The sequence below is a fragment of the Herpailurus yagouaroundi genome, unplaced genomic scaffold (genome assembly GCF_014898765.1).
Source record: "Herpailurus yagouaroundi ecotype Mexico unplaced genomic scaffold, PumYag 140, whole genome shotgun sequence".
In the NCBI taxonomy this organism is placed as follows: domain Eukaryota; kingdom Metazoa; phylum Chordata; class Mammalia; order Carnivora; family Felidae; genus Herpailurus; species Herpailurus yagouaroundi.
In genome coordinates, this window is record NW_024412395.1 from 18,394 (window position 1) to 90,482 (window position 72,089).

Sequence of the window (72,089 nt, forward strand, 5' to 3'; positions counted from 1 at the left end):
TCTGACTCTCAGGCACACCTGCACTAGTTGTAAAGTACCTGCAGAACGCAGCGGGACAGGGATTGGTGTAAGCCGCTGGACCCTCCACTGTGGGCGCTGTGCTACTCACTGAAGTCTGTCAGTGGAGATGGACGAGGGTAAAAATGGCATTAGCCAGCTCTCTCTTTCCTGGAGAAGGGAGTTCATGTCTGCCACTATTCAGGAGGCCCTCACAGAAGAGTGAACAATCTCTATTAATGTATCCCAGGCATCCCTGACATCCCTGACTTCACCCTGTCTGCCTGCATCCGAGCTATATTCCCACCTGGTAGTACAGTGCTCCTGTTTATCTCAGGCATGCTATTGGGTTTCATAATTCCAAATTTTAGGGACCTGATGTGGCATGGGCCCACACTGATCCCCTGAGGAAGAATCTCACTGTGCTGAGGCTGGTGTTGGTTTGTCCAGGAAGGGCAGTCACATGAATGCACAGGGGCTTGAAGTTTTGGTTTTTTTGTTTGTTTGTTTGTTTTTTTAATTTTTTTTCAACGTTTATTTATTTTTGGGACAGAGAGAGACAGAGCATGAACGGAGGAGGGGCAGAGAGAGAGGGAGACACAGAATCGGAAACAGGCTCCAGGCTCTGAGCCATCAGCCCAGAGCCTGACGCGGGGCTCGAACTCACGGACCGTGAGATCGTGACCTGGCTGAAGTCGGACGCTTAACTGACTGCGCCACCCAGGCGCCCCTTGAAGTTTATGGTAAAGTGCAGCAAAATTTCAACATCCAGGTTAGCTGCTCTCAGCAGTTGTTTCTCCTCCTGCCTTTTGCACAAGGCAGCAAAATGGTGTCCATTGCCCCTTTTGTCCTACAAGGCAGTGCTACTTCTCCCAAATGCACTCTCATATCTGTCCCAATGCAGCCCAGGGGATCATCAGACACACTGTCTTTTCCTGGTCCTCTGCCCTCCTTCCCCACAAGAGCACCGCTATGCCCAACAGGCTCCACCTGGCAGTGGTGTGGACTTCTAAAACATCAGTCTTTGGACTTGATGCTTGTAAAAACCTGCAATAATCAGCCCCTCTTATTTTGCCAGTCAATGGCTTTGGTGAAGTGTTTTTTTTTTTTTTTTTTTTTTTTGTGAAACCCCCTGCATGCTGCTCATGTTTTCTCTCTTTCTCTTTTGTCTCCCTTTATGATCAGGGCTCTCTCCCCACTGCAGCACCCACAATCATTTTCTCCCCCAAATCATGTCTCTGTACTTCCTACCTTCCACAATATGGCCTTTTTCTCCCTCTAGTTTTGCAGTTTTTTCTCTCAGTCCACAAATCAACTTTGTAGGTGTTTAGAATGTTTTGATATATATCTAGCTGTGTTCGAAAGATGAAGCAAGCACAGGGTTCTGCTATTATTCTGCCATCTTAACCAAACATACACTTGCAACCCAAGTAAGACCCCAAAGATGATATGCTGTGCTATAGGAATAAAAGCTTCATGATTGTTCAGAGAGATGCAGTGGGAGAAGTGAATCACCATTAGGACAACTGTAGCAAAAGAGAGTTGACATTACCAGACCCTTTACTGGGCAGTCAGGGCCATTGTTTTTGTAAGGGTGACTTAATGCTGTCAGTTTGTATGTGGCTAGATTTTTTATCACTTTATTTATACTTAACTTGTAGATTTATTTTGGTATTACAGTTGTAAAAATGTCTATTTGTTATGAAATCATACCTACTCTTAATAATTCCACATTTAACTACTAAAGAAGTCAAAACTTTTTCAACACTAAGAAGCCAAAACTAGGTATGTTAGCTGGAACACTGGGAGTGCCCACATCTCTTTCTTTTGGGAATTCTCTCTACCCAATAATATATCACACTAAGAGTTACCTGCTCCAGCAAGTAGTTGGATAACATTCCGGTGGACACAATAATTAGCTCCAAGCAGAAATATGACCCAAGCAAGGCCAGAGTAATTCTTAAAGGATTTATAGGGATAAGAGGATGCTTCTCTAGGGGTGCTTGGGTGGCTCAATTGGTTAAGCACCTGACTCTTGATTTCAGCTCAGGTCATTATCTCATGGTTCATGAAGCCAAGTCCTATGTTGTGCTCTGTGCTGACAGCATGGAGCCTGCTTCGGATTCCTTCTCTCTGCCCCTCCCCTACTTTCTCCCTCAAAAATTAATAATTTTTTTTTAAAAAGAAGGGGCTGATAGGCCAACATCACTGAGAAGTAAGGGGATCCATACTTTCCATGTCTCCCAAACAAAGAAGGGCTGAAGCCAAAGGACTTTGAACCCCAAGAGTCTGAGAGGAAAAGAGACTGAGTCTACCAGGGAGAAACCAGAACAACATGAGAGACCATAGGTGAGTGATTGCGAATTGGGGGAGATAAAACGGGTCATGTAGGCACAGAGGGGAGGGATCCCCTTCTGCTGACAGACAAAGGGAAGAGAAAGAATGGCTGGGAAAGTGTAGGGCTATATCTAGACAAGAGAAAAAAACATAGAATTGGGATGGTGAGGAATCCCATCTCTAATGCAGGTTAGAAGATCTCTAACTGCAGATCCCATCTTTGGACTGGTACCAGCTGCCTTGTTCACACAACTGGGGAGGAGGGGAGCCACCTTTGGGTTCAGTGGTATCTCAGAGGTGCAGTCCACAGCAGGAGAAGCCGGTCCCCTCCCCTGAAGGGTTGCAGCAGAGGACAAAACCAGCCAGGATCTCATATTGGGAGACGCATCCACAGTACCAGAGCACACTGAGCAGGAGTTTAATTCCCAGCCAACACTGGGGCATAGGAGTCAGTAGAACAAGACAGACAGCCTCATCTGTGCCCATGGCACAGTGAGAATGGCTCAAGCAGAGTGATTTGGAACACCGGGTCATGGAGAAGAGACTGGGGTTGTCACCCTTTTTCTCCCCACCACCACCAAGGTGGGGCCTCAGAGATCAGTCTGCAAGACCCACAGTGGAGGTGGGACCAGCCTACACCAAACCATGCCTTTCCAAGCCAAGTAACTGCATATCTACTGGAGTGGGATATACACTGTGGAACCAGACAGACCCTTCCTCCTGACCAGCGCTGTTGCATTGTCTGATTTAATTCTCAAACAATTCTTATATACATACATTCTTCCCTTCCCTAGGCTGGTTACTCTGGTTATTGTTTTTTTTAAACAGACATATTTAATCCATTCTCTTGATACATGTTCTACACCTCCTTCTTTACATTCTTTTCTCTATTTCTGGAATAATCAAGCCATATAGTTTCTCTGTCTGGGTAACTTTATCTTCATTTCTTTTTCCCTGCCTCCTCCTTATTTTCCTTTCTCTCTCTCTGGATTAAGCCTTTTAGTCTCTCTGCCTGGTCAATGTTCATCTTTTCTTTTCTCTGCCCCTGTCATTTCTTTGTGTGTGCTCTTCCATCAGCACTGCCTCAACCGTGTTCTTTACTTATATCTGGTGTTTCTGGTTTTTTGCTTTTGGATTGTTTTTAGGGTCTTTTTGTTGTTTGTTTGTTTTGTTTGTTTGTGTGTTTGCATGTTTTTGTTTCCTGTTTGTCTGTTTGTTTTCCTTTCCAGGGCTAATTCAAGGGACAAACAAAAGCACACCTGATCGAGGGTCCAAAACATCACTATGAGTAGGGAAATAACCAAAGTCACAACAGAGAGCAAGTAATAGTCTCCAAAAAACACTTCCTGGAGAGCCAGGCCCTGGACAGTGTATGACTCCCCCCTTTTAATATAGCAGTGCTTGCAGGTGCAGAGCACATAACAAGCTTTTAAAACTCATAAGGGACAGAAAACTAACCAAAATGATGAAACGCAAGAATTATCTTCAAAAGAAACACCAGGAAGAAGTGGCAGCTAAAGAATTGGTCAAAACAGATTTAAGCAACATAACTGAACAAGAATTTAGAAAAATAGTCATAAAATTAATCGCTGGCCTTGAATAAAAGCATAGAAGACAGCAAAGAATCCATTGCTACAGAGATCAAGGGACTAAAAAATAGTCATGATGAATTAAAAATGCTATAAATGGGGTGCAAAATAAAATGGAGGCAGCCACAGCATGGATTGAAGAGGTAGAGGGGAGAATAGGTGACAAGAAGATAAAATTATGGAAAAAGAGGAAGCTGAGAAAAAGAGAGATAAAAACATCCAGGATCAGAAGGGGAGAATTAGAGAACTAAGTGATGCAATCAAACAGAACAGTATCCATATCATAAGAATTCCAGATGAAGAGACAGAGAAAGGGGCTGAAGGTGTACTTGAACAAATCATAGCTGACAACTTCCCCAATCTAAGGAAGGAAAAAGGCATTGAAATCCAAGAGGCACAGAGAACTCTCTTCAGATGTAACTTGAATTTCTGCATGACATATCATAGCAAAACTGACAAAATACAAAGATAAAGAGAATTCTGAAAGCATCTAGGGACAGATGGGCCTTAACCAACAAGGGTAGACACATAGGGGTAGTAGCAGACCTATCTACTGAAACTTGGCAGGCCAGAAAGGAATGGCAGGAAGTCTTCAATGTGATGAACAGAAACATATGCAGCCAAGAATCCTTTATCCAGCAAACTTGTCATTCAGAAAAGAAGGAGAGATGAAGGTTTACCAAACAAACAAAAACTGAAGGAATTCATCACCACTAAACAAGCCCTATGAGATCCTAAGGAGGATTCTGTGAGTGAAATGTTGCAAGGACCACAAAGTGCCAGAGACATCACTTCAAGCATGAAACCAACAGACATCACAATGACTCTAAACCCATATCTTTCAATAACACTAAATGTAAATGGACTAAATGTTCTAACCAAAAGACATAGGGTATCAGAATGGATAAAAAAAAAAAAAATGAGTCTACAAGGACTCATTTTAGACCTGAGGACACTTTCAGATTGAAAGTGAAGGGATGGAGAGCTATCTATCATGCTACTGGAAGTCAAAAGAAAGCTGGAGTAGCCATACTTAGACAAACTAGACTTTAAATTAAAGGCTGTAACAAGACATGAAGAAGGACATTAAATAATAATTACAGGGTCTGTCCATCAGGAAGAACTAACAATTATAAATGTCTATGAACCAAATTTGAAAGCACCCAAGTATATAAAACAATTAATCACAAACAAAAGCAATCTTATTGATAAGAATGTGGTAATTGCAGGGGACTTTAATTCTCCACTTACAATGATGGACAGATCATCTAGACAGAGAATCAATAAAGAAACAATGGCCCTGAATTATACATTGGACCATATCTTGACAGATATATTTAGAAGTCTACATCCCAAAGCAGCAGAATACACATTCTTCTTGAGAGCACATGGAACATTCTCAAAGATATATCACATACTGGGTCACAAGACAGCCCAATAAATATAAAAGAATTGAGATCATACCATGCGCACTTTCAGATCACAATGCTATGAAACTTGAAATCAACCACAGGAAAAAGTCTGGAAAACCTCCAAATGCATGTAAGTTAAAGAACATCTTACTAAAGAATGAATGGGCTAACCAGGAAATTAGAGAATAAATTTAAAAATACATTGAAACAAATGAAAATGAAAATACAACATCCAAACCCTTTGGGATGTAGTAAATGTAGTCCTAAGAGGAAAATACATTGCAATCCAGGCCTATCTCAAGAAACAAGAAAAATCCCAAATACAAAGCCTAAATGCACACCTAAAGGAACTAGAAGCAGAACAGCAAAGAAACCCCAAAACCAGCAGAAGAAACCCCAAAACCAGCAGAAGAAGAGAAATAGTAAAGATCAGAGCAGAAATAAACAATATAGAATTTAAAAGAAATTAGTAGAACAGATCAATGAAACCAAGAGTTTGTTTTTTGAAAAAATAAACAAAATTGATAAATCTCTAGCCAGCCTTCTCAAAAAGAAAAGGAAGAGGACCCAAATAGATAAAATCATGAATGAAATGGGTTTATTAGAACTAATCCCTCAGAAATACAAGAAATTATCAGGAAATACTATGAAAAATTAAACTGGACAAACTGGAAATGGATAAATTCCTAGACACCCACAAAATACCAAAACTCAAATGGGAGGAAATAGAAAAATTTGCACAGACCCATAACCAGTGAAGAAATTGAATCAATTATCAAAAATCTCTGAACAAATAAGAGTTCTGTACCAGATGGCTTTCCTGGGGAATTCTACCAGACATTTAAAGCAGAGTTAATACCTATCCTTCTCAAGCTGTCCAAAAAAATAGAAAGGGAAGGAAAACTTCCAGACTCATTTTATGAAACCAGCATTACTTTGATTACCAAGCCAGACAGAGACTCAGCAAATAAAGAGAACTACAGGCCAATATCTCTGATGAATACGGATGCAAAAATTCTCAAGATATAGCAAATCAAATTCAACAGCATATAAAAATATTATTCACCATGATCAAGTGGGATTCATCCTGGACTGCATGGCTGGTTCAACATTTGCAAATCAATGTGATACATCACATTAATAAAAGAAAAGATAAGAACCATATGATCCTGTCATTAGGTGCAGAAAAAGCATTTGACAAAATTCAGCATCAGTTTTTAATAAAAACCATTGAGAAAGTTGGGATAGAAGGAACACACTTAAACATCAAAAAAGCCATTTATGAAAAGCCCACAACTAATATTATCCTCAATGGGGAAAAACTGAAAGCTTTCCCCCTGAGATCAGGAACACGACCGGGATGTCCACTGTCACCACCGTTGTTTAACATAGTGTTGGACATCCTAGCATCACCAACCAGGTAACAAAATTAAATAAAAGGCATCCAAATTGGTAAAGATGAAGTCAAACTTTCACTTTTTACAGACGACATGATACTCTACGTGGAAAACCTGACAGGCTCCACCAAAAGTCTGCTAGAACTGATACATGAATTCAGCAAAGTCACAGGGTACAACATCAATGTACAGAAATCGGTTGTATTTTTATACACCAATCATGAAGCAACAGAAAGACAAATAAAGAAACTTATTCCATTCACAATTGCACCAAGAAGCATAAAATACCTAGGAATAAACCTAACCAAAGATGTAAAAGATCTGTATGCTAAAAACTATAGAAAGCTTATGAAAGGAATTGAAGAAACACAAAGAAATGGAAAAACATTCCGTTCTCGTGGATTGGAAGAATAAATATTGTTAAAATGTCAATACTACCCAAAGCAATCTACACATTCAATGCAATCCCAATAAAAATTACACCAGCATTCTTCTCATAGCTAGAACAAACAATCCTAAAATTTGTATGGAACCACAAAAGACCCTGAATGGCCAAAGTAATATTGAAGAAGAAGACCAAAGCAGGAGGCATCACAATCCCAGATTTTAGCCTCTGCTACAAAGCTGTAATCACCAAGACAGTACGGTATGGGCACAAAAACAGACACATAGACCAATGGAAGAGAGAGAATTGTCCCAGAATGGGACCCACAAATGTATGGCCAACTAGTCTTTCACAATCAGGCAAGATTATCCAATGGAAAAAAGACAGTCTCTTTAACAAGTGGTGCTGGAAAAACTGGACAGCAACATGCAGAAGAATGAAACTAGACCACTTTCTTACACCATTCACAAAAATAAACTCAAAATGGATGAAGGACCTGAATGTGAGACAGGAAACCATCAAAACCTTAGAGGAGAAAGCAGGAAAAAACCTCTCTGACCTCAGCCACAGCAATTTCTTACTTGACACATGTCCAAAGGCAAGGGAATTAAAAGCAAAAATGAACTATTGGGACCTCATGAAGATAAAAACTTTCTGCACTGCAAAGGAAACAATCAACAAAACTAAAAGGCAACCAACGGAATGGGAAAAGATATTTGCAAACGACATATTGGATAAAGTATCCAAAACCGATAAAGAACTCACCAAACTCCACACCCAAGAAACAAATAATCCAGTGAAGAAATGGGCAAAAGACATGAATATACACTTTTCCAAAGAAGACATCCAGATGGCCAACAGACACATGAAAAGATGCTCAAAATCACTCATCATGAGGCAAATACAAATCAAAACCATGCTGAGATACCACCTTACACCAGTCAGGGTGGCTAAAATGAACAAATCAGGAGACTATAGACGCTGGAGACTATGTGGAGAAATGGGAACCCTCTTGCACTGTTGGTGGGAATGCAAACTGGTGCAGCCGCTCTGGAAAACAGTGTGGAGGATCTTCAAAAAATAAAAAATAGAACGACCCTATTACCCAGCAATAGCGCTGCTAGGAATTTACCCAAGGAATACAGGAGTACTGATGCATAGGAGCACATGTACCCCAATGTTTATAGCAGCACTTTGAACAATAGCCAAATTATGAAAAGAGCCTTAATGTCCATCAACTGATGAATGGATAAAGAAGATGTGGTTTATATATACAATGGAATACTACTTGGTAATGAGAAAGAATGAAATCATGCCATCTGCAGCAACGTGGATGGAACTGGAGGGTATTATTGTAAGTTAAATAAGTCAATCAGAGAAAGACAGATACCATATGTTTTCACTCATATGCAAATCCTGAGAAACTTAACAGAAGACCATGGGGGAGGGGGAGGGGGAGGGGGGAAAAAGAGTTACAGAGAGGGAGGGAGGCAAACCATAAGAGGCTTTTGGATAGTGAGAACAAACTGAGGGTTGATGGGGGGGTGTGGGAGAAGGGAAAGTGGGTGATGGGCATTGAAGAGGGCACTTGTTGGGATGAGCACTGGGTGTTGTGTGGAAACCAATTTGACAATAAATTATATTATAAAAAAATAAAATCATGTGCTGATGGGAAAAATAAATATAAAAATAAAAAATATAAATAAATAAATAAATAAATAAGAAAGTGGGTCACCTGAGTGTCTCAGTTAAACGTCTGGCTCTTGGTTTCAGCTCATGATCTCACGATTCATGGGTTCACGTCCTGCATTGGGATGTGTGCTGACATTGTGCAGCCTGCTTGGGATTCTCTCTGCCCTCCCTCCCCCCCTCTGAAATAAAAATTTATAAATTAAAAAAAAAAGGTGATTCTCTAACATACAAATCTTTGTCATACAAAGATAATTTTATTTGCAGCAAATAAGGAGATCATGGGAGAATGGCTTCCAAAACCTTAACTCCCTGAAAGAGGATAAATTGGTTTCTTTTGTTTAAGGTTAAAATGAATATTTAGATGGGGAAATCTTGTCATAGTATGTAGAGGTGGGCATAAAGTCATGAATGAGCTTTAAGGAAACATGCCTATACATACATATTATGTTATGTAAATAAGGTTGAGGCTCTTCCTTGGGCAAATGCTTTACTATTATAATGAGGTAAGGTAATGGTATGTCATTCCAGGGGTCACTTCAAGGTCCAACTACACAGGCATGAATATGGGGGTTTGCTCAAAAAGTCTGGGTGGTCTAGGCTGGCTGAAGGTCTTGTCAGGTCAGTCACCATCACCTCAGGGGTGGTTTTGTGTTTCATTTGCCTGAGTTCAGGGGTAGGCTGGAAAGCACTTATGGAAAAATGAAAGATAAAGTTCCATGAGTATAAGCAGGTGGGCAGTAGATGTCTGATCTTGGGGTCTAGCTGGTGACAAGAAGTTTAATACTCACTGAAACTTGCCATGAAGAAACTTTTCCTGCACATGAAGAAAGCATGCAGGAGTAGAAAACCAACACAGCAGAAGGCTAGAAAAATGGATGGATGGATGGATGGATGGATGGAAAGTAGAAAGTATTGACAGATGAACTTAGGGAAAGGATATACAGATGGACAGAATCTTGACCAATTAGTTGATCAGCTGCATTTCACAGCCAAACCAATCCTTAGGAATTTCTTATGGAAGTCAGTCTTCTATGGTACAATTTAGATTTCCATCACTTGTGTCCAAAAGCTCTCTAAGTAATACACTGGCGATGAATAAGAATCTCTTTCTTTAATGGGGGGAAAGCACTTCTGTTTGAGAAACACTGGATTACACCATCCCTTCTAACTCTAAATATCAAAAACCCTATGGTGGTACCTGGCTGGTACAGTAAGAAGAGCATGTGATTCTTGATCACAGGATCCTTGAGTTTGAGTAATTAAATAAATAAGTAAATGAGCAAACCTAAAAAAAATTGTGTGTGTGTGTGTGTGTGTGTAATTATTTCACCAGCTTAAAAGTTTAGTATCTTTTTTTTTTCACCTCAGCATAGGTATTCCACAGACAGTAGAAATGAGGATTCTGATTTTTTTTTTTAATTTTTTTTTCAACGTTTTTATTTTTTATTTTTGGGACAGAGAGAGACAGAGCATGAATGGGGGAGGGGCAGAGAGAGAGGGAGACACAGAATCGGAAACAGGCTCCAGGCTCCGAGCCATCAGCCCGGAGCCTGACGCGGGGCTCGAACTCACGGACCGCGAGATCGTGACCTGGCTGAAGTCGGACGCTTAACCGACTGCGCCACCCAGGCGCCCCAAGATTCTGATTTTTTAAAGTCACCACCAAGGATACGATAGCAGATAGGGATCTTTTCTCCTCCAAGTTTAGTTTTCCTAAAATTATTCAGAGAAGATAATTTTCAAAAAGTTGATCTTCCTTTATGATTCAGCATCAAGGGAAAGGTTTCAGAGAGTAAAGAAGCTAACAATGGCACATAAGACATTTTTTAATGTTTATTTTCAAGAGAGAGAGTGTGCACAAGTGGGGGAGGGGCGGAGAGAGGTAGACAGAAGATCCAAAGCCAGCTCTGTGCTGACAGCAGAGAGCCCGATACAGAGCTTGAATTTACGAGGCTGTGAGATCAATGACCTAAGCCAAATATGGATGCCTAATCAACTGAGACACCCAGGTGCCCAGCCCTGGACATTAAAAAGCATATCGACTCAAACTACAAATGATATGTCTATACACATATTTAAAGGCTTTTAAAAAGCTTTTTAGAAGACTTGTCAAAATAATTGTTATCAACCTCACCCTCAGTTTGCTTTACCTGCCTAAAACTTTTGGCAATAAATTAAAAATTCCTACCAGTTAGAGAAAATGAATAAGCACTTACATCATGAAAAATACGTATAATTCAAAATAAAATGAGAATAACTATATCAGCACATAAGTTTACTGAGCTAAATATCAAATGAATGATTCATGTGGCAAAATTTTCTTCAATCTTTATTTCTAAGTATGAATGCAGCTCATAGGCACTTTTTACTGAGAACCTAACATATTTCCAAGGCCACATCAATCAGCTTAAACACTGATCACCTGATCTACATCTGTCCAGCTAAACTATTTTCATAGGAAGTCCTGTGAAGTCAGTAGCTAGGCTTACTAAATTCAGAAATGAGTCATTTTTCAACCCTCAACTATCAATCAACTCAGTGATATATTTAAGCGCCTGCAGTCATTACTTCCTAGAGAGAGGTTTTTCTCCTACAATCAGCTCTGGGAACAAAAGTCTAAGTGGGTACAATTAATTTATTATACATTTACTAATTTGTACATGCAACTAATTATTAAATTCAAAAGTGTTTTGGGTATAAACTAATACCAGTTTTTTTAAATTTTACCTTGAAGATATTTTATTAAGATCAAACACTTTCCATTAATACCAAGCAGTTTTGCTTGGTCTTTTCAATTATGAAATGAATTTTTCCCTAGCATTATTAAAATGCACTAGGATGTTCTAATTTGTGTTTTCAAATCTAGAAGAAAGGGAGCATCTTAGTAAGACACGTTATCTGTAAACAGATAAGAATGAAGGTGTAAACGTTACCTATACAACTGGAAAATATAGTTTGAAATATTTGAAATATTAAAATATAAAAGTAGAATTGTTATGAAAACTGGTCTGGATCACCTGGCAGAAGAACAAATCAGCACTCAGAGATCGTGGAAGGAAGGAGGTTTATTTTACACTGGTGGGCCCAGAGGAGATCATTCTCCAGAGATCTGAGCCCAGAGCATCAACAGATGGGACAATTTATAGTCTGTTACTTCTGCACCCCTCATTAGCCTGTGGCAAGCAGGGTAGGAAGGAAATCCCAGAAGGGTAGTCTTCTGACAAGGACTGGAATTCCCTTAGTGCTGTCAGCCATCTTATAACAGATTTTTCTCTAACATTCCCCCTTTTGATGCTCCTTTAAACAGACCTAGTTTGTTTTAGAGGGCATCATCTTCATTTTTTGTGTGCTGGTTCCTTTTCTTAGTTCCCTGACTTTGGTTGTGACTATTCCTGACTGGTTTACAAAATAACAGCATTTTTTCCAAGGAAGATGCAGGTGTCCCCTTTTTCGGCAGTGAGGAGGTCAAGTGCCCATCTGTTCGAGAGGGCAACTCCTGCCAGTGAACTTATTTGGCTCTGTAAGAACACCAGGGAGTCTGCCATTCGTTAGGCCCACAGAACAGCCTATGTCTCCCATGCCAGTTCTTTCCCCGTGGCTATTTCTGCCCCTAGGTGGATGGGTAGTAACACCGCTCATTTAGCCTAGGCCTTAAGGCTGAAGGTTATTCTAAGCATCACCTTTTATCTTGAAGAATCATTTAATCTCTTTTTTTTCTGAAGCTTGAGGCATATGCATCAGTGTAAACACTTCCCCAAAATGGCATTGGCAACCTCCTCAGTGGCAGGCAAAGTAGCATAATGAGTTTACAACATATTTAAGCTTTTAACCCCCCTTCCCCCAGAGTTTTCCATTCAATGTGCCCCACACTTACAAATGGGGCCCAATTAGAGGAAATCAGTAACCAACAAAATATCCTATCCATAAGAGGAAAGTGAGTGTGAACAGGAACATCTATTTCCCCAGCTTTCTGAGGCAACCTCTTTCAACCTGATGACAAGGAGTAACACAGTCCACTTATTTTATCAGAGCAGCTATTCCTCAAGCTTCTGCCATGCACAGACCAGCCAGCTTCCAGGGTGTGGCTGGAGCAGGGGTGAAGATCGGACCTGGGTCAGTCTTCCAAGTCTGGAGCTCCTCAGGGTTGGCCCTCTTGACTCTGGAGTGGTGAACCCATGGAGTGATACCCATAAGAGGCCCTGTCCACTGTCTTTTGAGAAGGTCTTTTTTCAGTCTTTGACCTCAATCAAGTCCCCTGGTGAGAGGAGGTGTAGATGTGCGGCAGCCCCACAGCACAAAGTGCAGTCTTACATCCTTGTCACCTTGGCAGGTGATGATGGTGCCAGATGGCATGATGGGGCAAGACCTGGCTGTTCAGGAGTGGTCACTTGTTCCCCTGCAAGTTCAGGTAGTGGGGCCCCAGTGAGGTCAGGTTGATGGCCAAGAGTCTCCCTTGTCTCCTCGATAGCTGAGGCACTGACCACCCGCTTGGAGCCACGCACGGGGCTGGTGCAGTCCAGGAAGCCAGGGCCAGGGAAGAGGTGCAGGAGCTGGATCCCATGGCTGAAGAGCTCATTGGTCAGACCCAGGTAGTTGTGAAGTGCCAGAAAGGTATCCCACTATAACCTTACCATGATGATCTGCACCACCTGCATCAAGCTCTCAGGGTACTTGGTGAACATGGCAGAGAAGGCTTCCACTGGCAGTTGCAGCACGTTGGAGCCTCAGGCCACCCAGGGAAGACATAGTGCCCTGGGGATGCTTGTGGCTGGTGATGACATCCAAGATGCTCAGGAGGCTGTTGATGCTGTCCCCAGGGACCACTTCTTTCAACACATATTCCTTCCCATCAGGCCCTGGCAGACAGAGCTCCAGAAGCCCATCCTTCACCACATAGACACTGGCATCCGGCTGGCCTGGCCGGAAGACGTAGTCACCCTGGCTGAGCCACTGGAAGAACATGTGTCAGCAGAGCTCCAGGAAGAGCAGCTTCTCGAAGTGACCCAGCACCCAGACATTCTTGAGCATGTAGAGCATCTGGGAGGGCAGGTGGGAGTTATTCAGGTCACCCTCATCAAGTCAGCTTCAAGCACTGGGGGCGGGGACTCCTTCTGTGGCAGTGTTGGCGCCTCCTTCTGGATGCACAGGATCTTTAATACCTGGGCCATCCGGGGCTGGGGTTTTCTGCACTCATTCGCAGTCTGCATACCAGCAGGAGGATGAATATGGCTGTGACCATTACCTCTACTCCATCCCCAATCATCATGTCCAGCACCTCCTTATTAGCTGCTTTATTGGCTGCTTTGTTTGCTAGACAATTTCCTTGTACTGTAGGGTTGTCTCCATTCTGGTATCCTTTGCAGTGTAGAACTGTAACTTCTTTTGGAAGCCAGACATCCTTGAGGAGATTTCTTCCCTGCTGAGGTAAGGCCCTTTTCTTTGTAGATTGCCCTCCCTTTGTATGTGTACAGTAGCAAAGGCATACTGGGAATCTGTTGAATCGCTTGTCCCTGCAAATGGTGAGAGCTCAGATTAAGGCATGTCACTGCATACCCTGCCTTTTGAATGCCCTCTGTGATGAAACTGCTACCATCACCGAACAAGATAAGGTCTGGGTCCTGTCCAGTCTGGTCATGCAGATCTGGGCAGCTTGCAAATACTTTATTGGTCACCTCAGAACAGTCATGATCTGGTTTCCCTTCCTCAGAATGTAGGAAAGTTGCTGGGTTCAGCATCTGCACTGTTTTAAGAGTCACCAGTGGATTCTCACAGAGGACCCCCTGGTGTGCTGAGAGTTGGAGAGGCATGAGAGTTTCTTCTCATGCACAAAGAGATTCCACACTGAAACAGCCTGTGGCCAGCCAAAATCTGCTGGCAAGGGGTCTTCAAGGGTGCCCAGTGGTACAATGACCTCATCACCTAGAATCTGAGAGCAACAAGCCCCCACAAACCTACCACACAACTTTCTGTCAGCTTTCCTCCTCTCCCAGGATGAGCCCAGTTCTGGCTCTGCAGACATTGGCAGCAAGGGGTGAGAGTCCCTGGGCCTCTATGGCCTTCCTTTTTTTTTTTTTTCTTTTTTTACCCAGGGCTGAGAGCTGCCACCTCTTCCAGGCTGAGACACAGCAAAGTTCTCTTAAATGAACACTAAAGCATAAATCCACTCCATCATAAAGAGTTACCTTAGGGCACAGTCTCAGCCTCCTCCTTGGGGCTTCTGAAACACATATCTCTCTGACCCAAGCAGATACTGAGATATGACTTCACAGAATGAATGAATAAAACTCTCATCCCTCCATAACACTGTGTGCCTACGGGCAGAGAGGCATTCACACCATTGGTTGTAGCGGGAGATATAGGAAAATGCAGGAGCAAGGGGCAGGGGGCAAAGACGGAAGTGGCTGTACCACCTTTTCTGAAAGTCACTTTAAAAGGCTTTTTTATATGAGGTAGGCCAAGGGCTGATGCCTGCCCTCAGGCAGCCTTTATCTCTGGGAAGGCAGCTTTGGCCTCTGTCCAGCCAGGGGGTTCTCAATCTGGCCCTACCAAGAGATTATAGAGAGGTCTTGCTATTGCTGAGAATCTGGGAATCCAGATTTGGCAGAATCCCACAGCTCCCAGGAACTCTAGGGTAGGGAGATGATGACCTTTTTCTTTTCTTTTTTCCCTTCCCTAGTGCTCTTTTTCCATGAAACCGATAGCCTGAGTCTGACAGGGGTTGGAGGAGGGCCCTTGTGTCCTCTGTATAATTCTCTCGGGTACTGCTGGCCAAGAGGAGGCCCTCCACACACTGAAGAAGGGCTTAGTGTGTGGCCTCCCTTGGAAAGCTGTTGAGGTCCTTGGCCACTGCCTCCCCAAAGAGGGCAGGCTAGTTTTAATTCCCTGTGGGTGGCGCATCTAAGTCAGTTGCATCTGACGCCCTGTGTCTGGTTTGGTCCATTTGAAGACAAACAAGGTTTCGCTCGGGGGGGCCAAGCAGAGGCAGAAGAAGGCATCCTTTCAGTCTAGGCAGGTAAACCAGTTGGCAGAGCATGGGATTGGGCTGAGGGCAAACGGGTTTAGGACCACCAAGTGCAAGACTTGAACTGGTCAGTACCCTCCTACCGGCTTCCTGACTGGCAAAAACAGGGTTTTTCAGGGTGATTGGCATTCAACCAGAGGGCCTGATTTCTTGGCTACAATGTCGGGGGTCTGTTTGTAGTGAAGTCTCGCGGTGGGGGGGGCAGTATGTCCTCGGCCCATACAGTGGGGAAGGCAGTCCTGAATTTGGATGGGCCACTGGGTTGGGCTTGGGTGCAGAATAGCCTCCATTCTTCCTGTCTTGGTGTAGTTATTGCCATTATAAGGGGGGCTGATTTTTCTTGTCTTGGATCCAATCAGAGACTGGTGCATTCCATTGGTTCAAAGGTTATTTGGGCCCCAACTTTGAGAATATATCCCAGCCAAGGAGAGGGATAGGACACTCAGGTAGATAGAGGAACTCATGCCATACCATGTGGCCCCCAAATTCACATTGATGGGTTTGGCAGAGGGGCTGTTGCATTGCCTGTTTCCCTGTGGCCCCGAGGATGGTGGCAGTCCTGTCACTAAAGGGGGCAATGGGGAAGGTGACCACAGAATGTTCAGCCCCCATGTTGACCATAAAAGTCATAGTTTGGCCCCCTACTTTTATTTTAAACGTGGGCTCATTGGGGCCAAGAAGAAGTGAGCTAGGTCCCCCTCAGTCTGAATCTATTCCTGCTTCAATGTCCTTTCTCCTTGCAGCAGCCACATTCTTCTTTTGCTAAGGAGGTTCCTCCCCCTTTTGGGGGCTGGACCTTCTTCATCCTTTTGTTGTGGCCCTCTTTTGCCTAGGGGTCAAGACGGGTGTAAGCCTCACATAGTCTCATAATAATCCCAGGGGGATTCCCCTTGGGCTGGGCATATTCATAGGCTTCGTCCCCCCCTGCTCACATCCCCCTAGAGGAGAGCCTCTTGGTACTGGTGGCTGTGGACCAGCATCTGGAGAACACCTGTGCCTGGCTGAGGTTGAAATATGGCCACTGGTTCCAGGGGAGAGAGAATCTGCCAAGCCTGGAGTTGGTGGGGAGACCAAAGGTGGCAGAGCATCAGGAACTGGGAGGTTCATATGGTGGGAGCAAGACTGGTTCTTCCTCCAGTACACCGGCAAGAATTTGTGGAGGTTGGGACTTATACAGGAACTGATCAGGGTAACCTGGGTCTCTGGTAACAACATCCCAGTTGCAGCGGATGGTTGGGACATCCAAGGTTCCCTTTGAGAGCCCTCCTACACCAAAAGTGGGCCATTCTAACTCACATAGGGTCCTTAACTTGCTGGGGGTTATCTTAATTCCATAGTCTCCCCCCAGAAAATCCTTCTTTGCTTTGTCCTGACCCCATAATATTCCTATGAGGCGGAGTTGCAAAGACAGACAGAGGGATAGGGGTGCCCCCTTAATGAGGACACCAGTCAGATGCCTGTCTGGCTGTGTCCTGAAGAATGCCACTCACCACAGAATTGCAGATGCGGGGCGCCTGGGTGGCGCAGTCGGTTGAGCGTCTGACTTCAGCCAGGTCATGATCTCGCGGTCCGTGAGTTCGAGCCCCGCGTCGGGCTCTGGGCTGATGGCTCAGAGCCTGGAGCCTGTTTCCAGTTCTGTGTCTCCCTCTCTCTCTGCCCCTCCCCCGTTCAAGCTCTCTCTCTCTCTGTCCCAAAAATAAATAAAAAACGTTGAAAAAAAAATTAAAAAAAAAAAAAGAATTGCAGATGCGCCCACTCAGACTCCATGGGCTTTTGGGGACCCTAAGGGTGCCCGTCCATGGAGCCAAAGAGTCGAACTCAGCAGGCAAGCCAGACCGAGTCGCACATTCACACTCACATACACACCAGAGGTTATGACATTCCCTCCCACAGAATGTCTACAGATGAGACCATTGAGGTCTCCAGGGAGTGATCAGGCCCCCTTCCACCCCTATGGGTGGGCCAGATAGAATTGGAGCCCCAAAACTGAGAGACCTCTGAAGTCTCCAGGGAGTGATTAGGTCTCCCTTCCACCACTATGGGTAGGCTGATGGGGAACTGTAACAGATTTCCTGTCAGTGAGACCACTGAGGTCTCCGGGGAGTGATCAGGTCCTCCTTCCACCACTCTGGGTGGGCAAGACAGGAGAGAATTGGGTCCCAGGCCTTACTGATATCCGCCATCGAGTCTAGATCCTCTATTGCCAAGTCTCCTCAAGTCCAGTGGGAATGGCAGAGCAGGGCCAGCCCTAAGGGACCAAGCAGGAGACTGCCAAAATTCAGGCAGGGCACGCTTTCTCCATTACGATTCCTTGTTCCATCACGCCTCGCCATTTTCCCAAACTGGTGGCAACAATGGGCTGGCGCAGTTGGGTTTCCTGGTCAGGGAACCAAACGTTATGGAAACTGGTCTGGATCACCAAGCAGAAGAAGGAGATCTTGGAAGGAAGAAGGTTTATTTTACACTGGTGGGCCCAGAGGAGATCATTCTCCAGAGATCTGAGCCCAGAGCATCAACAGATGGGACAATTTATAGTCTGTTACATCTGCACCTCTCAGTAGTAATTTGGTGCCTGTGGCAAGCAGGGTAGGAAGGAAATCCCGGAAGGGTAGTCTTCTGACGAGAACTGGAATTCCCTTATCAGTCCTGTCAGCCATCTTACAACAGATTTTTCCCTAACAGAATTACTTAAAAAGAAATTTTGTTGCACAACATATCCAAAATGCTAAATTCTGCTCATCTTAAGGTGCTAAAAACACAATTATGAAAATATTGGTGATTTCCACAGATTTAGAAAAAAGCTATGGAATCATACTATTAGCCTACTTAAATTTGTGTTAACTAAGCAAGTATATTTATTTCCAGATACCCATGCATACCTAATTGCCAGTGCATTATTTCTATGCATTTTGAGGAATCAGGACCTTGCATTGCAGGTCTGAATGCAAATGGACTGATTTTTAAACCTGAAGAACACTAGAGATAGAAGGGTAATGAAAAATGTCATTTCAGGGGCTCCTAGAGATTCTTCTAGAACAGAAGAATGCAATCCACATGAGTACTCTAAGGGTAATAAAAGGCAGCTTACCAAAAAAATGGGCAGCCTAGACCTGGCTATATGAGCCCTGGTTATCAACAATACAAGGATACATTACTGCAGCAGAATTACCATTAAACAATATTTTGAATAATATTAGGTCAGAGTGAGTCAATAACCGAAGAGTTTTAGTATCTTCAATACCAGTGACAGCTTAACAAAATATGCTTAAGAATCATTTTTCTGAAAATTATGAAAATATATTCCTATATAATTATAGAAACAATAATTTTAATAGTGGATAACAATATTTTATATCCATAAACTGATTTTAATATAAATTTCTTGCAAATAAAAACATTACAGTTTTTACAGATGAGGAAAAAAATTACAAAAGAAAGAAAGAAAGAATCCCAAACAGAGGACAGAGAGGCTAATTCAGTACAGCTTTGCAGTGAACTTGTCCTCACCCAGGATGCCTGGGTGGCTCAGTCAGCGTCCAATTCTTGATTTTGGCTCTGGTCATGATCCCAGTGTTGTGAGATAGAGCCCCTTGTCAGGCTCTGCACTGAGTGTGGAGCTTACTTGGGACTTTTTCTCTGTGTTTCTCTCCCCCCTCACTCTCTCTCTCACTAAAATTAAAAAAAAAATGTCCTCACTTAATATCTCCAATTTCCAGTATATGCCAAATATCTCAAGTGTTTGCCTAGTGCAAAACAAAGCATAGAAAGTCAATTATGCTACCCCTACAACACTCAGTGATCTAAAACCTCATCTACAACAACAGAGCTGATTAAAGGTAACATTAATATGCTGTCAAGAGTAACAACTTCTGTTAAGGTGTTATCAGCATGCAGAAGATTTCATTTGCCCAGGCATGAGCAATAGACCTAAATTACCACTGTATCTCAGGGTTGTAGGACTACAATTGGCTGCAACAGTAACTGTAGGAGTTTTCCATATGCTGTAGTTTACTAGTTGCAAATTAATTTCTATGCCCATAGATTATGTTATAAATGGTTCTGTGGACACTCTCAAATTTACAGAAACAGGTTGTGGTTCCTAAAAAGCATTTATGCTCCAATATATAACTTTTAATAAGATGCTTAGCTCAGCATTTCAAGGCAATTCTAGGAAACAATGCAATTTAGCAGAACTGCTTTCAAAGTCAATGAAAATTCACAGGTATTTAAACAAGAATTTAAAAATGCAGGAACCTTAAATGACTAGCACTATTGAATGCAGACTATTTTGTCTGGGGAGAAGAGATAGGCATACATGTATGGCAAATTACAACCATTAAATCAAATAATGTAGAGGTAATTCTATCAATAAGCCATCAACAAGCACATATTGCCAATCTGATTCCAAATTTATTTTTATTATTTATTTTTTTAAGTTTTTAAAAAAGTTTATTTATTTTGAGAGAGACAGAAAGCATGAGTGCAGAAGGGGCAAGAGAGAGGGAGAGAGAGAGAATCCTATGCAGGCTCTGCACTGTCTGCTCAGAGCCTGAGGCAGGGCTCAACCCCATGAACCATGAGGTCATGACCTGAGTCAAAATCAAAAGTAGACGCTTAACTGAGCCACCCAGGTGCCCCACAAAATTTATTTTCAATATTAAGACATGTCAAATGCTTCCACAGAACTATCCTTTTTAACAGGTTTCCTGAAATACATATAGTATTCATTTAGCTCTAACAAAATGTAACAGAAGAGAAAAAGTGAAATAACATGAGTTTCTAGACTTGTAGTTAGACAAAAAACCCCACCTAAGCTATAAAGTTAAAATGTCAGGAGTGCCTGGTGGCTCATCTGGTTGAGCGTCCAGCTCTTGATTTTGGCTCAGGTCATGATCTCACCATTGGTGGGTTCCAGCATGAGTTGGGTTCTGTGCTGACAGCAGGGAGCCTTCTCTCTCTCTCCCTTCTCTCTGCCCCTGCACTTCTCTCTCCCTCTCTCTCTCCCTCTTTCTCAAAATAACTAAACTTAAAAAAAATGTCTACAATAAGTTTACCACACTATGTGGTTCCCACTGGGTTTAGCATTTTTATACTCAAGTAAGGTGCAATCTCTCAATCTTAAATCTCTATTCAATATCATCAAACATAAAGGAACGTATGACTACACACAAACTCTAAGATTATATTCTTTACACTGACACCGTTTGTCACTTTATTAACTCCTAAAACTGAGGGTCTGTACCATGCTTAAGTAATTCCTTTTCCAAGTTATACTCAAATTCTTAAAGATATATATGCACACGCATATAAAATCATAGAAAGTGTCAGTCTGTTGTCAACACCAACTATAACATAAAAACCCTCACTGAAGAAAAGTGTCAGACGATAGAGTCTCAGATGAAATAAATTTTACACTGAGCAGTGTGAGAAGTAAGTGAGGTGATTGATTTTCAGAAATACCAAATAAAAAGTGTGCTGTCTAATTAACAATAGGTTTACAACCTACTGGAAATATATACAAACCCTTCTCCCCACACACAATGGCGTCCCAAACCCTTAGACACTTCACTTCCTGGTTCTTCTTCCCTTCTCCATTTCATGGGCTTACTTTTTGTAGGCTTTGTAATGAGCATGTGCCAAAAACTGAAGTCTCTGTGTCACCTCAAGGAATGTATCTTTGTTCCAATAAGACTACTTTTTTGGCCTTACATGGGCATAGGAGACTTCTGGGTAAGGCTGTAACCTCTGTAGTACTCAGCCAATGAGGAATCAGGGGAGGGACTTCCTGTCAGGAGATGAATTGCCTGCTGTAACAGCCTCGAGTGTTACAACCCAGCAACCTGGGTTTACTTGGAGGAGTCCTATTTAGATAATAAGAGGCCCTTAGGCCTGAGTCCTGATTTAGAGCCATGAAGGCTTGGACCTTCTGGTACCTCTCCATTTGCCCTGTTTTCCACAGAAGAGACCTAACTGACAGATCCTACTGAGTTCAGGGAGTGTTACAGAATATCAGTCCTTTCTCAAATTTTGCAATACAAATTGTTTCCAATAAGTTAAAAGGCATTGCAAAGGAGAGTCCTTGGGAACTGAAGAGAGAAGGTCCACTACAAAGAAAATCCACCTCTCCCTGACGCACTGGTGGTGTTCCATGTGCAGGAAATCTCAGAAGTTTCTGGTGTCAAAGCCACACAACACATCCCTGGAATGAAATTGCTATGATCACTGCCTGCTGTAAAGGCCCCATTGGAGGGAGGCTGGCCCTTCCCAACCCTGCTTCCCCATTGCATTCTTGACCAAAATGGGTACCAACATATGGACCAAGTTTGCCATGCTGAGAAGGCCATGTTTTGCCTTGGCTTGTCTTGCTGAGAAGCTCCTGAAGAACCTGCCATTTTTAACCCATGAAAACATTGGAAAAGTTTTACAAGGGGAAATTACCCAATTCTGTAGTTTAAGTAGTTAGTAGGGAAAACAGTGAAGATAGATATCCTTAATGATCTAAGTAACATTCCAATGCATTTAGTTCTTATGGCCAAATTTACTAGGAAACCGGTCCCCATTCAGGTTTTAATCCAATCAGGTACTGGTTTTGACTGGCTCAGAGTGAAGGTCTCACAGCCAGAAGTGGCTAGACCAGGGATATGGAGGGGATCACATTAGACCAATGAGGAGGAAACTTCACACAGAGTGCTAAGATTGGCAGCCATCCTGGTAACTTAGGTGGCTGTCCCGTGCCCAAGACAGACAACGTTGTACAAGGACAGAAACGAAGAGAGAGCATCAAGTTTCTGGGTCTTATTACCATTCCATCCAGGGTACTAACTTCCAGCCAAAAAGCAGTAGAGTAGCCACAGGCTAGAGGATTGCAGCCTGAGTGAAACAGGGTGATATCGAAAAAAACCACCAGACGCCAAATAGAAGCGAGGCAAGATTTTATTCACAGCCGGGCCAAACCTGATCTCCTGATGTTAAGGAGAAAAGTGCAGTGAATGGCCCTGAACAAAGGCAGCAGCAGGCTTATATGGATTTTAGCAAGTCAGAATGCATCATTATTTGGTTAACCAATTACAATCGACAGCATTTCATAGTAGCCAATTATATTGTGACATCAAGATGTTAGTTTTGGCGGGAACCTATAAATTTTGAAGGTCTTTGTCCTAAGAGCATTTAAAATGACCAATCATAGTTAGACACCTGAGATGCTGTAGGGCAGTGAGTATGTGACTTTTTACATGTTGGTCTTACCTAGGCCAGATCTTGGTAGAGGGAGTGGGGGAGCGTTTTGCATCCTAAGTTATCTGTTTAGTAAGCAGGCGAGGTCACAGAAGTGAGATAGGGCGGTTAGTAATTACTGATAACCCTAATAGGGAACTACATAAGCCTTTTATCTCAACTATTCATGAAAGGTGAGTTTAAGGTGAACTTATATACAATAAGCTTTCTGATATCTTATAAGTTGACCTATTACACTGAGCAATCGACAAGAAAGTGTTCCAGTGGGACAATACTTGTTGAAAAGCCACTGAAATGAAAGTGAGAAGGAAAGCTGGTAAAAAAGCAGATAAAGGGGGCAGCCAGATGTGCGAGGCCAGATACTCCTCTTGCATGGTTTTGGCTTCTGCAATCTTGCTTGTCTCTTGTATCAGCCTGCAGACTGGAACCAGAAACTTGACTGTACTAGCCCCACCCATCCCGGAAGCACATATGTATAAAAGAAGGGTAAAACCTGAGCCAGATGCTCCACCTTTGGAGGTGACTCTGCTGGGCCAACACCTGTGCAAAATAAAGTTTTTTTTCTGATTCTCCAGTGCATGTTGCTTGTCCCTTCCTGGACGCGGAGTATTTGCTATAACATTTTGGTGTGTTGTCCAGGAAGCCAACAGCTGCACTGGCCCCTTGTGCCTCCATTGTTGAGAACCAGTGGGGGTTCTCATTTTGACTCCCATGATGGGAAGGAAAGTGCACCACCAGTGGTTTCACTGAACCCTGACCCTCTCTGGGCCTGATAATAGCCAGATGCCACCATGTTCTAATGGACCCTGGGGAGAATCAGAAAATTCTGCCAGGATGGGACATCAGATCAGGTGAGTGTTCCAGGGACTCAGGACAGAGTTCAGGCCTGACCTAGAGGTGGAAGGGGAGCTTGATCACATCTTGGGTGACATAGTCACTCATAGGACAGGTAAGTCCTGGGTAGAAGTCTAGAATCTGTCTGAATGTGAGAGTGCCGGTGCTCCAAGGTTTTGTCTGTGGAGCCTGAGTGGATCCTATCCTGCCATTCCTTGACCACCTCATACGGCTCAAGGCAGAATCAGGTCTGTAGAGGCCTGATCCAAGTCAGGGGTTTATACTGACCTGCCAATGCTAAGCAGCATATTAGTCCCTGCAAGGGGAGTAACCAAGTGGATGAAGTGACCTCTGCCCTCCTGTTTGTCCTGGGACACCGTACATTGGGATGGATCCATCTAGGATGCCAGGATGGGGGAAATTCCTCAAAAACAACTGTTTTGGGGTGTATGATTAAGAATTTTTAAAAGGGATTTTCAGCTGACTACGCAGTCAAATTGACCCCTGGGAAATTACACACCCTCTGTGAATTAGAATGGCCCACATTTGGTATAGGCTGGCCCCCTGAGGGCACCTTAGATGTCCCCACAGTCTGATCTGTTTATAAAGTAGTTAGTGGAGACTCTGGTCAATTCCCATACATTGATCAATGGCTGGAAATAGCCCAAGTCAAGCCTCCTTGGGTCTGGTTCTGCATTAATAGTAAGGGACAATGTAGGGTCTTAGTGGCACAGGCCGAGAAGAAGACCTCACAGCAGAAAAAACTGTCCCCCATCCTCCAAGACAATTCAGAAGAAGTCATTCCATTTCTGCCACCATATGTCCCTGGTGCCCCATCAATCAAGGGAGGGGAACCTTGCCTGCCTGACAGTCCACCCCTGTGGGTCTCACCTCCACCAGCAGCCAGTCTGCCCCAATCAGGGACACCTGAACTGGTAGGAAGATGCCTTAGGTCCATGGCTCAAGGTCCAAGGCCCCCAGTGACAATGAAGATGCCAACACAGGAGACTAGGGGTCCCCAGAAAATAGGCCCCAACGGGACCCTACAAGAGGGGGATCAGTTTTCTATCAACTGTTCTCCAGTACTGACCTCCTCAACTGGAAGCATCGCAGGCCACCCCACACTGAGAAGCCATGGGCAATGGTAGATCTCCTAGAATCCATAATCCAGGCTCACCGCCTTGCTTGGGTTGACTGTAAGCAGATTCTCCTTACCCTTTTCATATGGAGGAGCACCAACGAATTATCACCAAAGCCAGAAAATGGTTCTGGACTCAGGCACCAGATGGACAACTAGATGTTGAGGCTTGGGCACAAGAGACTATGCTTGAAGAAGAGCCCCACTGGGATCCCAACACTGAAGCGAGAAGGGCCAAATTAGAAAGATACCAACTCACCTTCCTCCAAGGGGTAAAAGCAGGGGCCAAAAAGCCCACCATCGTGGTAAAGGTATCTGAGATCCTACAAAGGCCAGAAGAAAGTCCAGCTGACTTCTATGAAAGATTATGTGAAGCCTTCAGAGTTTACACTCTATTCGACCCAGAAGCCCCCCAAAACAAAGGCATGGTCAATGATGCCTTTGTGGGATAGGCCCAAGGTGACATTAGACAGAAGGTCCAAAAATTGGAAGGATTCACTGGAAAGAATGCCACCGAACTATTGGAAATCTCCAACAAGGTTTTTGTAAATCAGATCGAGCTGCCAGAAAGGAGGCAGACCAAAGAATGAAACAAAAGGTAGCTCTCTAGGCCATGGCCTTGGGGCGACCACTCCCTCTGGAAGGGCCCCTACGGAAACCATGAAGGATTCAGGAACAAAGAAGGGCACCACTGGGATGGGATCAATGTGCCTACTGCAAAGAATTTGGACACTGGAAAAATGAATGCCCCAACTGCCAAAAAGGAAAACCAAAAACCTCCGCTCCACCCAGCCACTACCAACCAGAACCATTTGAAGCTGACCTGATTGGACTGGCAGGAGTGGGCTCTGATTAGAAAAGACCAGACTCGGGGCGCCTGGGTGGCGCAGTCGGTTAAGCGTCCGACTTCAGCCAGGTCACGATCTCGCGGTCCGTGAGTTCGAGCCCCGCGTCAGGCTCTGGGCTGATGGCTCAGAGCCTGGAGCCTGTTTCCGATTCTGTGTCTCCCTCTCTCTCTGCCCCGCGCCCGTTCAAGCTCTGTCTCTCTCTGTCCCAAAAATAAATAAACGTTGAAAAAAAAAATTAAAAAAAAAAAAAAAAGAAAAGACCAGACTCTATCCAAATAGGCCCCCATGAACCCATGGTCAAAATGAAGGTAGGGGGCCAGACAATCGACTTCATGGTTGACACTGGGGCTGAACACTCTGTGGTGACACACAAAGTGGCACCTCTGTCGGGTTGAGAAGTTACCATTGTAGGAGCCACTGGGATGCAAACCCAAAGGCCATTTTGTGATCCCTGACAATGCCAGCTGAGGGAAGGTCACCAACTAGTTCATAAATTCCTGTATCTACCCGACTTCCCAGTCTCACTATTATGTTGGGACCTATTATCCAAGTTGGGTGCAGAAATGGCCTTCACCTCAGATAGACAGATGCAATTGTGCCTAAACATGAAAGCCCAACCCATGATTTTGTCCCTGATGATTCTACAGGAAGAGGAATGGAGATTATATACTTCCCCTCCCCGAGCTAGGAGCTGAATTCCCTTCAGTTTGGGCAGAAGGAAAACCTACTGGTCTGGCAAAAAACCACCCCCCAATATTAATTGACCTGAACCCTGGGGCCCAACCTATCAAAATACACGAATATATGGTACTATGGGAGGCATGCCCGGGGATCCAGACACACTTGGACAGGCTACTCAAATGGGGACTTCTAAAACAATGCCAGTCCCCATGGAATACTCTCTTGATGCCCATGCAAAAACCTGGGACAAACAATTACCACCCTGTACAGGACCTGAGAGCCATTAATGAAGCAGTTGTCATGCTGCATTCAGCGTTGCCTAAATCATAGACTCTACTAAGACTCATACCCTCTGAAGCAAGATTGTTCACATGTCTAGATTTAAAGGATGCCTCCTTCTGTCTCCAGCTAGCATCTAATAGTCAACCCCTATTTGCCTTTGAATGGGAAAACCCTACCATGGGGGCAAAGGAACAATTCACTTGGACTAGACTGCTGCAAAGATTCAAAAATTCACCAACCTTATTCATGGGGCGATGGCATCTGACTTAGCCAGGTTTCTGGGACAGGGCCTAAGATGTGTCCTCCTCCAATATGTGGACAATCTCCTGCTAACCAGTCCCATGCAGACCCAGTGCTGGGAGAGAGGGAAAGAGAGTCCTACTCAGGCTACTAGCAGAGGTGGGATACTGGGTATCAAAGAAAAAGGCACAGATTTGCCAAAAGGAAGTTAAATATCAGGGTTTCAAAATTACCCAAGGCAAACGGATGCTGGGAGCCAAAAGAAAATGGCAGTCTGTGACATTCTGGTTCCCACTACCTGCTGGCAGGTCCGAGAGTTCCTGGGAGCAACAGGGTTCTGTCAGATATGAATGCCAGGGCTCTTGGAGTTGGCCATACCTCTATATGAGGCACTAAAGGGGGAAGAAATGGCACCCCTTTTCTGGGGTCCTACTCAAGAAAAGGAAAGGCATTTGAAACCATAAAAACAAAACTCACAGAGGCATCAGCCTTGGGACTTCCAGATGTATCATGAGATTTCAACCTGTTCATACATGAATAGAATGGGGTGGACCCAGGAATTTGGACCTTGGCAAAGACCAGTGTCATACCTTTCAAAGCAGATTGACTCAGTTGAAGCAGGATGGCCACCATGTTTGAGGGCCTTGGCAGCCACCCCACTTTTAATCAAAGAAGACAAACTTACATTGGAGCAAAACCCAAGCATTAAGTTTCCCCTTTCTGTTATTACCTTGATGGATTCCAGAGGGCAATACCGTTTAAGTCAGGCTCGGATGACACAATATCAGAGACGCCTATGTGAGAACCCACAAATAAGATTAGAAGCCTTAAAAACTCTAAACCCTGCCACTTTTTTGCCTGCAGCAGTGGGCATGATTGTCTAAGGTACTTGATTAAGTCTATTCTAGCCAACCTGACCTATCAGACAGGCCCTTACAAGATCCTGACCTCATCCTGTACACCAACAGCTGCAGCTTCATGAAGGCAAAAGATACTCCGGTTATGCAGTAGTCTCTGATTTTGAGGTCATAGAAGCAAAGGCCCTTCCACCAGGATGGTCAGCCCCAAAAGAAGAACTGTGGGCTCTAATAAGAGCACTAGAACTCAGTAAAGACAAATGGGCCAACATATACACTGACTTGCGCTATGCCTTTGCCACTCTACATGTACATGGGACTTTATACAAGGAGAGAGGACTTTTGATTGCAGGAGGAAAAGAAATAAAAAATCAGGAAGAAACCCCAAAACTATTAAGGGCAGTCTGGAAACTGAAGGAGGGAGCAGTCATCCACTGAAAGAGACACCAAAGAGGAAAGGACTCAGTATCAGAAGGTAATTGACAAGCCAATGCCACAGCTAAACAAGCAACAGGAAAACAAACAACACCCTCAAAAATCACGCTAGCCCTGGAACTGCCAACTTCCCCAAAGTACACAAACTAAGAAACAAAATGGGCACAACAGGAAAAAGGAGGCCAAAGGAAGGATGGTGGGTACTTCCAGACCAAAGAGTCTATGTACTAGAGCAGCTAGCCCACCAGGTGGTTCTCCAACAGCATGAGCTCACTCACCTAGGAAAAACAACCCTTGAAGGCTTATTGAGCCGTTACTATGTAATTGCTGGACTCCCATCCCTCTGTGCCTCAGTCTCTCAACTCTGCCTCCTTTATGTTCAAAATAACGCCAAATAATGCCAAACTGGGCCCATGGGAATCCAACGCTATGGTCAGGCATTCTTTGAAGATTTGGAGGTAGATTTTACTAAAATAAGACCCAGTGGAGGATACAAATTTCTTCTGGTATTCATCTGCACATTTTCAGGCTAGGTTGAAGCCTATCCCACATGCACCAAAAAGGCAGGAGAAGTAACCAAAGCCTTGCTAAAGGATATCATTCCCAGACATGGGATGCCATTAACCATAGGCTCAGACAATGACCCAGCTTTTGTGGCTGAGGTGGTGCAACAAATAACCAAAACTCTAGGTATCCAATGGAACTTACACATGGCCTACTGGTCCCAGAGTTCAGGGAAAGTGGAATTTATGAACCAAACCCTTAAATCAGCCATGGCAAAACTATGTCAGGAAACTAACTTGCCCTGGCCAGATATACTACCCCTAGCTCTTTTCCAAATATGCTGTACATAATAAGATAATGGGTAAAAATAGGATTCCCTTCATTTGAGATCCTATATGGAAGGTAGGATCCTTCAGTTATCCTACCTCCAGTAGTCAAATTCAAGGGGGACCTGACAGAGTTAGAGAATTTATACATACAAAAACAACTAAAAGGATTAGGAAAAACTGTATTTGAAATACATAGGTGGATGAAGGACAGGACACCTATTTCCCTAGGAGAACCTGGGGATCAGGTTTTTATTAAAGACTGGAAAAGGGAACCACTCAAACCTACCTGGAAGGGACCCTATTTAGTTGTGTTAACCACACCTACAGCCCTCAATGTTGCAGCACTAACCGCCTGGATCCAACATTCTCGAATAAAGGTAGCCTACCTGCCACCTGACAACCACTTGGAATAGAAAGTGACTGCTAACCAGAATAATCCTTTACAGATCACCCTTAAGAAGATGGCAGATGCTAAGTGGCCTACATCCAGCACCTGAGAACTCTCTGTAACCAGAACCTCGAGGAAATCACCAAGCAACTTGAACTATAACAAATCATTCTCTCTCAAATTTCACTGTCACCCCCTACCTATTTATCTTTCCATACTCATTTTTATACTCTTTGCAGTGGGACTAACCCAAGTTATTCCTGCAGACTGGTGCCTGTCACAAACTCTTGTTAGCCTTCCTCTACTTATTAGTGTCAGGATGCCTAATTGTCTTTAGATGTATATGATCTGAGTTATGATTGCTGTCCCTGACTTGGAATAAGAAACTGTCAGGAATCTACCCTAACAAAATGAAATTTCTCCTACTGTTAATGCTGAGTTCTCTCATAAGAAGTGATGCCCCTCCTCAATGTAATGATGAATGTTTCAGGACCTATCACACAAGCTCCTCCCTTTCCAATGCACTGAATCGCCTAAAGCATCTCCTAGGACAGAGGACCACATACAAGGTCTTCACCACATATACATATCAACATGCAAAATGTTATCAATCTGCCTTGCTCTATTTCCATGACAGAAAAACCTGTCGGCAAGGAAGAATTAAAGCAAAATACCTTTGGCAGGGAACATCATGTCATGGATATCCAGACAAATGGGATTGCTGGACACAACAAACCCACTTTGGATTGTCTGATGGAGGAGGAGTCTAAGACCAGGCCTATAAGGAGGCAACCCAACAAGAGGCACAAAACTCTATGAAGCAGACTTCTGGAAGTCTGCCCAGGAGACCCAAACTTCCAGAAATCAGGCTTAGTGGGCCTTATGATTTAAACTCCTGTTTATACCATATTCTAAATTCAACCCATCTCCTCTTCAACTTCTCTAACCCTAAGTTAGCCAAGGACTGTTGGCTTTGTCTCTCTCTAAACCCCTTGCATTATGAGGTTACCCCAGTCCCAGATGATATAACCAATATGGCTATCCCCCACAACATGTCAACAGATAACATAACTGTCACAATAGGGTCCATGGTTACTGATAAAAAACTAATAGGGCAGCCTCCTTGTGTTTTAAGGACTAATGGGGAACAACCCCTGTAGATAACTTAACTAACAACCAATGCAACCAAACTGAGATATACAATCAAACAGGTAAAAAACCAAGAGTCACCCTGATGTCTTCCCCCTGTGGGAATATTCTTTGTGGAACTAATGTTTATTTGTGCTTGCCTGCTAAATGGATGGGAATTTTCACCTTTGCACTCCTAACCACCCCCCCAAATAAATATTCTCCCCAACAACCAATCTCTTATATTTCCCTTGGCTGCACATACCGAGTCTAAACGAGCTATCCAAGCTATACCTCTACTAATTGGGTTTGGAATCACTGCCGGAGTAAGTACTGGAGTTGGGGGAGTAACCTCATCTATTTCATTTTACCAAAAACTATCCCAAGATCTGACAGATGACATAGAACAAGTTACAAACTCCCTGGTAACCTTACAAGAGCAGGTGGACTCGTTAGCAGCAGTAGTATTACAAAATAGAAGAGAGTTAGAGCTGCTAACTGCTGAGGAGGGGGGAATATATCTCTTCCTAAATGAGGAACACTGCTTCTGTGTTAACCAGTCAGGGGTAGTTAGAGATATGGCCCAACAACTAAAGGAATGGATCATCAAGCAGAGGCAAGAATTAGCAGACCCATGGAACTCTTGGAGCAACATATAGAATTGGCCCTCCTGGCTCCACCCTCTAGCTGTTCCTCTCCTAATGCTTGTCATAGCCCTCCTGTTTGATCCTTGTATTCTTAATATGCTAACCAGGATTGTTCCCTCTTGCCTAGAAGCTATCAAACTCCAGATGATGCTTCAGTTGGACCATTCTAGCTGTCACTACTCTCCTTTGGATGGCGAAGAACCCTAGCTGTCACAAGCCTCCCTTTGATGTCCCTGTCCAGCAGAAAGAAGCCAAAACAGTCTTTGCTCCTCCTCCTGTGGTAGCAAAGGATTCCCTGCCCCCACAAACTGATTTTCTCTAAGTCTGCTACAGCATCTTGAGAATCAAGAAGGGGGAATGAGAAGGAAAGCTGTAGAAAAGCAGATAAAAAGGGGCAGCCAGATGTCCAAGGCCAGATACTCCTCTTGGATGCTTTTGGCTTCTGGGATCTTGCTTGCCTTTTGTATCAGCCTTTATCCAGGAACCAGAAGCCTAACTGTACTAGCCCTACCCATCCCAGAAGCACATATGTATAAAAGAAGGGTAAAACCTGAGCTGGATGCTCCACCTTTGGAGGTGACACTGCTGGGCCAACACCAGTGCAAAATAAACAGTCTTTACTGATTCCCAGAGTGCATGTCACTTGTCCTTTCCTGGAAAATGAAGTATTGCTGTAACAAAAGAAAAGCAAGATGAGAGGTGTTATGGAACCAGGCTGGCACACTGGCGGAAAAACCAAGCAGCACTCAGATCTTGGTGGATCAGAGATTTATTTAATGCCAACGGGCTCAGAGGAGACCACTTCTCCAAAGATCTGAGCCCTGAATGCCAGCAGGAAGGGTAATTTATAGTTGTAAGCCTCCATATTTGGGGGGGGGGGGCGCCTCATGCACAAAAAAAAAAGGAAGAAGAACTTGGAGGAGGGTCTCTAAGCTAGAGACCAGAGCTTGTTTTAGCCCCATTGGCCATCTTTGGCATACTTTATTCACTTCTCCAACACCATCAGTGAGTCTTAGTTCTGTATGGTGCAGGTGGCAGGTTGGGGATCACTGGGAAGGCCTGTTACTTGAGGTGAAAACTTCACCAGGGATTAGGGGCTGAGGTGTTTCAAACTGTTGTAATCTCTAGAAAACTCAGACAAAATGTGTAACAATACCTCCTATAACTTTAAAGTACTTAAACATATGTTTTGAACTGGCCCCACCCTGGCTACTTCTTTCTCAGCTTCATTTTATTCTATCTGGATTATTTTATATTTTAACTTACTGGTATAATTGCAGAAAGTGATGTGATGTTATGTGATGTGATGTGATGTGATGTGGGCGGGAGTGAACAGTCAAGAAAGAATTATTGAGACATTTTCAGTGCAAAAAGAACTGCTTTTGTGCTTATGAGAAGTGACTAATTATATACTTTCTAGTTAGTGGGGGCTAAGGATAGCAGAAGTCTCTAAGGAATTTGGAAGTAAGGCTTTCAGGACCATGAGGCCTACCCACTACTAAGATAAGGCTATTTACTACTGCCTAGTAAAACAACAGTCTTGAGACCCTTCAGATGCTCTGGATATATATGCAGATGCTCTGGATATATACACAGATCTATCTGGGGGAGTGTTCAAAGCTATCAGGGAAAGTGACACTAACAAGAGCAAAGCTATAGTGTAAAGCAATAAAAGAAGCCCTCATGTACACTTTATCTCTCTCCACGTCAGTCCGACTTTCTGTCACCTTGTGTGATTCATACTACACTTTGGATGCTGAGAATGGCAGGAAAATTGCCAGTTTGCTCCTGAGCTCTTGCTGCCAGGTATTAGAGCCATACCCACAGTTGGATAAAGACTTCCCTTGCTTGCCAAGTCATTTCACTTGGGCAGCCTGCCTGTGCACAGTTCCACTGGTGAAGAGATTTCAGTAGTGCTTATCCTGGTACCCCATATGCACCTTTGTCCTTATTGGATCAGGACCTTGTCCAGTATTCAGGATTTACAGGTCCAGACCCAGGATGTCTATCAAGATCCAGAGAGAACTAGCTCCTTGATTCTGTGAGTTGAGACCACAGGAATGTGCTCCATTGCTTTGGAGTATGATGGAGCCTTTGGTTCTGAGTCTACCCCACAAGTACCTGTTTCTATGGTAAGGTGTGGGTATACTCCCTAATCTCGGTCTAAACCCAAGGATTCTGTCTTTTGCTCTGGAGCAGCCAATGCCTGCTCATTGCTTCCCATGTACTTCCTGCCCTCAGACCTCTTGTATTGTTTGGCCTGTGTGTACAGGGAATGCCCTAACCTGGCAGGTCTTCTCAGAGATAGTTTTTCATAAAAGTACAGCCTAATGGGGGAGAGGAAAGGGGCATTTTGTTACCAAACCCTGAAGTCAGATTCAGGCATGTACAGTAAGCCAAACTCTGAGTCACCAGGTTTGAAAGAGAGAAATCTTTATTATCAGAAGGGCAGCCCCATGAGAAGACAGGGAATCAGTCCCAAATCTGCTTTGCCTTTGTTAAGTCTAAGATAGGTTTATATGTAGTTATTAAGGTATGAAGATATGTGGGGGGGGGGTGGTTAGGGCAGGAACTGGAAGGACTTTGGTACTTAGAGGGGAAACTTGAAACTTCTGAGATATTGCACTATTGGGACATCTGGGCTCTATCTGGGGGTCTCATAGCATTACATGTTGGCTTTGTATCTATAAAACAAACATTATTAGGTAGCCTCCCTCCTTGGTTCCAATACCTCATGCTGGGAAGAAGAAAGCAAGGAACAAAGTTAGTGATTCTTGCAAGGCTGTAGAGGAATTTACTTATATGCAACATGTAAGGTTACAATGGTAGAAGAGCCTAGAGAAAATTTATGTGAAGAATGAAGCATGTACTGGGCTCCAGTTCCCTAATCCTGTTTATAATTCCTCAATCATGGGGATCCTTCTTCACTACTTCTTGCAACGATCCTTCTTCACTACTTCTTGCAAAGAGGGGTGAAGTTTGGCTTTTGAGAAATGAAACTTTTTTGCTCCTAATTGTGAGAACTCTTTGGTGCCTGGCTCAACCTCAGTATTTTTGACAACCATCAAGCTGGTCCTGACTTTTGCAGCCCATGAACAGCATTTCATGAAAAAATTATAAAAAGGACAGCTAGGACAGATAATTGAATTTCTTGTGGAATCCTGGAAAATTTATTAGAAAACCAGTCCCATTTTATTTCTGGGATTTTCACAGGAATTTGTTTTGGCCAAGTGACTTGTTTTCTAATTCATTTAGGTTTCTACTTCAGCTGAAGAATGAACATAGATGCAACACAAGGAGTTAATTACCTTACACATTCTTCCTTGTTCTCCTAAAATAGTCTAGGGCCAATCCTATTGTCCGGGGTTACCTGTGTCAAGGAGTCTAATGGTGTTTTTGTTTTGTTTTGTTTTGTTTTGTTTTGTTTTTTTTGAGCTGCTATTAGTTGAGCAATACCCTCAACCAAAGTTCCTAGAATCACAGAAAGGTTTCTTTTTTTAAAAATTTTTAACCTTTATTTATTATTTTTGAGAGAAAGAAAGAGACAGAGAGCCAGCAAGGAAGGGACAGAGATAGAAGGAGACACAGAATCCAAAGCAGGTTCCAGGCTCTGAGCTGTCAGTACAGAGCCTGATGCAAGGCTTTAACCCATGAACCGTAAGGCCATGACCTGAGCCAAAGTCAGATGCTTAACCAACTGAGCCACCCAGACTCTCACAGAAAGGTTTCTAATCATGTTTATGGACTCCATAACCTCACCAAGGCTGGAAAGTTCTCCCAAAGAAATACCAAAATTCATCTTCTTGATTTCCAGAAATGTAGTCTTGGGATCCTAAAGTTTGGCCCCTTCTCTGATGAGAAAGCAGCCTGAGAAAGCGGGCCTAATATTGGGTTTCTGAAACATTATGAACAGAAACAAGGGTTCCTAAATGTTTCAGAAAACAAGTGCCTCCTATACCCTAGATGTTTATACAAACATAACCCCAGGGCTGCTATTGGTTCTCATATATGAAAATATAACATGTAGGGGCACAGGGAACCCTAGAAAAGCCCTGAGGATTTATTTGTTCATTAGAAGGAATATTCTAGAGAATGTGCTGTGGCTAAGAAGAAGTGACTGCTAATTTGGTTTTCTTAAAGGAATATTCAGGGAGTGGTATAGGGGCTCCATGAATCCACGTTTTCTCAGTCCTCAGTTTAAGCGGACCTGTGTTTTAGAATACAGACAGGTTTTGTTGAAGCAAAAGTCTTCTCAATATTTTTGAGGTTTTGGGGAATTTGAATAGGTCACCCTATTCTAGGATTGAATAAACTTACCAGAGCTTGTTATGTTATAAGCATGAGAGGAATTGCAGGGTCCTCGAGGCAGATTCCAATCATTATATGTCAAGGCTCCATATGTAAGATTTGATAAAAAGAAACACAGAACTGGAATATCCTCTAGCTTAATTATCTTAGCTCCAATCGAGAAGAGTAGGCCTGTCAAACCAGATTGTATAGTTAGAAGAATTCTTAGTAAAGTTTGTCAGTGGTACCACTGGGGGAGGAGGGGAGGGGTGGTCACTGTATTCATGCAATTTAGGGTGAAAGATCCACCACTTAGTTAAGTCCCCATTTCTAGCTAGAGTTTAAGAGAGTCTTACCATTGAATTGTCTCTCCAGGCTCATGTGGAAAAGGGCAGTAAGCATATCCATAAGGCAAAGAATGATTAGTATCATGGCAAAAGAAGTGATTAAAATTGGGGGCAGCAAGCATACATCTTGAATTAATAGGAAAACAAGCATTGTGAGAGCAAAAAACACAAAACAAATTACAAATGGAAGTCAGCTGTGCATCACTTAGTTTTTGTGAATAGAATTTTATGTCTTCTACAGGCTTGCACTGCTGATTAATGGATTCCTCTCATTTGTTCTTGACACCCAAGGTTTAACTCCAGTGAGTTTGATGGGGGAGTGTGTTGTAAACATCAGGCTTTAAGTTTCTTGTCAGGGCAGGGCTTTTGCCACAATTTCAGGTATATTTGGTCTCCGGGTCTGAAGGGGTGTAGTGGCATCCATAGGATAATGTGACCTGTTAGAAACAAATTTACAGATAGAAATGAACATGTGACCCAAAGCTTTTACAGACCCTGTTACAGCTATTTCCTTTAATATTTGTAGGTCAGGGGCAGCTCTTTTTGCTCACAGGTTCTGTCCTGTGCTTTAATAAAACCACATTTTTGCACCAAAAAAATAAATATATGAATTTGTGGGTCAGCCTGATGGGGTGAGACTTGGAATGGTCTCCCATACAAAATTTCAAACGGACATAATTGGACCTTATTTCAGGGTGCTATTTCTGATTCACAGCAGGGCAACAGCTAACACTTTGGCCCAGGTAAAATTTGTTTCTTGGCAGATTTTAGCAATAGTCCTTTTTAAAGTATGATTCATCCTTTCAGTCTTTCCAGTAGATTGTGCTCTCCATGCAGTGTGTATTTTCCAATTAATTCCTAAGGCCCTTGAGATTTCCTGTGTAATATTTGCCATGAAGGTGGCATCATTATCACTTTAAAATGAGTTCAGAAGCCTAAATCTAATCTCTTTTAACAGACCTTTAGTGACTTCAGATGCTTTCTCCGTTTGTGCTGGGAAGGCTTCTACCCATCTGGAAAAAGTATCTACGAGGATTAATAGGGAACAAAAATTTCCAGGAGCCTTTGGTATGACCATAAAGCCTAACTGTTAATTTTCACAGGGGATTTCTCTGCAATATTGGACTCCTTTTAAGGTTGGAGTTCAAACTTTAGGGTTACTCTTGACACATATTTCACATTGCTAAGTTACCTTATCATCTTCTGAAAGTGAGTCCTAGCAAATATTTTTGTATCCATTGGAGGGTGGCATCTTTCCTACAGTAGGTACCCTGATGGACTTCTTTTAAGATGTCCTCTAGTAAATCTTCTGGAATTAGCACTATGCCTTGTTCATTACTTTTCCGTCCTGAAAATGTGGAAGACTCAATATTAAATCCCTTTTCTTCTGCCTGTTCCAAATCGTTTTATGAATAATGTGGTACATATTGGGTGAATGGGATCTGTGGAATAAAAAATGCCAATTTATCATTTATTTTTGAGAATTTAGCTGTATATTTGGCTGCTTGATCAGCCAATTGGTTTCCCTTAATTGTATGTGAGTCTTCTTTTTTATGTCCTGCACAATGAATAACAGCCACTTCAGTAGGCTGGTTTATAGCCTCTACTAATTTTAGAGGCTTAATTTCCTTGTTATTTGTTTAAAATATTTTTTTATTTTGAGAGAAAGAGTGAGCATGAGTGGGGGAGGGACAGAGAGAGAGGGAGAGAGAAATTCCAAGCAAGCTCCATGCTTACAGCATGGAGCCCCATGTAGGGCTCAAACTCACAAACCAGGAGATCATTACCTGAACCAAAGTGAGACACTTAACTGACTGAGCCACCCAGGCGCCCCTCCTTGTTATTTGAGGTAAGGAATCCCCTTTCCTAAGATATTTGCAAATGACATATCGGACAAAGGGTTAGTATCCAAAATCTATAAAGAGCTCACCAAACTCCACACCTGAAAAACAAATAACCCAGTGAAGAAATGGGCAGAAAACATGAATAGACACTTCTCTAAAGAAGACATCCAGATGGTCAACAGACACATGAAAAGATGCTCAACGTCGCTCCTCATCAGGGAAATACAAATCAAAACCACACTCAGGTATCACCTCACGCCAGTCAGAGTGGCCAAAATGAACAAATCAGGAGACTCTAGATGCTGGCGAGGATGTGGAGAAACGGGAACCCTCTTGCACTGTTGGTGAGAATGCAAATTGGTGCAGCCACTCTGGAAAACAGTGTAGAGGTTCCTCAAAAAATTAAAAATAGATCTACCCTATGACCCAGCAATAGCACTGCTAGGAATTTACCCAAGGGATATAGGAGTACTGATGCATAGGGGCACGTGTACCCCAATGTTTATAGAGCACTCTCAACAATAGCCAAATTATGGAAAGAGCCTAAATGTCCATCAACTGATGAATGGATAAAGAAATTGTGGTTTATATACACAATGGAGTACTACGTGGCAATAAGAAAGAATGAAATATGGCCCTTTGTAGCAACATGGATGGAACTGGAGAGTGTTATGCTAAGTGAAATAAGCCATACAGAGAAAGACACATACCATATGATTTCACTCTTATGTGGATCCTGAGAAACTTAACAGAAACCCATGGGGGAGGGGAAGGAAAAAAAAAGAGGTTAGAGTGGGAAAGAGCCAAGGCATAAGAGACTCTTAAAAACAGAACAAACTGAGGGTTGATGGGGGGTGGGAGGAAGGGGAGGGTGGGTGATGGGTATTGAGGAGGGCACCTTTTGGGATGAGCACTGGGTGTTGTATGGAAACCAATTTGACAATAAACTTCATATATTGAAAAAAAATAAATTAAAAAGTAAATAAATAAACAAATAGATAGATAGATAAATAAAGGAATCCCCTTTCCTTCTATACTGCCTCATGAGTATGTATAACAGAAAAAGTGTACCTGGAGTCTGTGTACAAATTGATCCATTTGTCCTTACTATGTTGAAGAGCACAGGTAGTTCAATGAATTCAGCCTTTTGTACTGAGACCCTGGAAAGCAAGTCCTGGGCTTCCACATTTCCATGAAGAGTTATAACCACATACCCATTGCTATGCTGCATTCCAGGAAACTACTCCCATCTGTTAAGAATTCAACTTCAGATCTCTTGAGGGGCTGGTACACCAGATCTGATCTGCTGGAATCCATCTGCTCTGTGGTCTGGGGACAATTGGGGTTCCTCGAAACAGCTAGGCAGTAAGGTGGGTGGGTTCAGAGAAGTTACTGCCTTTAATTTGACATCAGGACTTGTCAAGAATGGCTTGGTATTTTCCAAGTCATCTAGCAGTTAATCATTAGCCCCCTTTTTGTCTTGATAAGCAGAGCACCTATTGGGGTAGATGTGCCATCCCTGAGCAGTTTGTTCTAGTTGCTGTGAGAAGTAGGTCATGGGACGTGGAGCAAATCCTAATGTTTGGGTAAGTAACCCCTGGGCCCATACCTTGTCTCTCATGTGTAAACAAATCAAAAGGCTTTTTAAAACCAGGCAGGCCCAAGGCTGGGCAGTGAGCAGTTTTTCTCTCACTTTGTCAAATGCCTGGATCATTTCCTTAGTCTATATTAGAAGTTCATGTTCTTCTCCTTTTAAGGCCTCATAAAGGGGGTTTAACAATTAAAATGAAATTTGGGATCCATGTTTGACAGAATCTGGCCATGCCTAAAAATACCCTCAGTTGTTGTGGCATGGAAGCAGCTGCACAGGCAAGACCTTTTTCATCAATCAGGAAGCAAATTTGTCCCTAGGAGAGCTCAAATTCTAAGTGTCTTCCTATTGGCTAGCATATTTGATCCTGTTTCTTAGAGACCTTATAGCCACTCTCTTCCAAGGAAATTGAGGATGGTGATGGTGTCCTGCATTTTTGCTAGCAACTAGAATATCATCCACATGTTGTAAAAGAGTACCTTCTTCTAATTGGAGGTCCCTCAGGTCTGTGGAGAGAACAGAGTCAAAGAGTTTTTAAATCCTGAGGAAGTGCCATCCCTCAAAATTGTTTCATTTGGGTATCTGGATCTTACCATTAAAAGGCAAAAGTTTTTAAAAGTCTTTCTTTAAGGGGACGCAAAAGAAGCTTTCCTTTAGCTCTAAGACAGTAAACCAACAGAAGTCCCCTGGCAAGGCTGTTAGGAGGGAATATGAACTTGACACTGCTGGATCTCTATCCTGTACTATTGGGTTGATTGCTCAAAGGTCCTGAACAAACCAATATCCCTCCATATGAGGGATGCGAGTATTAGTTATAAGGCAATTGACATGCCCCAATGAGTCCAAATTTTTAGAAGTCTTTTTTTTTTAATCTTTTATTTATTTTTGAGAGACAGAGACAGAGCATGAGCAGGGGAGGGGCAGAGAGAGAGGGAAACACAGAATCGGAAGCGGGCTCTGGGCTCTGAGCTGTCAGCACAGAGCCTGACGTGGGGCTCGAACTCACGAGCTGTGAGATTATGACCTGAGCCGAAGTCAGACGCTTAACCGACTGAGCCACCCAGGCGCCCCAAGAAGTCTTTTATTAAGGGTTGTATTCTCTTTCTTGAGAGGATATTGCTTCAAATGAGGAATAACATGTTCCTTCTTTAAAAGAACTTTGACCAGCTGAGCGATCAAAGTTTTCCTGGCTTCCCATCTGCCCCAACAGCATGTTTACCAGAGTCAAGATGTCTTCAGGCATTTCAGTACTTGGATCCTTTTGATCTTGCATAAATTAAAAAAAAAATGTTTTTAAAGGACAAGTGGTCCTCCTGAGGCATTTGAAAAATTTCTCGAACTTTATTCAAAGTTTTCTGTTTAGGAACCCTCCTTTTGATCCTACTAAAATGCATTCTTTTTAAGATTTTATTTATTATTTATTTATCTATGTTTATTTTTTTAGAGAAAGAGGGAGTGCGTGCATAAGCAGGGGAGAGGGGTAGAGGGAGAGAGACTGTTAAGAAGTCCATGCCAGCACAGAGCCTGACACAGGATTTGATCTCATGACTCTGGAATCATGACCCAAGCTGAAATCAAGAGTCAGACCCTCAATCAACTGAGCCACCCTAGTGCCCCTTAAGATTTCATTTTTAAGTAATCTCTACACCCAATGTAGGGCTTGAACCTACAACCCCGAGATCATGAGTTGCATGCTTTACAGACTGAGATACCCCTAAAATGCCTTCCGGATAGTTCTGGAGCCTAGGAAGCCCACCTTCATTAACAGCCTATTTGCGGTTGCAGGTTGGTACCACTTCTTAGGGCCTCCAGTCTGGCCTGATTATTTGGGTCCAGAAGGTGGAGCTTCCTCCCATGTCTCATCCAAAACCATACAATATTCTTCTACTGTCAGAAGGATTGGATATCTGCCCAAGTGTGATAGTAAGTAGCAAATATCAAGGCAAATAATCCTTCCATGTTGAGTGGATCATCATGATAAGAATGCAGGTTGTTTTTCCAGTTAAATAGATCTGATGTGGAAGTGGGGAATGGACTCAAACCATTCTCATTGGTTTCCCATTAGCATTTAATCCCCCAAATATGTATTGTCATTTGGATATTGCCCTGTTGGCAAGCCAGGCTGCAAACCAACACTGAAAGGGGGACCCTGATGGGTGTGCAGGGGGAGACTATTCCTAAGCTTCCCTCTGAGGGGTCCCTGGTTTAGGGTCCTGTGTTCCCTATTGGGGTGGCTTTGTTCCATCTTGGGTGACAGGAACAGATGGAGGAGCTGGCATTAGAGCAGGAACTTCTGTCCCATTTTCTGCTTCCCTGGGTGGGTGTTTGTTATGATATCAATAATAACTTTTGTATTACCCCTTTGTCAGAATCAGGGAGGATAGATCGAATCTTCACGGCCTGTTGCACCATAACTTACATGACTTCTGGGCAGATTCATTTGATGCAAATCTTGTACATAGGGCATTTCATCCCATTTCATTTCCTTCTTACAAAACAGTTCTAATTGCAAAGTAGTATTATAATTTCATTTCAATAAATTTCATTTGTTGGCTACTTCTCTGTCACTCAATGCATATTGCAGCCAACCCACATTACAAAAGACTATCTTTTTCTTTTTCATAGACTCATAACTAAAAGTATACCAATTTTGGAGTAAGCATCCCAAAGGGCTACAGTCTGGAATCAGCATTTCCCATGGTACAAACAAGACAAACACACAATAACACACAAAGACAATTAAGGACCTGTGAGAGGAAGCAAAATCAAATAAGGGTAGTTATACAACTTTTTCCATTTTGTAAAATGGAAAATGTAAAAACAGCCTATCTGAAAAATTCCCTGAAAGGACCAAAAGCAAAATGAGAGGAAAACACAGTTGATGGTGTGTGCACTAGAAACTCACCCTTGAGCTGCAGAATTCCTCCTAGTGGCCAGAGATTTCTCTGCTCCAGTGGTGACTCGAGCTTGAAGGCAGCCAACCTGGTCAGGGAGACAGTCAAGAGAACTCCCTTGGACTCAGTCTGTGGTCCAAGCAGCCACAGGGAATCCCCCAAGTGACCCCATCACTCAGGGCCTTCCTGCCACATGAAATTGTTACCAAATCCTAAAATCAGATTCATGTGTTTGATGTGCAATAACCAGTCTCTGAATCACTGGGTTTGAAGCAGAAAAAGCTTTATTATTAGAAGGGCAGCCCAATGAGAAGGCAGGGAATTGGTCACAAATCTTGCCTTGATTTCATGAAATCTGACATCAGGGGAGTTAGTTTCTTTGGAGGCAGTAAGTATAGTGGCTGCCCCCTTGTGTCCTCCACAGGTCTCTGCATTTGGCCCCAAACATTCCTAAATGGTAGAGAGACGCTGTGACTTTTCCCAGTGTGCTTGGCTGCAGAGTCAGAGAAGCTAGCTCATGTGTACTTTGCTTCCCACCAAACGCCTGCCCTCCAGTTTTCAGAACCTCTAGTCCATCTGATTGTTTTTAACATTTATTTATTTTTGAGAGACAGAGAGACAAAGCACAAGCAGGAGAGGGGCAGAGAGAAAGGGAAACACAGAATCCAAAGCAGGCTCCAGGCTCTGAGCTGTCAGCACAGAGCCCAACGCGGGGCTCCAACCCATGAACCATGAGATCATAACCTGAGCTGAAGTTGGATGCTTAACCAACTGAGCCACCCAGGCACCTCTCTAGTCCATTTGCAATAGAGTTTTTGCCAGCTCAGCAGGATGTGTTTCCTTAGCTAGGGGTTATCAGTACTGCTTTACTGAAGTAGTGATAGGAAAATTATTTCAGTGAGACCCCTTGGGACCAACCCTGTGCCAGGTAATACTCAAGGCACCTGTGGGAGTGAGGTCACTAGGTGTCTCTCTCATCACGAATTTCCTGGCTGTTCTCAGGTTGGAAAGGCTGAAAATTTCCTATGAGATCTGGCTAGAGGAGCAGGCAACTTCCTTTTGCAGTGGGTTGGGCATCCGTGTGAGATTCATAGAAGTCCCCACCAGAGACCCTGTCCATACCCACAAGGCTGGCACTGGGAACTGAATTAGGGTGCTTGGATGCTGAGTAATAGCACTTTAAGTGTGCTCAGTTGGTTCCCACCCACTTGCCCCCAGGCATCAGGCCTAGTTGGTCCGTTACATAGGACCTACTATAGCTTACCATGCTACCTTCCTAGGGCAGTGTTTGTACCAATCCAGTGATGAAGAGGTTTGAATGTCATTTATGGTTGGACCCCACTGGACTGTCCTGTTCTTATTGGACTAAACATTTCTTCAACAATCAACTCCAAGTTGACACCCATCCTGTGAAAAACTCTGTTCAGACCCACAATGGCACCAGATCTGGCACCAGAGTCATTAGCTACATTGTTTTGGATTAGTATGGACCTTTTGCCCAGTGGGTACCCTGATGGACCCTACATTTAGCCCAAATTGACATACCTGACACTTACCTGGGGGTCGAGCCTTGAAAGCTTGGCTTTTGCTTTGGATTGGCCAATGTATGTGCACTTTGCTCCCCAAGCACTTTTGGCCTTTAGACTTTTCAGATCTAGGCCTTATGTAGAATTCTCCACAAAGCAGACATTCTTCCTGGATCTAGGGATTCCATGCACTGTGCTATGGTGGGGGGATGGAAACATTCCTTTGATTTAGACCCTTGTAACTCTGTGCACCTGGTGGGATAATCAGGGCCTCTGGGGAAGTTAAGTCTCCTAGAAGTCTCATAATTATAAGTGGATAATCTGGCCATACTTGGGATGGTAAGGCTAAGCAGTTCCATGAGATCCAACTTCAGGGAACAGGAGTGTTTGGGAGCAAAGTGGACATTGACATCACTGTGAGTCTCCCTAAAGTCCTCAAAAGGGGCTAGGCTTCTCCTCAGACCTGAAGACCCATCCCAGGGTGCCTGAATGCAGAGTCACTGAGGCTCAGGCATTGGCAGTCCACTCCTGGGAATCTGCCACAGGCATCTTGCCCAGTTTTCCTATTGGAATGAGCCTGCCCTCATCTACCAGGACATCTTCTTGGAGCAGCCTTTCCCTGCAATGTGCCATTGATAAAAAAAGTTTGAATCATGATTATTCATGTTAGAAATCAATGGACCTTGCAGTCTTTATGCAGTCTAGGAGACTATGATCATAATTTCCTGGTGTCTCCTATCCCACTAGGTTCTGGTGACCCTGAAAAGGCATCTGAGGTCCCAAGAGATCTGGTGTCAAGGGAATTAGCTACATTGTTTTAGAGCAGGATGACCTCTGGTAGCCCCTTGTGTCCCCCTCAAGTCCACACTTTTGGCCTTCAATATCTTTACATGTTTCTGTGGGGAACTGTGCTGGGGAGCCTGGCTGCAGGGTGAGAAGGGCCAGTGTATACTCACTTTCCACCCTCTGTACTTCCTGTCCTCAGATTTCTGGGACCCCCTAGTGACATGGAAATAGGCCTATTCCATCTTAGCTGGATACCTTCCTGTAGCTAGGGATTACAGCACTATACTCCTGAAGTAGAGAGAGAAAAGATGTTTGAATGAGACTCCTGGGACCCTGTGCCAGGGGATACTCAGGACACCTGTGAGCATGAGGTCCCCCAGGTGTCTCTCATCAGTGAATTTCCCATTTTGGCCTATTATGCAGGTCCTGGACTTGTTTACTCTGCCATTTTCCTGGGGCAGTGTTTCTGTGCACTGATCCATTGATGAAGAGACTTGAATGGTGGTTACCCTCACAACCCATAGAGTCCTTCATGTCCTTATTGAACTAAGGACTTGTTCGGCTATCATGATTCCAAGCTGTCTCCCACTCTACATAGCCTTGATCATGCCTGGGATGGCTATCAAGATCCTTCGAAATCTGCCTCTGTGATTCCATGAGATCCTGCATCAACATAACCATTCTGTTTTGGAGCATGATGGGCACTTTGGGCCCCATTTGTACCCACCAGTCCCTGCCTGTGGCCCAAACTATGCCTACATGGGGCCCTGATGTGGAGGCTAAGACATGGAGCTTGGCTTTCATTTCTGACTGGCCTATGCATGGGCACATCATTCCCTGTGTATTTCCTACCCTCAGGTCTCCCAGATTCTAGACCTGAACTGTAAGGCCATCCTCCTGAAGCTAGGGGTTCTTTGCTGCACTACAGATGTGGGGAAGGAAATGTCATTGAGTTTGACCCCTTGTGGCCTTGTGCTGCTAGGATACTCAGTGCCATTTTTAGAGTCAGGTCTCCCAGGTGTGTCATCAGTGTACTTCCCAGCTATGCCCCTCATGCAAGCATCAGGTCCTCTTGGCCTGTTGGAATGTGCCTGCCCTCACTGTCCAGGATATCTTCCTGGGGCCTCCTTTCCCACACTGTGCCATTGATGAAAAAATTTGAATGGTGGTTACTGTCAAACCCCATATGGGTGTGCTGTCTTTATGGGGACTGAGCACCCACCTGGCAATCATTATTCTCTGGTGTTTTTCATTCTTCAGCACTTTGGTGAAGCATGCAATGGCATCCAAGATCCCAGGTGATCTGGCATCAGGAAAATTGGCTACCTTGTTTTGGAGCAGAATGGCCACTGGCAAACACATGTACACTGCACAAGTCTGAACTTGTGGTAGGGACTCTCCCAAGAGAGCTTTGACCAGGGAATGATGACAGGGAGCCTGGCTTCAGGGTTGGAGAGGCCAGCATATGCTCCCTGCCTGCCTCCTGACCTCAGGTTTCCAGGACCTCTAGTCCTGTGGAAGTAGGAGTCACCTCAGCCCAGCAGGACATCTTCCTGTAGCTAGGGTTACCTTCACTGCATTCCTGAAGCAGAGGAGGGATATTTCAGTGAGAACCCTTGGAGCTCTGTGCCAGGGCATACTTTCAGCATCCGTGGGCATCAGATCCCTCAGGTGACTTTCATCAGTGAACTTCCTGGTTGTGCTGGGAGTTCCCATGAGACCTAGCTTCAGGATAACAGGCAACTTGGGTTTGCAGTGGGGTGAAACCTGTCAGCCCTGTGAGTTCCCCAGAAGTCCCCACAGAGGGTCCTGTCCACCCTCACAAATCCAGGACCCAGAAATGGATCCCAGGGTGCTTACATACTGAATTGGCTCATGCATAAACAGTTCAGTCCTGCACACCTGTCCCCAGGCGTCAGTCCCACACCCACTATTGGCTAGGCTCTGCTCTTGCTTACAACATCATTTTCTTAGAGCATCATTTTTACTCAATGATCCAGTGATGAAAAGGTTTGAATAGTTGTTACCATCATAGCCCATATGGTCCTCTGTCCTTACTGGACTAGGGACCTCTCTGACAATCATGATTTCAAGTTTTCTCCCATCTCTTATAGCCCTGGTCAGGCCTGGAATGCCCATCATGATCCCAAGAGATCTGGCATCAGAGGAATTAGCTGCTTTGTTTTGGAGCTGGATAGAACCTTTTGGCCCCATGTGTTCCCAAAGTCCCCATTTATATTTCCATGTCCCTGATTCATGGGCCAAACCCAGGATCCTGGCTGCACCTTCAGACTGTTCAATGTATGCACATCGCTGCCTGTGCACCTCCTACCCTCAGGCACCCTGGACTTCTAGGCTGGTGTGTACAGGAGCTGCCACCAACCCAGCAGGCTACCTTTCTGGAGTGAGGGGTTACTTACTTGCACTGTACTTGCAATGCAGTGAGGGAAAGTTCATCTGCTGCTATGAAGAATGGTGTAATAATTCCTCTAAAAGTTAAACATGGAATAACCACATGTGCCAACAGCTTCACTCGTAGGTATATACTCAGAAGAATTAAAAATAAGAACTCAAGTGAGATATCTATACACCAGTGTTCATAACAGCAGTATTCACAGTAGCTAAAACCAACCCCAGTGTCCATTAACAGAAGAATGGATAAATAAAATTGGTATATATAGAAACAATGGAATATCATTCATCTGTGAAAAGAAATGAAGTTCTGTTATATGCTACAACATGGATGAACCTGAATATGTTATGCTAAGTAATTATCTAGAAATAAAAGGACAAATAGTATATGATTCTACTTACACAAAATATCTAGAATTCACAAATTCATAGAGACAAAAAATAGATTAGAAGTTACCTGGGGCTTGGTAGGCAATCAACGGGGAGTTGTTGCTTAATGGGTACAGAGTTTCTTATGGGGTAGTGAAAATGCTTTTATGCTTTTAAGTAGTGCTGATGGCTGCACATTATTACTATAATTAATGCCACTAAATTTTACATTTATATACGGCAAAATGGCTATTTTTGCTATGGACTGAATTTTGCCCCCCCCCATTCATATTGAAACTATAACCCCCAATATGATGGAATTTTGGAGGTAGCTTTTGGGAGGTTTAGACCAGGGAATGAGGCTGGGACCCTCAAGATGGGATTAGTGCCTTATAGGAAGAGACCAGAGAGTTTGTTTCTTGTCCCCTTTTCTGCCATGTGAGGACACAGTGAGAAGGCAGCTGTTTGAAAGCCAGGAAGAGAAACATCACTGAGAACCAATTCTGCCAGCACCTGGATCACGGACTTCTCAGCCTCCAGAACTGTGAGAAATAAATGTGTGTTGTTTAAGCCACTCAGTCTGTGGTATTTTGTTATAGCAACCTGAGCTAAGACATTTTGTGTTATATATATTTTACGAGAACAAAATCTATTTTATTCCTAAATACAAGCAGCAAAGAAAGGAATTAAGTAACAAAGATAATATTATTTACAGTGAAATTAAAATATATAAACCACTTAGGATTAACTTTAAAAAACGGCACAGTAACAGGTGGAAGTTACTCTGTGCTCAGCAGTCTTCAGATACTGTGCACACACCCTACAGGTTTCTTCCCATAACACCTGTACATTCCATATTTTCCAAAGATCTAACTGCCACAAGGGACTGAAGCTCTAAGGCTTGTTTGCCACACATTTTACATGGGGGAATAATAAAAGACTTGGGTGAAAAAGCTAATAGTCATTATTTCTGAACAAGAGGAGTGATATTTATCTTCTTTTTCATGTTTTCTTCTACTCAAACTAACTGAAAGGAATCTGTTCAAAGCACCTACCCCCAGCCACACTTACAAACAAAAGTCACAGGTGTCTGCACTTGGCCTTAACTTTGTTTTTCTAGGTTATGGTGCCCTACGTTCTCAGAAAGAAGACTCCAACTACAAAACACTCTTCTCTAGCTTGACCACAACCCACATTCTGGAGGAGCCCCAGACAGAGCCCCTCCAGAAACCTGACACCTCCTGCTCCACCTGGCCAAGAGTCAGCCCCCTCCCCACACTCTGCCATGAGCACAGCTTGGACATCCTTCAAAACCCCTTAAAAAGCCCAACCTGACTCAGGGCTGACATTTTTCTTGACGCCTGGCCCCTCTCTTCCCTTGGAAAGTGAATTAACTCTGTCCTGCTTGGTGTCCTCCACTCTGTACAATTCTTTGTTGTCCATGCCATCAGTCACCCTAATATTAACATGAGGATATATTATGTTTTTCAAAATTAGAGAAAAATGATATTGGTTGCTAAATATATGTTTAGAATTTATTCTTTTCTCTAAATTCCCACTTGATCCCTATTCAGATCTTCATGACTTCCTGCAGGAGCATCCAGGAGGTTCCCCATCAACTGGCCTTCTATATGCTATAGTTTCTCCTGCATCATGTGTCTACCTACAGCTCCTCCTTCTGCCCGTCTGCCCCTCCGAGGGACCCTCGTGGTCCCTGTTGTTATTTCCAGGACACCTCCCTCCCTCAGTCAGTGCTGTCAACACTGCCTCCCAGAGACCACATCCTGTCACTGCCCTGTAATGTCCTGTCTTGGTAAATACTTTGGGCTCTCTAAACCCCTCCCTTACAGTGTAGAACTGGGGCAGTGCCTCTCCGTTTAGTCTTTTCCACTGTGCCCACTCAGAAGCCCTTAGCCTGCTTCAGGGGGCAGCAGCATGCTATTATGGTTGCAAGCAGTAGCTCAGCTTTTGACCGCCTGTGCCAGTGCTGAGAGGTGCTGCGCAAGTCCTCAACTCTTGAAACCTCACTTTTCTCATCTATAAAATGGAGAAATTAATGTCTAGGTCATAAGAATGGATGACAATAAAATAAAGCATTCTGTGTAATTCAGTGAGTATAGTATGCCTGGTCTACATTAAACACAATAATTTTAAAGCAACTTGAATCAAACAAGATTTTAGATCAGATAAACCTGGGTTCAAGACTCCACACAGCTGTTAGTCATACATCCCCAAGCCAGTTTCTTAACTTCTTAGATCTCAATTTCTTCACTGAAAAATGAGTGTAAATATGATAATCCATTTATTCTTTTATTCATATAAATAACACCAGATTGTGTGATACCATACATGAGGCACTGAGCTAAAAGTCAGGAATGCAACAAGAAAGAAGCACTCCCATCACTGGGAACACATAGCCACATAAAACACAGCAGAATCACAGTCCTGGCTGAATACTGGAGTCCCCTTAGCAGGTTAAAAAAAAAAAAATCCCAATGCTGGGCTCTGCTCAGGGCTTGAGGTGTGGCTTAAGTACGGATTCAGAGTTTCCCCAGAGACCCCAATGAGCAGCACACATGGACAACTACTGCTTTAGAGTCACTCTCAGAGAATTCCTTCACACCTAATTTGTTACAGAACATTTCCCTAAGAGATTGTTTGATATACTGTGGACACAGAGGTGGGGTAGTCTCTAATCTTGGGATCGGGTGCCCCAATTCCCACACACTTTATATCAGCTCAAAATGAGTCACAAGTACCAGTGGAGGTCTGGTGAGTGGGTTGGCTCCAATCTTATCTATTTATAACTGATAACAAGAAAAAACCTTTCCCAGAGCTGGGAATCTGTTGCCCCCTCACTAGGCTTACAGCTGCTCCCAGACAGCCCCTTCCAGCTGGCCACCTGGGCCTTGTTAACTAAGCAAACCTGGGCTCCTCTGCCATGAAATGCAAAACTCTTTTTTATAATGCCTGTAAGTAAATGAGATCAAGTGACAGGATACTGAAAAATAGGAATCAGCAGCTTTCTCACTGCTAGGCCATCAGCCCTTTCCCTCCCTGGAGCTGACTTTAGGTCTTAAGCAAACAGCTAGTGGGACATTCCATCCATATTTCTAGACTCTCAATCCTGTCTTGCTGTCAAGACATTTCCTTTCCTTTCCCTGCATTTTCCTTTTATAAAGTTTATATCTTCAAAACCTTATTTGACATAGAAAATATCATGATGTCTGAGATTTGCTTTAAAAAAATTCCAGAAAAAAATATATGTTTGGGAGAAATAATAAGATTGGCAAAAATTGATACTTAATCGATAAACCCCAGTTTATTGAATCCTTATTATCCTGGCTTTTGTGTATGTTGAAAAATGTCCACAATACAGGGGTACCTGGGTGGCTCAGTTGGTTAAGCTTGGTTTTGGCTCAGGTCATGACCTCACGGTTCATGAGTTTGAACCCCAAGTCGGGCTCTGCGCTGACAGTGCAGAGCCTGCTTGGGATTCTCTCTCTCCCTTTCTCTCTCTGACCTTCCCTCTGCTCTCTCTCTCTCTCTCTCAAAATAAATAAACTTAAAAAAAAAGAATCAGATTGTAAATTTAAAAATAATGTCCACAATACAAAATTCAACAGAAGAAACTGGGGGGGGGATTAGATTTTAGATATTAGTCTTAGATCTTTAATGTTATCAGAAAGGCTTGGATTCAATACCCTGCAAAGTGAACAGTTTTAAATCTTCTTATTCAAAGAAATATAATCCTTTAGCTTATACATGGTTTTACTTTAGCACAACCCATTTGCTCACATAAAAGTTTCTCCTGATTTGAAGTCATAAAACATACTTACGTTCTCCAGCATGGAGCCTGATGCAGGGCTCCAACCCACGAACCGAGAGATCATGACCTGAGCCGAAACCAAGAGTTAGATGCTCAACCTACTGAGCCATCCAGGTGCCCCTTTTATATATAACTAAATTATGCACGTCACGAGTAATAACCATTAAATTTAAAAGTGTATTTGTCATGACTCCAGTTACAGATGTTTCCATGAAAGTGTGAGGTATCATCTTCCATATGGTTTGCCTAGCCAGGTCTGCTGGTCTTGACCTGGTCTTGGCAGCTCACAGACCCAGTCCCTGGGAGGCCCCATGGCAGCCAGGCGCACCAATTCCCTATTGGTTTATGTAACAGCCTCTTTAATAAACCTCATATTAAACGTTTAAAAATTAAATAAGTATCAAAGACTATTTCATCCTCAGAGGAAGCATGCTATTTTTAGAAAGCAGTTTTTATATTAAAATCACAGAACAATTTGCCCCAGAGTTGCAAGGTATCCTCCTCAGTGCTGATAAAAGGGCCTCTGGTCCTTATTTTGGCAATCACTCCCTTCTTGGATTCAGAGCTTAATGGAGGGGGGGGGTGTCACCTCTATACTCAGTAGTCTTCACATACTGAGCACACTGTAGGCCCCTTCTTACAAAATCTGTACATTTCATATTTTTCAAAGATCTAACTGCCACAACGGACTTAGATTCTAAGCTTCTTGTTGCCTCTCCCTTTACATGCGGGATAATAATAACGCTTCCCCAGGGGCATGCTGTATCATATTCACCACCATGCTGGGCACAGAGAAATGAATCAGTCTGTTAAAGTATTGATACATCCTCAGAAAATAGGGGTTGAAATGTCTCTCTTTATATTCATGTTTCTCAGTCAAGACTTTTGGGACCCACACTTGCTGGTTATGTCCCACACAATGGATCCCTTCTCTAGCTGGGCCCTCACCACCAGTACAAGGAGTATGCAATATAAAATTTCCATTTTCCTGTGAAAAGGTTTTGTTCATGTTGGATTTTAATTTTTGTTTGTTTGTTTGTTTTTGTTGTTGTTTTGGTGAGGGAAAGGCTTGTTGCCTTAGCCACAAATGTTTTACATCAGGGTGGACCACTCCTGCCGCTGTCAACACTGTTAACACTACTGGGGAGAGAATTAGTCCAAGTGTCCGGCCCCCACCCCCCACCCCACCAGATCTCATTGAGGGAACAGTCCTGGAGGCTCCGCATGGGCCCTGCCTGTCACAGCAGGTCATTGCCTAATGGGCCTCCACAGCAGAACCCAGAGATCTCACTGTTGTTTCTCATGGCCTAGGCAGAGGATAGGAAATACCTGTATCTTCTTTACTTATCCACCTTTATGTCCTAGTGCAGTTGTTGCAAGAGCTGGAGTAAAGACACCTTCAAGTACAAACCCAGTCATATTTGACCTCCTTGGAAGTTGGTCTTCAGTGTATGGATGAGAGGAGACTCTCACAGCAGACGTGTCAGTGGGAAAATGGTCCGGAGCCACCCTGTTAGGTAAGGACACAGATCATCCAGATCTGAGAGCTAAGAGGGGCATTTAAAAGCCTCCAGAATAAACTGCAATGCATGCACATTTGTTCCTTCTCATTAAGGGACATGTACACTTCTTTGGTCTCAAAATCTTTCTAAGTCATGACAACATTAATTAAAATCTACAAGTTATAAAACATGGCATAATATTTATTACACATTAAATATTGTATAGACTTATGTTTATATATGATTGCATTACATTTTGAACATATGTAAATTTCTACTTATACTTTTGATATTTTAAACTTCAATAATTTCCTTTAAATATTCTAGGCTTCTGTTTTTTACCAGTTTGGCATTACAGATCATCCACTTGGGAAACAACAGTAAGAAGCATTTTATTTATAGTCTCTTACTTTTTATTGCCTATTTGTTTCTTAATCATTATCAGTCTCATATTTTCGGTGTTTTTAAAAGGTTATCAAAGAGAGAAACATAAAGGTAACAGAGAAGAAATCAACAATGCTACAGTCCAAAAGCTCCTGCAGAAAACACTCAACTGGACCCTGAATAATTTTGGGGAGGTGAATGCAAGCACCAATGGCTGGAGGCCCCAGAATTCACGTCCCTACTTTCCGGATCTCCAACAGCGTAAGTTGCAAGTCGCGAAGGCGCCCACATTACCTTTGTGGTCATCTCAGTCGGTGGTCTGCAGATTTAGGATCTGAGAAAAACCTGGAATAAATTTAGCATAAAATGAAAAATCCAACAAAGCACATTTTATCATCTTCAAATGATGATACACTATAAAGTGAAAACTATTTCCTAGTGAGGTGTTCTTTTGCTCTGAAAAGTTTTACTATTTCATTGGTAAAACTTTCCATCTGCTCAGGTCCAGAGAACTGCGATTTAAATATATTCAAAACAACCTCCCAACCCAAGATAATAGGGGACCCTTGCTTGGCTTATTGCAGACTGTCAGCCTCCAGACCCCACATCCCGGGGGCGTGGAGGCTGGGGGCGGGGGTAGGCGGTCTTTCTGGCGGGAGGGCTGGAGGTGAGAGGGTTTTCTACAGTCCTCTCTCGGTGGGTGGTCCCCTCCCGGGAGACCTGTCTTTAATCACTGTCCAGGCAGGTCACAGCCTGACTTTAACATGTGAAAGGAATGAAGAGAGAGAATCCTACTTGCTGGGGGCAGGGATTCTCGTCGGGTCCTCGGACTGGTTTCTGACCCTCCGGTACCCCTGGCAGTTTGCTTTTAATCCTTAACAAGCAGGGTTTGCTTGAGCAAACACACTTAGCAGGGAGTTAAATTTTATTGCCTTTCCGGGGTGATCTCGCGAAGCCCTCTTCGGGCTTGTCTAACGCGGAAAGCCGAGCGGCAGGCGGAGGCTGACAGCCAGGCGACTCCCCCACAGGTGAGCCCCAGCTGCTGCGCTGCTGCAGTAACGGCGGCACCTGCGTGCTGGGCAGCTTCTGCGTGTGCCCCGCCCACTTCACCGGCCGTTACTGCGAGCACGACCAGAGGCACAGGTGAGCGCGTCACCGAGCGGGCTGCTAGGTCGGTGGGGCGGGGATATGGGGCGGGGGCCCTGGAGCGGGCACTGGGGCAACCCGCGGGGCGGCGCGTGGCGGAGGGGAGCGGGCTCTGGGGGCTCGCAGGTGGAGTGTGGGGGAGGGGAGCGGGGAGTGGATGGCAGCGGCCGCGGGGCCTGTGCGGGGTGGGGCGTGGGTGGGCGTGGGAGAAGGGAGCGCATGCGCGTAGGCAAGGCTAACTCCACCTTGCGGCCTCCCTAGCGAATGCGGCTCGGTGAAGCATGGAGCCTGGACCTTCCTCGGCTGCCGCCTTTGCAGGTGTGTTTTCGCAGCCCTGCACTGCCTCCCCCGCCAGACACCCGGCAGCTGCGGTAAGAGTACCCGCCTCCTATTAGCACAGTCCACACACGCAGGTGGTTGCTCCTTTGTACCTATCTATCCGCAGAGATCTAGCTGTGCCAGGCGACACAGAAATGAGCAAAAATTCATCACTTAGGAAAGTACATTCGTCGTGAATCACATATAATCATTCTGTGATTATCAGCATATCATTATTATTATTTAAATTTTTATTCCTAAATTTACTATGTCCCGATTGCTGGGTTTAAAAGTGATTTCCAGTGTTCTTCAAGTATCCTTTCAGTGAGCCTACTTTGGAGAGCACACAAGCTGGTAAACCGAGCCAAGCCTGGCAGACAGATTACCGGACTGATTTACCGGACTAAATCTCCAGTGACTTCCTTAAACCACACCAACACCATCTTCTCCAGTGTGAAATGAGGAGGGCATTGGAGCAGGACAGGAACAGGGATGAATGGCTACACGCCACCCTTTAGGGCCTACCAGGTAGTGCTCCCAGGGAAAGAAGGTGTTCAGGCTTGCCACACATATTAAAAGCCAGCATGGTGTGGAGAACACATGGGGTGAACGATCATTTGTGAGGATTCTGAGCAGGGAGCAAACTTCGTGCAAATGTTTCACTTTTAAAATGCAGTACGAAACATGAAATTTCCTGGGTCAGAAAATAGATGTAACACTCTGCTATGACCTCAAGGGGCACAGTTAAAGAAGGTACAGCATTTCAATCCCACATCCTGCACCCTCTCCCCTCTTCAGCATGCTCTGACCAGACTTCACTGAGGAGCAGTTAATGAAGGCACAGCCCTCAGCCCTCTTCAGTCAATCCTGGTGGTCTTGGCTGTGAGAAGTCAAAACTCCTAAGTCCCCTTTTATGCTCCTCCTTTGTCCTTCTTCTTGTCCTTCTTTGTCCTTGCTCCTGGGCAAATCCCACAGTTGAAGGGCACACTTAATGATATCACAGCCCTTCAACCCCACTTCCCACCCCTTTGTCCACTGTCAGGACTGCAGTGGAGGAGCAGCAGTAAGTGAGGATAAGAACCCTCCAAACCAAGTTCTTGTCCCTGCCTTCTTGGTGGGGCCAGTAGTGGAGGAGCACACTGAATGAATGCTCAGCTTTCAACCCACATTCCTATACCTTTCTCCCTCTTCTGCAGCCTTGGGTAGGATTACCTGTCAAAGATGCTTAGTGAAGGTACAACCCATCAACCCCACTTCCTGCCCTGCCCTTCTCATCCAGCTGTGCATGGTGTGGGTGGTGCCAGTAGGGAGACTGTGATTATAGTACAGTATTGGAAAACGTTGTATCTTTCCCTCCCTCTGTCATGCCCACCACATTTCCCAAAGCACCCCCTCTCCTACTGGGCTGTTTGCTGACCTGTGATTCACTAGCTGTTTCTTCTGTGCTCCAGAGAAAGGACACACAAATTAGGGAACATATATTGATATTGCAGGTGGAACCTGTGTAGTCCTACAAGTGAAGTCATTTCCCACGTGCCACTGGCACTCCCAGCAGTAATGTGGGGAAGGGATTAGCTGTGATCTTTTCCCAGTCTCCTGTGCAAAGCCAGCTTGGTTTCAGAAGCAGCAAGGCAAAGACTAGGTCCCAGGCTCTCTGCTTTGGAAACATCCAAGGCTGGGAATGCTGTCTGCCAAGGACAGTGAAAATGGCTCCAAAATGTGGTTTCTGCTCATGAATGTTGAATGAAATAGTCATGTTTCAGAGTGAATTGTCAGGTGCAGAAAGCACAGCAACACTTTTGGACTCTTTGGCCTGTTGATTCTTCTTCATAGCAGATGACTGTGGTGGCTGTGCTGACAGTGGTTATGATAGGAGGGATGATGATGATGGCTGTTTTTGTTAGCACTTGGTATATTTCAGGCACTTCGTACACTTCATCCCATCCGATTCTCTTAGGCCCATGAAATAGGTATTATTATACTTTTTTATATTTGAGGAAACTGAGACTTAGAGGAATTAACTCCTACAGCAAATAAACAGGGTCTGATATTTATTTCTTAAGAGATAATCATGAGAGGCTAGTTGGTATAAAAATATATATACATATAAAATAAAATATATATAAATATATAAAATATATGCGGTATATAAATATATACAATATAATATGGTATATGTATATATACATATATAATATATAATATATATAATATATAATATGGTATATATAATATAGTATGGTATATAAATATATATAAATATAAAGTAAGATATATTTTATAACGATTATTTAAAAATATTGTAAAGAAACATACCATAGCATATTGATATAATAATAATTAACATTATTCTGTGAATAATAACTAATATGAATCTATGACTAAAATTGCTACCATTTATGGAGTACGTAAGGACATCCCTGAAATTTGTCATATACTTTTTTTAAAATTGAGATATAATTCGCATATAACATTACATTAGTTTCAGGTGTACAAGATGATGATTGAAAATTTGTGTATATTGTGAAATGTTCACCACACTAAGTCTACTTAATATCCATCACCCTCCATAGTTAAAATTTTTTCTTGTGATGAGAACTTTTAAGATCTACTCTCTTAACAACTTTCAAATGTACAATATGGTTTTATTAACTATAGTCACCATGCTGTACATTACAATCCCATTGGTTATTTGTTTTCCAAATGAAAATTTGTACCTTCTGACCTTTGATCTTCACCCATTTGCCCACCTACCAACCCTCGCCTTTGGCACCCACCAAACTGTTCTTGTAGCTATGTTCCATTTTTGTTTTTGTTTTTGTTTTTAAAGATTCTACATATAAGTGAGAGCATATGGTATTTGTCTTTCTCAGTTTGATTAATTTAGCATAATGTCCTCAAGGTCCATCTATGTTGTGACACATGGCAAGATTTCCTTCTTTTATGTGGCTGAAAAATATTCCACTGTTTTGTGTTTGTGTTTTATATATAAATATACATATTTTGGGGCGCCTGGGTGGCGCAGTCGGTTAAGCGTCCGACTTCAGCCAGGTCACGATCTCGCGGTCCGTGAGTTTGAGCCCCGCGTCAGGCTCTGGGCTGATGGCTCGGAGCCTGGAGCCTGTTTCCGATTCTGTGTCTCCCTCTCTCTCTGCCCCTCCCCCGTTCATGCTCTGTCTCTCTCTGTCCCAAAAATAAATAAATGTTGAAAAAAAATTTTTTTAAATATACATATTTTACCCACATTTATATCATATTTATACATATTTATATTATATATTTATCCATTCATCCATCAATGTACACTTAGGTTGCTTCCATATTTTGGCTTCCATATTATTATAAATAATATGCAATGAATATGGAGGTGCATATATATTTTTAAGTTAGTATGATTGTTTCCTTTGGATAAAGACCCAGAAGTGGAATTGCTGGATCGTATGACATTTCTTTTTTTAATTTTTTAATTTAATTTTTTATTTTTTAAATTTACATCCAAATTAGTTACCATATAGTGCAACAATTATTTCAGGGGTAGATTCCTTAATGCTCCTTACCCATTTAGCCCATCCCCCCTCCCACAACCCCTCCAGTAACCCTCAGTTTGTTCTCCATATTTATGAGTCTCTTCTGTTTTGTCCCCCTCCCTGTTTTTATATTATTTTTGTTTCCCTTCCCTTACGTTCATCTGTTTTGTCTCTTAAAGTCCTCATATGAGCGAAGGCGGTCTTTCTCTGACTGACTAATTTCACTTAGCATAATACCCTCCAGTTCCATTCATGTAGTTGCAAATGGCAAGATTTCATTCTTTTTGATTGCTGAGTAATACTCCATTGTATATATATACCACATCTTCTTTATCCATTCATCCACCGATGGACATTTGGGCTCTTTCCATACTTTGGCTATTGTTGATAGTGCTGCTATAAACATGGGGGTGCATGCGTCCCTTCTAAACAGCACACATGTATCCCTTGGATAAATGCCTAGTAGTGCAATTGCTGGGTCATAGGGTAGTTCTATTTTTAATTTTGAGGAACCTCCATACTGTTTTCCAGAGTGGCTGCACCAGCTTGCATTCCCATCTTTTTTAATTTTTTGAAGAACCTCCATACTGGTTTCCATAGTGGTCACACCAATTTACATTCCCACCAACAGTGCACAAGCGTTCAGGATGTGAATCCTAACTATTGTGCCATTTCTATACTCATCCTATAAGAATAATTATCAATATAAACTAAAGAAATATTTTTGATAGTGTTATTTAGAATACTGAAAATATGACCATATTCTAAATTTAACAGCAGAGTAATAGGTAAGTAAATCCTGTAATGGGATGTTATGAGGATTGTGAAAAACATATGGAAGATAGAATAAAAAATTATGTTTATAATATAATGAGGTGAAAGGATACATCTCGATGCAGGAATCACAAACAGAAAATAATACACTATAAAATCATGGCCTTGTGGCACCTGCAGGCTACCTGAAAGCCAAAGGGTCTCTAAGGGGCCTTCTTGCTCAATCCTGTCTAGGTCCAAGAATGACAGGCTGTCTTAATCCCAAATATAATGCCTTTCCAAGGGCATTCTGATTCAGAAGAGCTCTATTTGTTTCTCAGTTTTTATATAAAATGAGGATAACCTGCCCTCTACCCTCACATACATGTTGAAGGATAAATTTTATGCAAAATAATCTTGTTTGTGGTGTGAGCTATTTTCTGTTCCATGATCTAAAATAATGCTTTGTGAATAATAATTCTAAATAAATATTGAATGGATGACCTTTGACCAATTAGTTCCAAATACAGCTCGAAAGAAGAAACACCATAAAAGCCATTACCTATTATTATATTGCAATTAAAAGAAACCATTTGTAGGGTTCTATCATTGCAGGGTTCTATCAATTGTTCTATCAATTGCAGGGTTCTATCAATCTATCAAAATGATAGGGTTCTATCAATTACCTACATTGCAGGTAACTATCATTACATCTGTTAATTTTGCATTTAAAGAGACAGTGTGGCATAATAGAAAAAGCGTGGGAACATACCTCCAAAATACTTTTTCAAATCCCCAAAAAATACTTTTTATAATGTTTATGATCTTTATGAAAGGTTGAATAACTTGTTTGTATTTCAGTCTCTGCAACTGCAGAATTAGAGCTGAATATTTACCCCATTGATAAGATGTAAAGGCACTAAACCTGTTACATGTTATGCACAGAGTAAATTATTTTATTATCACTACCATCAACAGTATTCAAGTCAATATGAGGTTTAAAAAATTATTTAATAATCTAGCATTTATATGCAAGTTTACCGAAATGTGTTTTTTAGGGGGCGCCTGGGTGTCTCAGTCAGTTAAGTGTCCGACTTCAGCTCAGGTCATGATCTTGCGGTTTGTGAGTTCAAGCCCCACGTCGGGCTCTGTGCTGACAGCTCAGAGCCTGGAGCCTCTTCAAATTCTGTGTCTTTCTTTCTCTCTCTCTGCCCCTCCCCTGCTCACACTCTGTCTCTCTCTGTCTCTCCAAAATAAATAAACATTAAAAAAAATTTTTTTAAAGAAATGTGTCTTTTAGGTTGTGAACAATATCCACTAATTGAGGGGCATTAAGTTAATTAGGGTTAAAAAAAAAAAGACAGGGGTGCCTGGGTGGCTCAGTCAGTTGAGCGTCCGACTTCAGCTCAGGTCATGATCTCGCGGTCCGTGAGTTCGAACCCCACATTGGGCTCTGTGCTGACGGTTCGGAGCCTGGAGCCTGCTTCAGATTCTGTGACTCTCTGTGCCCCTCCCACATCATGCTTGCGCTCTCTCTCTCTCTCTCTCTCGTTCTGTCAAAAATAAATAAACATTAGAAAAAAAAAAAAAAGACAACATTCCAACTACCAGGACCTTTGCTTTGTGTTGAGCCAGCCCAAGATCTCATTATACCAACAGGGTGGTTCTTCCCACACATAGTCCCGAAGAATTAAGTATTTCGTTAGCCTCAGGAACCAGTTTAATATTCTAAGATTTAGTCTTAAGTACTGATACAATGAAATAGCAAACTCAAGTGCCTTCAGAAGTAAACAGGTAATGTGAATGTCAGATTGGGGTCAGGTCAAGCCTCACCTCACACTTCACACCCAATTTAAAAAATACATTTCTGGCACCAGCCAATCAACCCACACAAGCAAACAAACATCTTTGGGCCAGAACCAGCCTATATAGGCCCATAGGAGAGATGGCCCTCCAGCATCCTGGCCCTGGCCAGCTCCAAGTGTGCTGTATGGCAGAGAGAGAGAGAGAGAGAGAGAGAGAGAGAGAGAGACCGACCCTTGGTCCTGCCCTCCAGGAACCACCCTCCTATGATAGGTGCTATTCCAATAGGTGAGCTTCTCTGGGTGTCATGGCAGGAGACAAAGCCATCTGGCTCCCAGAGATATCTGCAAATTGGAAACTTTTGGGAATGTTGGTTCTGGACCTCACACTGAAATCTGATGTTATACTCATCCAGGGTGGTCTCCAAACTTTTTAATTTCCCACTCCATTCCAGTAAAAATACCTGAGATTGTTCCCCATTCAGTGGCGGTAACACAGTTGCCATGCTAGCATGTACAAACTTGCTTTTACTTATATCTTCCTGTTTATACATATGTACAGGACTAATACACATGATAAAAATCTTTGCCATGAGGGGCACCTGGGTGGCTCAGTCGGTTAAGCATCCAACTTCAGCTTGGGTCATGATCTCACAGTTTGTGAGTTCGAGCCCCACGTTGGGCTCTGTGCTAACAGCTGAGAGCCTGGAGCCTACTTCAAATTCTGTGTCTCCCTCTCTCTCTGCCCCTCTCCCACTTACACTCTGCCTCTCTCTCTCTCTCTCTCTTTCTCTCTCAAAAATAAATAAACATAAAAAAATTTTTTAAAAATCTTTGCTATGTCTGACCAAGTCTAAAAAAGGCCTTTTGATAAGTATATAATAAAAATCCCAGATTATAGTAAGTCATCTATTGGTAACAGAGTTTTCTTTTTTGTATGATGTGAATAATGGTGAGCCATAGAACCATTAATTTGGTAGATTCTAATAAATACAGTAAATATTACTAAGCTTAGTTTTAAATTTTCCTATAAATGTACAGTAGAAGTTCTAATATTTTCTGTCTAAGGTCTGTGGGTGACCTTGGGCTTCCTGAGAGGGACACCACACGGTGTTCACAGTCCCAGTTTGGGGACCCCTGCTTGCAGGGCTGCCTTGGTCTAACCAAATTCACAAAGCTGACTAAAACAGCCTTTGAGTTTATGTATAAGCAATGATTGCCAACGGGCCTGAATCCTTTCCTATGGGAAGCCTGTTTCTTTCTACCAGGGGAGAGTGAACATTGAAGGTCAGTATGGGCTGACTCTTTTCTCACCTAAATACCTTCGTACACTGTGAGCACCTGTCTTAGCATCAGCTTTTCTGGAGACTTCTCTGGGCCCAGATGTTAGGTTTTCTATTTTGTGGGGTTTTGGTACTCTGAAACAACCCTCTCCCAAGGTGGGGTGGTATGGAGAAGTGGTACCCAGGCCTAGAGTGAGCCTGACCTCAGTCCTATCCTTAATCTAGCCTCCTAGATGGTCCCACCAAAGCCCACCTGTGAACATGTGCAGAGTGGGTCCCTGTTGCAGTTGCTTATCACTGTTTGTTAATTTCCAGTGTTTCATGCTCACCATAGGTTCTCACATTCAGAGGGCAGGACCAGGCAGGCCTGTCTGGGGTGGGGTCAGGGGGAGGGGGGAAAACACCAGGTTCTGCTGGAGTCCAGCTCCAGCAGGTCCAGGGGTTTCTGAAGGATGAACGGTGTCGGCAAAAAAGTGAAAATAAAACAAAACTAAAACAAAAATGAAAATAAAAAACTAAAAAAGCTAAAATAAAAAGCTAAAATAAAAAAACTAAAATAAAAATGGACAGAGACAACAGCAGCGTGTTGAACTGGCCCATTTATTGTAGCAAACGTGGCATTATATATGCTAGTGATTTCCTTGTAGCATACGTCATCTGTGTTTTTCTAACATTACCTAATTTTGAAAATGTTCCTATGTATAAACGACCTTTAAGAAATAACATGGTGATTTTCCCCTAACTTTCCCGCATACCCTTTGATTATAGATTTACTTCTTACATTATTCCATTATGCATCTGCGTTTATCTATAATCTACAAAGCATTTGCTTTGCTGTTCTCGTGAAGGGCCCTCCATTTCTCAACACCTCAAGTGGAACAGTTACAGGGACATGACCTCCTAACCACATGAGGCCAGAAGAACAATGTGTTTGCCTTGGTCTGAGGTGCCAGAAAGGGTCTGAAAAGGCCTTAGAAACCCATGCCTCATACATTCTCAGAGAGACAATGCACCTAGGAACCAATGAACCATTCTAGTTTAACTGACTAGGTTCAGTCATCATCTGGAATGCCTCTGGGGGGCCAGGTGGGCCTAGGGGTTGAAGTCACCTGTGCCCAGAGATACACTCCTTAGTTGCCGGAGTGGGGCTTCAAATCCATATGTCTCTTTTTTACAGGCCCTCTTTGCTGGCAAAGGTATGAGGCTATCCTTCCTGTAAGTAGAGGAGTCTCCATAGGGGATGGCAAGGGCTAAACGTAAGGCCACACCATTTCTTGTGGAACCTTATTTTCTTCCCTAATGGTTCTTTTCCCAGGGGGCCTGCCGAGGGCAATTCCCCAACAGACAATACCCCAGGTAGTTTTAAAGCTAAATTACCTAAAAGCAGGAGTACAAGAAGCTTCACCGTTGGTGGGCCGCCTTGCAGTCACCAATCGGTCCACAGCCCGGGCTTTGCCACTCAGGCTGGGATAGCTCGGCTTCCAGCAGGGTTGGCCTCTGCTGAGCAGTCCTGGGGAGAAGTTTCCTATATTTGGGCCCTTCCTCATCTGCATGCTTACCTGCCCAGCCTTCCCCACATGTAGCTCCAGGTTTGCTTGTGAGAGTGTTCTAGTAGAGACACTGCCCCCTGCCCATGGGGCTTATGGTTTTCACATAGTAATCACTCAGTAAGGACTTTAGCCAAGACTTCTGCTGGGCCCCACTACCCCAGGACTCCCACCCAGCACCTTTGGGATGGGGTCCAGCCATACGGGCAGCCAGAATCATAGACCCTTAGGGCTCAAAGGGAGACCTACTGTGGAGGAACCCCCTTGTGACAACAGGGAAAGTGAGCACCTTGGGGTGTGGCACTAGCCTCCAAAATGCTGTGAAGCTATTTATTTTTGTGACTTACTCTGTGGAAATACCAGCCATTGCTTTAGGAATTGGTGCTTTCCTCCTGTTTAATAAGCAGTCCCTAGTCAAGGAAATGGGTTATTGCAGGATTTTTTACCTCAATACCCGGGGTTTGTTGTCTTGCTGCTTTGAAGAATGAAGAGGTGGACACAATAAAATGAAAAACACACAAAAGTTTATTAGAGTATAAGTTTAGGAAGTAAGAATGGTATGAAAACTGTCTTTGCAGAGAGGGGGCATTTAAAAGGGAATGCCCATGACTATAGGCAAGGGTCTTTGTTTTAGAAGGTTTTGGTAACCCCCCCCCACCCCCGCTTCACCCTTGCTCCTTCTCAGATCCTACCCTTATTGGCTTGGTAACTCTAGGTGCTGGGTTGTCTATTCCTGATTGGCTTGACTCCATAATGTGAGGAGTCAGGGTATGGTCATAATGCCCCTCATATAACATAAGTTTTATGGTTTACCTATTTTAGTTATGTATTTTGATTGTCAAATTCCTGAAGGGGAGTAGGTGGTTTCTGTTACATTCTTTTTTTTTTTTTAACTGCTATCTTTTTTTTTTCAATATTTATTCATTTTTGAAAGAGAGAGAGAGAGAGAGAGAGAGAAAGCATGAATGGGGGAAGGCCACAGAGAGAGGGAGACATAGAATCCAAAGCAGGCTCCAGGCTCTGAGCTGTCAGCCCAGAGCCCAACGTGGCCTTGAATCCGTGAACTGTGAGATCATGACCTAAGCCAAAGTCGGACGTCAACCGACTGAGCCACCCAAGTGTCTGTTATATTCTTAAGAGGAACCTTACTCCCGAGGGTCAGTCCCACTCCTCTGGTCAGTCCCTCTCAGCGTTGTTCCAAAATATGTGTTTTTCTCCATCCAAGGACCTCAGGTCCTAACCTTTCTTTCCCTCTCTGCCTATTTTGCCCTATCTTTCCCTATCATAGTGTTAGGACTAAGTTGGGGAAAAGTTGGACCTTCTTTGAAACACATGGATGCAAGCTGTTTTATGTTACTGCATTTCAAATCAGATCTATTTGCTCCTGATTGTTAAATGATTTGGTGTGGAATTCTCTGACAGATCACCTGTGGTCAGCTCACATGCTACATAAGAAGGGCTAAACCCTAAAACCAATAAATTCTCCTTCAGCTCTCTAAGTTCCACAAAAATCCCATTGTTTCTGGCTGCAAGGAAAGGAATATAAAAGCTAGAGGAAGGCACATCTTCTTCCTTGAGCTGTGACCCCCACAGCGGAGGCTTCCTTTTGCTGCCAAGGGAGCTCACTGTCGCATGGGGTGGGGCTTCACAGCCATCTATTCTTGGAGCCTCACCAGAGCAGTCTAGTGAGGAGGCCCCAGCAGAGCAGGGCTTCTAACAGAGCAGGTACAGACCTCTCTGCTTCAGTCTCTTAAAGCCGGCCTGCGACAGTGTGTTTTACATACTCGGGATTTTTTTTTTTTCAGACCTGGAAGACTTTCTTGCTGCAAGGTCTAATGGAGAAAGAACACAACACATACTGAGTGTTCTCTTCCTCCTCCCCTGCTTGCTCGTACAAAGCATCCTTAGTGAAGCGGGAGACTCCTGACTGGATCTTAGAGGACCTAACTCGCAGTTCCACACCGGAAGAGCCTTGGTGTTCCCAGCACAAGCTTGAGCAAGCATGGTTCTCTGTGGGAAAGCCAGGGCTGTGCATCCACATCGTTTTCTGTGTTGTAGGTAATAGATTTGTTTCATTTCCTAGAACTGAAGCATTAGGTGAATATTTTTATTGTTTAATAAATATTTTCATGAAACAGATTTTCTCCTCTAAGCCTTATTTCAAGGTCTGCAACCTAGAGCAACCATGAGTAAACACTTGTGCTGGGGCCTATTCAAGCCTAAATTACCTCTGATGATTTAAGAATAAACCGAGCGTGCGGCCCCTCCCAGATAACAAGTTCCCTTTGAGTACCCCTTCATCTCCCGCATACATAGATACACCATGGATGTGGCAGCACTTCATGTCATGCATTTGTTTACTGTCAGTGTCCCCCACTACTCTTATAAATAAATCTTTGGGAGGCAGGGACAGCACCACATGTGCTGTGGGTCTGGCAAAGAGCTGCTGCCTTAAAAAATGCTTCATTGATAAAGAAGCAAGAAGGGGGAGAAAGAGTATGAAGGAGGGAGACAAGACTTGAGGCTGACAGCCACTTTTTTCTCACCTCCTTTTCTGCAGCTTCCCCTACTAAACCAGCTCCTTTGTGACACCTTTTTCAGGGCCTTTGGCACTTCTTCGGATTATCACCATCTCCTTAAAAGGGGAAGATTCTCCATAGCAGAATCCATTCTAAAGACAAGGCAGAGAGAATTCAGTAAAAAAGGTCAGAGCCTCAGGCTCTAGGCTAGCCCTCCTCTCTTGGAGTCTAGTGATCTGATAGCCAACCAAGCAAGCACAGCTTACCTGCAGCAGGCCAGCCACTAAATCTTGTTACAGACTCAAACTTGTCCACGAACATGATGTGCCTTGCTTGTAGTTCCTAAAGCTGCCTTGCTCTGTTGAACCTAGGAGCAGTTTATATGTAGTGATTGGGGAAGGAGGTGAATACATGAAAGGAGAGTGATAGGTTTCTTGAAATCTTGGGTGGGGGAGCCTTGAAACAACCTGAAGGTATGCATTCATGATGGGGGGCATCAGATAATTTCAAGACAGATGTTATCATCTGGTCTCTATTAAGTTTCTATATCAATGTGTAAACAAGGAATAGAGAGTGAAAAAGGCAGAGTTAATGGGGCTGAAAGGAGGATAAAATATAGGAACATAAAAAGCAACATGAAGTTAGGTTAATAATATAAATCCTACAACTGTAGTACTGTTTATGCTTTCAAAACAGGTCCAGCCACCAAGCATCCAGCCTCAATCTGAATCCCAATCTGAAATCAAGTATGTATAAAGAATTTATGAAAAATAAAGGGACTGAAGGACCCATCTTCCTATCAATCACACAGTACTTGGGAGTTAGGCGTTTCTAAGCTGGATCTGTCAAGTACATTAGCTCTCAGATAATCACAACTCTGGACAGTTACCACAACTAGAAATCAGAGGAGTGAAAACAAGAAGAATATTACAAATTATTCAAGTAAACGATAAGAATAAAATGGGATCAAGAAATGGACTCTGGAATAGATAATACAGCCTGAATTAATATATTAATTGATCAAGATATTGATATTTTTATAAGGCTTATAGAACTTCATTTAAAGAATTCATAGCTGAGTTCAATAGAAAGGCCTTCCCATTGCTCATGTGATGTAAAGCTGCATGTACTGGAGTACTTTTATAGACAGAAAAGTGCCCTGCCTCGAGACAGTTGCCACAATGCTCAACTGTCAAAATGCTGCATTGGAGGGTAGTTTTGACTCTATTTAGATAGTAGAACACTCTACCTATAGGTGAATAGAGAACTCTTGGTGTGAGCACTAAAATGGGAAGTGATGCTGAATTAAATAGGCTACTACTTTAGTGTTACACATAGCATACACACACTACACACTCACATGTAACAATTCAACAAAATCTTTTGAGGCCCACTATAAGCTGGGCCCATTGGCACAGTCCTTCAAGCAGGAAATAGGAGAGAGAAGTGAAACAATGCAAAGGTTGTCAGTGACTACAGAAGTACATCAGAATGGGGCAGGGACACACTGGAGACACCAGATGAGAGGGGCATGTCCAGAAGATCCACTTTGAAAGCATACATTTCAAATAGATTGGACTTTCATTGAGTTTTTCAGCTTTTTAAGTCCACTTCACTTTATTAGCCTATGTAATACAATTACTTTAAAAATCTATACTATAAATTAGTTTGTTGGCATTTTCAACCATTAGTTATGAAAATATGAATTCAGAATGTGCAATATTCAGATGAATGTTAAAGAAGGGAGAATACAGGAAAGGATTGACTTATCCCCCTATATTGGATCTTTTTATTTATTTACAAATAAAATTGTTTATATTTAAGGCATATAATGTGATGATTTGATATACGTATGTGCAGTCAAGTTAATTAACACACCCATCACCTCACATAGTTCTTTTTTCTAGATAAGAACACTTAGGTTCTACTTTTAGCAAATTCCAAGTATACAATAAAGTATTAGTAACTATAGTCATCATGTTGTGCAATAGATCCCAGAACTTACTCATCTTATACCTGAGTTTACACGCTTTGACCAACATCTCTCCATATATCCACCCTCCCAGTGCTGACAACCACCTTTCTTTAAGTTCAATTAATTTAGATTCACCATATAAGTAAGATCATACAGGGTTTGTTTTCTGTGTCTTGTTTATTTCACTTTGCATAATGTCTTCCAGGTTCATCTATATTGTCCAAAATGGCAGGATTGCCTTCATTTTAACACTGAATGATATTCCTCTGTATATATGTGTACTTATTATGTATATGCACACACACACACACACACACACGCACACACACCCACACACACACATACATTTTTATCCATTCATCCATTGACAGACACTTAGGACATATATTGTTATCCATTCATCCATTGACAGACACTTAGGTTTTTTTCCACATCTTGGCCATTGTGAATAATGCTACAATGATGAAAGGATTTCAGGTATCTCTTATTTCCTTAACATATATAAACAGAAATGGAATTGCTAGATCATAAGGTAGTTTATTTTTAATTTTTTGAGGAACTTCCATACTGTTTTCTATGATGGTTATATCAACAGTGTACAAGTGTTCCCCTTCCTCCACATCCTTGCGAATACTTGTTAATTCTTGTATTTGGCATAATAGCCATCCTAACAGGTTGGACATCTCATTGTGGTTTGGATTTACATTTCCCTGATGACTAGTGATGCTGAGTTCCTATTCATATACTATGGACCATTTGTGTGTCTTCTTTGGGGAAATGTCAGTTCAGGTCAATAAAGGGTTTATTTGGACTATGGTTCATGAAAAAGTAATTACTAAACTTTTGAGAAATATTTCTAGGCAATAGTGATTTTTGATAGCAAAGTTGCCTTTAAATAGTTTCAAGTGCATTCTGGTCAGTACCTTGTATTGCAACTCAAATGTTGTAGAAGCAAACAAGTGATGAACTTTGAACATGTATTCTCAGAATTTGATGAATATGTTTATACTATGTGTAGAATGTTCACAAAATACGTTTTACACTTTTTACATTTTTATACCAATATGAAGTATGCTGGAAAACATAGGCAGGCAAAAATTGTCTCATTTTTGATAGCTGCACTTAGGAAACTGAACTGAGAGAACTGTTCCATGTTTGAGAGGCTACAGTTGTGGTGAAACGGAAAAGCAAGATTTCCTTACTAGTATGAATATGTAAGATACAAACTCTCATTTACATTATAAGTGGGAAATTGGATCCTCCTAATAGAATAATTCCTGACTATAAATAATAAAAGCAAATTAACCATCCTATCTATCTATCTATCTATCTATCTATCATCCATTTATCATCAATCATCTACCCACCTACCTACCTAGCTTTGGAATAATATAAAATCTCATTCAGCAATTGTGAAAAGTAAACCACCACCTTCTTCTGTAGTGTTTGGAGAATTTCAGGATAAAAGGTATTTTCCCTGTAAATAGCTCTCCAGGTGTCCAGAGAGATCATTAAAAGGCAGAAACTTCCCAGGAGACAAAAGGGGATCCTGGGCTCATGGTTGGAAACTTCACATAAATGTGTCACACATCTTATCTGTATCCTGCCATTGAGGAAAGCAGATAAAGGCAGCTTTCCTAGGCCACTATCTCAGAGCTGCCCCATCCCAGGGATGAGCCTATTCATACCTCTGGTTTTGCTCACCCTGACAGCTGGTGAAGGGACCTCCTTTGGAGAAAGTAATTACAATCTGTCTCCATTCTATATTGTTTATAGAAGCGACTCTTTCCTTGCCAGCTTTCCTTCTCACTCAGTCTACCCTGGCATATCCTAGAAAAGTAGGGTTTGTTATTATAAGGCCATGTAAGCTCTTACTCGGGGAACCACTTGGGGACACTGAGAAAAGGAACAGGGAATGCCACCTGTCACATGGTTTCAATTTCCTGACTGTTCAGAGCTTTTAACCCATTCCTGCATTAGAATTTACTTAAGAGCCAAAGCGAATGCCTGCCAGTCCAGAAGCCCTCTCTTACCTTCCAGCCACCTCACACTCCCTCTGCCCCAGGATTGAAGTCACTAACTTCTTGACTGGTAGCATTTAAAAGCAGCTGTATATGTATTTCCAATCTCTGTAGTCTGCAAAACCCATCTGGCACAAGTAGCTTTATATCACACAGGCAGTAGGTCCTGTGACTGACCTTTCTATTGAATTCATTTTTGAATATTTAAAAGGAAGTTGTATAAACATTATATACACAGGCTTTTGTCATTCCACTGGATTGTCTGCTATTGGAAAGGAAAACAGAGAGTGGTGTCACCTCCAGTTAGAACTGCTGGGCACTCCACTGATCTGACCAGGAGCTGGACACCTTTTGGATCCCAACTAGACACTATGAAAGTTTAGCCAGAGAGATAGCAGGGTCCCCAGCAGGTGAACACTGCCAATCTGAGTGGGAGTGCTGTGCTTGGAAATGTTTGCAACACTTCCATTGGTGTTCATACCCTGACATGTAAACAAATGTTCAATAACCAGCTCTCCAGAAAAATATCTATAAAAAATGTTATAGTATTTACTTTGTATATTTATAAATATGTTATATATTATAAATAGGCATATCTATCAGTTTATTATAAGTAAGGTAGATACACTTTGTTATTTATAAATATAGATAGCACAGAATTTGTACATAATAATAACATATATAATATTCTGTCATGAATTCCACATAGCCAATAAGCTTTTGTTGACTTTTTACCAAATTTTGCATCTGTGCCCAACCTATGATTGTGATTCAACAATAATTTGACAAATGGTGCTGCATCCTCATTCACTGACTCTTTCTCCAATACATTATTGTCATTACATCTGATATGTGATTTGTGAATCTATGTCTAATGTCCATACAAATGATGTTAAATATCTGAAACCTTTTTGAACTTTGGTACATGTGTGAGAACTTCACTTGCTTGTTGACATGAATAACTTCTTTACTGTTTTAGAATGTAACTGGGATTTGTTTTAATCAAGAACGGTAAGACATATGGACACAGAAATGACTGTCATGAAGAAAGAAGTTTACACTTACAGATCCCTAGAAGTAGAAGGCATAGAACACCACACAGAGCCGCATGGGGAAACACCAGGGTCATTCAGGAGACAGAGGGAACAAGGGAAAAATGTAGGCAAAAGCCTTAAATTTTGGTTTCCATGGGAACGATTGGGCAAGGCAAGGTAAGAAGGCTTAGGATTGGCTAGTTTGAATAATTTCAGCAGACTCTGGGGCAGAGAGTCTGTCCTTAGTTTCCTGGTACATTTTTCCATTGTCCCCTCTGCCTCCTAACTGACTCTGTGCTTCTCTACCTGTCCTCTTGAGATTTGTGAGTATAACAAACTATCTTTTCAATGGCCTTGTCATACCTGAATAGTAATAGAAGCTACATTTTAAGACACATAGGAATGAGTTGTTCATACATTAGAATTATAATGGACTAAAGAACCGTGTAAGCTTTGACAGTGGGTCATCACTGTGAAAGCTGCAAATGCTAGTGTGGTAACTTTGTATCTACTGCTGACTGAACCTCCACAAAGGCCAACCATGCAAGTGTGACCCACATGTCTAGACAAGGATGGTTAGTAATGAGCATACACTTGGACTCCAGGCATTGTCTCGAGGGAAGCCTGGTACTGCTTGGGCCTCTGGAGTTTACTGTATACTGAGAGATACCTCAGTTCATCTGGGGCGGGGGAAAGGTCATCACCACTCAAAATGTTCACAAGGTTGTAAATGAACAAAAACCATATTTCAGAATCTCTGTTATTGAGTCAATAATAACTTCATCTAATAATAAACCTTACCTTGAAGGAGGCTTTTATATTTCCCTCATGGAATTTGATCAATCATAATGAAAGAAAAGCCACCATAACTGTCTTTCTTTGCCATGTGAGGGAACAGAGGCTTGAGGACTAAGCAGGCACATAGCCAGCAAATAAGAAACAGGGCACTGAAGTTTTGGTGCCTTGATTCCAAAGCCCATGATGCATTGTCTCTCACATCTCTACTGCCTGGAAGGGAC

General features: G+C 42.9%; 1 protein-coding gene and 1 long non-coding RNA gene across 2 annotated transcripts; both read left to right on the forward strand.

Moving 5' to 3' along the window:
- Positions 1 to 30,741: 30,741 nt before the first annotated feature.
- Positions 30,742 to 32,004, forward strand: LOC121030209 (uncharacterized). Its single transcript, XR_005790111.1, has 2 exons — positions 30,742 to 30,810; positions 31,502 to 32,004. It is a non-coding gene; the product is annotated as an uncharacterized LOC121030209 (long non-coding RNA).
- An 18,170-nt stretch (positions 32,005 to 50,174) lies between these two features.
- On the forward strand, positions 50,175 to 65,660 carry LOC121030205 (cryptic protein-like). Its single transcript, XM_040474636.1, has 5 exons — positions 50,175 to 50,202; positions 53,233 to 53,406; positions 54,153 to 54,288; positions 54,553 to 54,662; positions 65,327 to 65,660. Exons 1-5 carry the CDS (start codon positions 50,175 to 50,177, stop codon positions 65,446 to 65,448), a joined length of 570 nt encoding a protein of 189 aa, XP_040330570.1. The 3' UTR covers positions 65,449 to 65,660.
- Positions 65,661 to 72,089: the final 6,429 nt, after the last annotated feature.

Coding starts and splice junctions, on each gene's coding strand:
- LOC121030205 (XM_040474636.1), top strand. CDS start 50,175: ATGAGTCACAAGTACCAGTGGAGGTCTG. Junction 50,203..53,232: donor CAAGTACCAGTGGAGGTCTG/GTGAGTGGGTTG, acceptor TGTTTTTAAAAG/GTTATCAAAGAGAGAAACAT. Junction 53,407..54,152: donor CTTTCCGGATCTCCAACAGC/GTAAGTTGCAAG, acceptor GCGGAGGCTGAC/AGCCAGGCGACTCCCCCACA.